Here is a 72,089-nt window from a genome sequence, read left to right as displayed (position 1 = left end):
GGGCATAAGCCATTGCTTAAAGAAGTCATTGGGCATACGCTATTGTTAAAAGAAGTCATTGTGTATAGGCTATTGTTAAAAGAGGTCAGTGGGTATAAGCCACTGCTAAAATAAGTCTTTGGGCATCCGCTATTGTTAAAAGAAGTTATTGGGTATAAGCCACTGCTATAAGAAGTCATTGGGTATAAGCTATTGTTAAAAGAAGTCAATGGGCATAAGCCACTGCTAAAAGAAGTCATTAGACATAAGCCACTGCTAAAGAAGTGATTGGGTATAAGTTATTGTTAAACGAAGACATTGGGCATAAGCTATTTTTAATAGAAGTAATTGGGTAAACGCTTTTGTTAAAAAAAGTCATTGGGCGTAAGCCATTGCTAAAAGAAGTCATTGGGCATACGCTATTGTTAAAAGAAGTCATTGTGTATAGGCTATTGTTAAAAGAGGTCAGTGGGCATAAGCCACTGCTAAAATAAGTCTTTGGGCAAAAGCCATTGTTAAAAGAAGTCATTGGGCATAAGCCACTGCTATAAGAAGTCATTGGGTATAAGCTATTGTTAAAATAAGTCATTAGGAATAAGCTATTGTTAAAAGAGGTCAGTGGGCATAAGCCACTGCTAAAATAAGTCTTTGGGCAAAAGCTATTGTTAAAAGAAGTCATTGGGCATAAGCAACTGCTAAAACAAGTCATTGGGCATAAGCTATTATTAAAAGAAGTCATTGTGTATAAGCCACTGCTAAAAGAAGTCATTGGACATAACCCACTGCTAAAAAAGTCATTGGGCATAACCCAATGCTAACAGAAATCATTGGGTGTAAGCTTCTATTAAAAGAAGTCATTGGGCATATGCTATTGTTAAACGACGTCATTGGGCATAAGCCACTGCTATAAGAAGTCATTGTGTATAAACTATTGTTAAAAGAAGTAATTGGTTATAAGCTGTTGTTAAACGATGACATTTGGCATAAGCTATTTTCAATAGAAGTCATTGGGCAAAAGCCACTGCTTAAATAAGTCATTGGGAATCCGCTATTGTTTAAAGAAGTTATTTGGTATACACCAATGCTAAAAGAAGTCATTGGGCATAAACCACTGCTAAACGAAGGCATCTTGCTCACGCTATTGTTAAAAGAAGTCATTGTGTAAAAGCCATTGTTAACAGATGTCATTTGGCAAAAGCTATTGTTAAAAGAAGTCATTGGGCATAAGCCACAGCTAAAAGAAGTCATTGGGTATAAACCATTGCTAAAAGAAGTCATTGGGTATAAGCTATTGTTAAAAGAAGTCAATGGGCACAAGCCACTGCTAAAAGAAGTCATTAGACATAAGCCACTGCTAAAGAAGTGATTGGGTATAAGTTATTGTTAAACGAAGACATTGGGCATAAGCTATTTCTAATAGAAGTCATTGGGTAAACGCTTCTGTTAAAAAAAAGTCATTGTGTATAGTCTATTGTTAAAAGAGGTCAATGGGCATAAGCCACTGCTAAAATAAGTCTTTGGGCAAAAGCTATTGTTAAAAGAAGTTATTGGGTATAAGCCACTGCTATAAGAGGTCATTGGGTGTAAGCTATTGTTAAAATAAGTCATTAGGAATAAGCTATTGTTAAAAGACGTCACTGGGCATAAGCAACTGCTAAAATAAGTCATTGGGCATACGCTGTTGTTAAAATAAGTCATTGGGCATAAGCTATTATTAAAAGAAGTCATTGGGTATAAGCCACTGCTAAAAGAAGTCATTGGGCAAAACCCACTGCCAAAAGAAGTCATTGGGCATAACCCAATGCTAACAGAAATCATTGGGTGTAAGCTTCTATTAAAAGAAGTCATTGGGCATATGCTATTGTTAAACGACGTCATTGGGCATAAGCCACTGCCATAAGAAGTCATTGGGTATAAACTATTGTTAAAAGAAGTAATTGGTTATAAGCTGTTGTTAAACGAAGACATTGGGCATAAGCTATTTTTAAGAGAAGTCACTGGGCAAAAGCTATTGTTAAATGAAGTCATTGGACATAAACCACTGCTTAAATAAGTCATTGGGAATACGCTATTGCTTAAAGAAGTTATTTGGTATACACCATTGCTAAAAGAAGTCATTGGGCATAAGCCACTGCTAAAAGAAGTCATTGAGTATACGCTATTGTTAAACGAAGACATTGGGCATAAGCCATTTTTAATAGAAGTCATTGGGCAAAAGCTATTGTTAAAAGAAGTCATTGGGCATAAGCCACAGCTAAAAGAAGTCATTGGGTATAAACCATTGCTAAAAGAAGTCATTGGTTATAATCTATTGCTAAAAGACGTCATTAGGAATAAGCTATTGTTAAAAGACGTCATCGGGCATAATGCCACTGCTTAAAGGAGTCATTGTAATACGCTATTGTTAAAAAAAGTCAGTGTGTATAAGCTATTGTTAAAAGAAGTCATTGGTCATAAGATATTATTAAAAGAAGTCATTGGGAAATATCCACTGCTAAAAGAAGTCATTGAATGTAAGCTATTGTTAAAAGAAGTCATTGCAAATAAGCTATTGTTAAAAGACGCCATTAGGAATAAGCTATTGTTAAAAGACGTCATTGGGCATAATGCCACTGCTAAAAGAAGTCATTGTAATACGCTATTGTTAAAAAGAGTCAGTGTGTATAAGCTATTGTTAAAATAAGTCATTGGGCATAAGCTATTATTAAAAGAAGTCATTGGGAGAAACCCACTGCTAAAAGAAGTCACTGGGTGTAAGCTATTGTTAAAAGAAGTCATTGCAAATAAGCCGTTGTTAATGGAAACCACTGGATATACGCCGATACTAAAGAAGTCATTGGGCATAATCCATTGTTAACGGAAGCCTTTGGGTATAAGCTATTGCTAAGGAAGCCATTGGATATACGCCATTGCTAAATGAAGCAATTGGGAATAAACCATTGATAAAGGAAAATAAAATAAACTTTAAGTTCAATAGTTTAATTTGCGTTATGAATGAATCTACTAAATGAATGTACGAAGTGAATAACACTAAGTAAATTCTACTCAGTGAATGATACTTAAGTGAATCTACTAAAAGAATGACACTAACTGGAATCTACTAAGTGAACGACACTAAGTGAATCTGCTAAGTGAATGACACTAAGTAAAATTCTACTCAGTGAATGATACTAAGTGAATCTACTAAGAGAATGACACTAAATGGAGTCTACTAAGTGAACGGCACTAAGTGAATCTACTAAATGGATGACACTAAGTGAATCTACTAAATGAATGACACTAAATGGAGTCTACTAAGTGAACGGCACTAAGTGAATCTACTAAATGAATGACACTAAGTGAATCTACTAAATGAATGACACTAAGTGAATCTACTAAATGAATGACACTAAGTGAATCTACTAAATGAATGACACTAAGTGAATCTACTAAATGAATGACACTAAGTGAATCTACTAAATGAATGACACTAAGTGGAATCTAGTCTAGCGGCGATACATTGTTCTACCAATTAAAACATCACACTAAACAAGTATGTTAAGCTATGTAGTATAAAACTAAAATAACGAGTTTAGACTGTATAAATAAATCGAAGAAAATAAAAGCTATATGACTGTCAAATCAATGTAGTCTACTCTGGAAACCGACTGTTCCACCTTTGATTATCACTCTTTCGCTAACTTAGTTCAGAATTTGATCAAGTCAGTGCGAGATAGAGTTAAGATGTGTATTTATAATATGAAAACAAATTATATAATGATTATCGCAAAAGCATATAAAATTTATTACATCTTCGATTCGCTTTCAATCAACTAGCATCTTGTCAAATAGATTCAGAAAGGTCAAGGTTCCAACTAGCATTTCTTTCACCAGTCAGGAACTTATAAAATATGGACGAAATCTAATGCATCGGGTAAATCGTCACCTGCCGAAAACGTAGTGTGAAACTGTCTTTTACAAAAGTGATAAATCCTTTGGTAAATATTGAATGCACTACAAATTTGATATTTAATAAAACTGGTTCGTGAACAGCAGTCTGTTTCCTTTAGTGGATTAGCGGTCCAGCGTGAAGACGTCATCCGCACCTTTGTGTATGTACAGTAATAAAAATAAAGTCTAATCCATGGAAACTCTCTAACTCTCTCTCTCTCTCTCTCTCTCTCTCTCTCTCTCTCTCTCTCTCTATATATATATATATATATATATATATATATATATATATATATATATATATATATATGCGCACATGCTCTCTTTTATACGTTCTGTAGCAAAATTTCATAACTATACCCGGCTCATTATTGCTGAGCTCCGTAATTAACACTTGCTGCATGTTAACGGAAATCATGTGTTCAACTAGAACTGTTGACGGACTATAGCATGTTATGGAATCTTCGGTTTTAATGAGTAGGATTTCGCACAGTATGCCGAAACAAACCATAAACGCTACGTGGACGAAGATGGATAAACCAAAATTATGGTTAGTAAGAAGGTTCAAGGTCAAGGTCATCGGTAATATATTTGAATGCTCACGATCTTGGTGGATGGGCAAGGAGTCAACTCTTATAAGTAGATAATTGACAAGGGTAAGTAATGATTAGATTAGATTTGAGAAGGGAATGTGTTCCAAACATTAGGTGACCATGATAATTCTTGCATTTTAGATATGGATTTAGAAGGTCCATTATATTTCAATATCTGCTTAAAGGACTACCCATTAGTTCCGGAGAAATTTGTTCTAGTTTGTTACGATTCCTTCGATTTATAAAATAATGGACAGATGATTACTCCGGTACGTAAAACGTCGTTACTACAGAGGTATGCATATTTGAAAACATGTCCTGCATTTTAAATTTGAAAAAAATTAACTTACAGTTTCATTTAAACTGAAAAAAAGATATAATTTTTATTGTTTGATCAGCAATCATGGTTAAAAGCATGTACACAGTTAAATATACGTTTTCGACAAAAAGCAAGAATTTGTTTTTAATAGTCTTTTTCTTTCTCCATGTTACTCTCAAAAGCTTCCATCTCGGCAATTTTCTCCTGTTTAATTGGTTTTAGAAATATTATTGAATGTTATGCATTACATCTGAACTTTTCCTGAGCAATTTTTGCATCGAACAAACAATACGACATAATATATATGGATTTTGAACAGTCTGTTAGGTTATTGTTTCTGTTTCGGTCCTAATCTTAAATGATAAACCTAGCCAAAGCAGACAGTATAGATGTTTCAGTAATCAGACTTTGTATCTAACGATAAAAGCTGTGTTTCGCACTCAGTTTACTCTACATGAAAACATGTTTTGATCATGTCATCACGTTTCCATCTTTATTTTGTATGCTGATATTCAATATGCTAATTGTACTTTCTACAATTATTTATCTCCAGCCTTTCTTCTTCAATGTTTTGACTTCTTCCAAAAATGTTTTACTTCTAATTTCTCTTTTTCTTGTGTATTATTTTCTTCTTCTTTTGGATTGTATTTTTCATCTCTTTATATTTTATACTTATTTGTCACCACAGTAAACCCGTTGTTATTGATTTGATTGCCACTTACTGATTTGATTATCATATCATCAATACTGTTCAACTTAAAATGGCATACATTACTATTTTGTTATTTTAAAATACTTTGCTATTGATAATTTTCTCGTTTAAATCTCTTGCAATAACTCCTATCAATATTGCGTCAAAACTGGTTTTTTAAAAAAAACAAGGAAAAAACTTACACCGGTAGCGTTTCCTACAAAAACGAATCCAGCTTCCGTTGTTCCCATGCCACCAATAAATGTTGTCATCCTAACCTGTATACAGTTCAGAACTATTTTTGTGCTACTTTATATTAATTCGTGCGTCTCTATAGGTTTCGAGTTCATTCAACCTTTCGTGTTTAATATCATTAATATCGTTAGTTGCAACTTAACATTAATTACCACTGTCAAGTAAGGCATAAGTAGCATGGTCAGTTGATAGCGTGGGAAATAAAATGGGTGTATTTAGTACTTTGTCTCACAGCTAAACGTATGAACTAGAACCCTAGATTGTGTTGGCCCATGTGATGGAAAATATTACACTGTTGCATTTGTAAATAATTTCTTTGGCAGGCTTTGTCATTAAAAAAATACGTAGTCATGCTCTAAGTATATCGCTAAAATTCCATGTGCACCAGATGGTCAGTCAATTGGTACAGATACAACCATTTTATAAAGCTAAAGATCGTATGCTATTAGATGATCGGTTAGTTGGTATAGGTACAACCGTTTTATAAAGCTAAAGATCACGTGCTATTAGATGATCGGTTAGTTGGTACATATACAACCATTTTATAAACCTAAAGATCACGTGATATTAGATGATCGGTTAGTTGGTATATATAAAACCATTTTATAAAGCTAACGATTGTGTGCTATTAGATGATCGGTTAGTTGGTACAGATACAACCATTTTATGGAGTTAAAGATCACATGCTGTTGGATGGTCAGTTGTGAATAGCGCAATGTTGGATAATCTGTTTAAAAACTTCTCCTATGTACATATTTTTGGCAGACATATTGTCAACTTTGTTAACTTTTTCAAGCATGTTATATTCATCTGTCAGAGCTGAGATTAATATCGCATGAAAATTAATTTTAATAATGACTTTTTATTTCAGTCGCATATATTGAAATTGCTTTCAAAAAAAACTTTTTAAAACCTCATGATAACAAATCAAGAGTCATATGAACGACTATGGGAAGAAACCATGACAGCAACAAAAAAATCACAACATGAACTGGACTAAATTAAAATTATGAAGTAAATCGAAGCAACAAATTGGAAATATCAAAACTGTTTTGAAAATGCTTATACGATCAACTTTAAGAAAATTATAGAATTAAATCTCCGCTCAGAGAAAGACTAAAAACTATATTTACAGAAAATGACGTAAAACGCTGCTATAGCAGTGACTGTATCAACAATTGTTGTGTATATAACTTAGGACATTATTGGTTGTGTGATAAGTTGGTTCTTTAAAAGTGCTGGCCAAATTGTAGGTTTCCTCGCATAACATGTTAATGTAATTCTTTTGCCATTAGTGGATTTGCTATTTGTTAACAAATCGATGAGTGAGGCTAACCTATATAACAGTATAAAAAAATTCGAAGAATGGTTCCTCCTCCACACAAAAAAGATTAATAAATAACTATTTTTTATGGTCAACAATCAATAATGTTTTCATTACCCTGCTAGAAAAATGATCAACATGTAGTCACATTATCGTATTTTAATGTGTATCATTGTGTAATTTACTGGTGATGTTTCTACGTAATTTGTATTGTCCCATTTCTATTTATGATTATAACAAATTCAAAAGTCATGCAGACCTTGACTCCTTCATGTTCTAACGCGCTAATGTGTGCGTGTTTGTTTCTTTCATCACATCCAGCACATTCTATAAACATTGTCATGAAGTCTGCACTCTTTGAAAATAAAGACTTTGAAATTCTGCCAAATGTTTCGAAACTTCATACGATCCTTTGTCTTTGTTCAAAATACAGTATGAAGATCAATTTTAAGATTTCAAGTTTGATCATTCCTCACATTTCAAAGACAGATCTCGAGCTGTCAGCGCTGTCTACTTAAATATTAATAAGAAAAGAAAAGTTAAACGAAACACGTGATTGAACTATAAAATCAGATGTAAAAGATTTATAAAAGAAACGCTCGAAAGAAACTATCAGGGGTTTGATTTGTATCCGCCTTGTGGTGACTCAAATCTTTTAAGAAAATATCCCTTTGGCGCCTGAATGTTTCTGTAACACAAATGTCATTTGTGGTGCATGAATTGTTTAAAGAAAATGAAATGCTTATTCATTATATAATTATTCTGAGTGAAGATAACAATTAACTAAGTAATATAAACAATATTTATTTGCGGTAAATATCAGTGACTAATGTACCTTAATAGTGTACTATAGGAATGAATTGTGTTAGATGCTTAGGAATGAATTGTGCTAGATGCTTAGGAATGAATTGTGTTAGATGCTTAGGAATGAATTATGCTAGATGCTTAGGAATGAATTGTGCTAGATGCTTAGGAATGAACTATGTTAGATGCTTAGGAATGAATTGTGCTAGATGCTTAGGAACGAATTGTGTTAGATGCTTAGGAATGAATTATGCTAGATGCTTAGGAATGAATTGTCCTAGATGCTTAGGAAAGAATTGTGTTAGATGCTTAGGAATGAATTATGTTAGATGCTTAGGAATGAATTGTGTTAGATGCTTAGGAATGAATTGTGTTAGATGCTTAGGAAAGAATTGTGTTAGATGCTTAGGAATGAATTATGTTAGATGCTTAGGAATGAATTGTGTTAGATGCTTAGGAATGAATTGTGCTAGATGCTTAGGAATGAATTGTGTTAGATGCTTAGGAATGAATTGTGCTAGATGCTTAGGAATGAACTGTGTTAGATGCTTAGGAATGAATTGTGTTAGATGCTTAGGAAAGAATTGTGCTAGATGCTTAGGAATGAATTGTGCTAGATGCTTAGGAATGAATTATGCTAGATGCTTAGGAAAGAATTGTGCTAGATGTTTAGGAATGATTTGTGCTAGATGCTTAGGAAAGAATTGTGCTAGATGCTCCGGAATGAATTGTGCTAGATGCTTAGGAATGAATTGTGTTAGATGCTTAGGAATGAATTGTGCTAGATGCTTAGGAATGAATTGTGTTAGATGCTTAGGAATGAATTGTGTTAGATGCTTAGGAAAGAATTGTGCTAGATGCTTAGGAATGATTTGTGCTAGATGCTTAGGAAAGAATTGTGCTAGATGCTTAGGAATGAATTGTGCTAGATGCTTAGGAAATAATTGTGCTAGATGCTTAGGAATGATTTGTGCTAGATGCTTAGGAAAGATTTGTGCTAGATGCTTGTCAATGTATGCAGATTTTGATGAGTCGATAATACATTCAAGTACAGAAAACAAATGTTTCGATTTTTCTTCAAATTTATTCAAATTTCTGCGTGATTTTGATTTATCACTCCAAAGAAATACTTAATCGTATACTAATGATTGTGGATTTTTAAATGCACCAACAAATAGGATTCATCGTTGTAACTGGTACTACCCTATTCATATCGATTTTATAGTATCGCTGTATTTATTTTACAAAAAGATGTAATTTTTTAAATAAGTGAAGAAAACTCTGGATTCACTACCTGATATTGAGCTTTGCGAATGTGATTTTTTATATTTTTAATAAATGTTTCGGTACTTAAAACGATTGCGACCCCTCTGATAAAATTAACTTCAAAATCGATTCTGTACTACTTGTACTTTGTAATTGTTTCGTATAGCTTTGGTTTTTGATGTCGTCCTGGTAGCTTCGTTCGCATATCGCTGAAGCCGCTTAAATTATGGTCACAAAGGACTTCCACATGACACCAAATTAGCGCCTAGGTCACGTTGATAGAAACATTAAGCCTGGCGGAGTTGTGCACCCTTTTTACCCCATTCCCACCCGTTTTGAACTGCAAAAGCGAGCAGAATATTAACTATTTTTGTTACGCAATTCTTGTAATTGTTATACATTCAGTAGTTAAAGAATTTGTAAATCAGTGGACTTAGAGTTAAATGTTGTCTGTGTGTGTGGTTTTTTACTTTTATTTTTAACGTAGCTTCAACAATTTTAGTCATATCGCTACGATGTCTGCAGTGTGACAGTATATCGTGATGTCTAGCACTGGGGCATCATGCTGCAGACATGTAGTATGATGTCCCACCCAGTCACACTATCCTGACACCAGGCCGACCAGTCCTATCATAACCTCGCAATGCTAAGTGTTTGTACCATTTTTATAAGTCTTTGGTATGACTCGGCCGGGATTCGAATCAGCGATCTCCCGCAATCGAAGCAGATGCTCTAACCACTTAGGCCTCTGGAGCGGTCCTAGAGTTAAATATAGACATAACTACCTTACGTGTATTTCACAATTCAATAGGCGTTCGCCTTTACAGATCATTGATGTCTCATTTCTTGTTAGGCAAACACGGACTAATGTGTATAAAAGCCTGCCATTAACTTCCCGTAAGTCGGTGATTCTTCCCGGGTTCTCCCGAGTTCTTCCTCAATCATATGGTGGCCGCAATGTATAGCCTAACAACAACAACAACAACATTCAATAGAAAACAATAGCTCATTTGTAAATGTAATATATCCTTGTAAAATACACATATTTCAAGTGTAATGTTTAAAAGCATTTGTTATTGCTAATGTTTGTATATTTATATTGATAATTTCCTAAAGTTTGATACGTAAATTATTCAGGTCTCCACAAGTTTTGAATAATTAGTTCCTTGTGTTATGTGTTGTATGTCTTTCAATTATCTTAAAATCTTCAGAAAAAGAGGAACAAAAAACATCAATTAAATCTCTCTGTTTCTGTCTGTGTATCTGTCTATCCAACGATGTATTTTGAATAGAAACTAGACTCACACCGGTCAAATTAGCGTCCCACTTGACACTTAAGTATACTAACAGTAAGCATGGAGGAGTTATACCCCTTCTCTCAAAATCTAAGGTGTTTGTTCCTACGAACCATGCACAGTCTCATGCAAGGCATCGGCAAATCAACAAAGATATGGATGGTTGGATGGGTTTGGGTTTTATGGCGTACAACACGGTCACACAACGCTTAGGGAATGGTAAAAATAAAAATGCGAATTTTTTCAGTAAATTTTAAAAATAAACCAATTAAAAGCACGCAAAGGGATCCGACCAATGGGCAATGTAAACAAATGAAATGCTCCGAAATGTATAAATGTAAAATGTAGCACACGCTAATTTGAATCAGGAATCAGTCTAGTTATTTTTAACTCGTACCTATGAAAATGGGGACTTTTGTCATCGAATTTTGAGTGGGAGTTGGAGCTCCGTGACGTTCAATATAAATGGATTAATTGACATCTATGCCGAACTGCGGGAATCTAGTGGGGGTCGGGTTTTTTCGGGGAGGGGGGTCTGGTCTACATATTTGAATCAATGCATATATGGTCCAAAGTCTGGTCCGTATCGGTTCTTAAAAGCTCCCACGGCATTAACTAAATCAAATATTAGAGCGTAATGGTATTGAAATGTGTTTATCAGGCTGTTTTATTCTCGTAGTATTGCCATAACTATGTGATATAAGGTGGCTTCAAATCGTACAATGCCGCCTGATATAAAAAGACTTCACATTTTATGATACTTATATTCCATGGCCTGCATGGGTGCATCTCCGACCTATAAGAAAAGAACTTAGGGTGGTTGGAAAGAGGTGGAGAAACCAGCATATAACTTCACTCAAATGCATGTAGTTGGTTTTGTTATTGTTTGGGGTTTTAACGCCATTTCGCAGCACAAATGATCGGCTATACATGGCGGACGGTGTAACTGGTGGCCTAAGAACCCGGGATAAACCGGGTCAGATCCACCAACCCATGGGAAGCTGCTAGCAAACTTTCTCACATACCCACAGTGGCCGAATCCGAGATTCGAACCCGCGATAACAAAGGTGAGATGGCAGTGATTGGTAAAGGAGAGCGCTTAACACCACTTGGCCACCTAGATTTCCTTGGTCTGTTTTTAGCAGTAATCATATAACATATAAAACTCTTTAAGTAAAATTAAATCTTTTATGAGCATATTTTACAACAAAAAAATATATATAAATAAAGTCATTATTTGCAAGGTGCATTCCGAAAATCAAACTTCCGAAATCGAATGCCTCCTGGTACGTCTTGTGCCGCCTCCAACCCCACCCCTCCATTTCTATTACATTTTAACAGTTCTCCCCGTCTCATGGAACATGCATTACTGTTACGTTTTAAATAGTTCTCGACGTCGTATGGAACATGCATTTCTGTTACATTTTAAACACTTCTCCCCGTCTCATGGGACATGCATTTCTGTTACATTTTAAACAGTTCTCTTCGTCGTGTGGGATATGCAGTTCTGTTACATTTTAAACAGTTCTCGACGTCGTATGGAACAGGCATTTCTGTTACATTTAAACAGTTCTCGACGTCGTATGGAACATGCATTTCTGTGCATAAAAATAATCTATCCACAATACAACCTATATTCTAACCAATACACTGAAGCACAAGACCATCCTAGATGATATAATCAGCCCGTAGAATTTGATACCATCAGCCGCTAGAATTTGATGCAATCAGCCGGTAGAATTTGACATTTTTGAGAAAGCAAAAATTTATTATCAGTATAAATTGTGACATTTGGCCTATTTTTATTGTCTTCTGGATGCTTATTAGACAGATAATTTTAACCCGTATTTGAAAATCTAATATTTGTTTTTATAATGCAAAACAATCGTATATACGAAAACGATGCCAATGAGACTGTCCTCAAATAAATTACTTACAATAGCCGATTCCAGAAAGAAAAAAGAAAACAAGGAAATAACAAAAAACTATAATATCAACAACTAAAAACATGAAAATGGCACGACGCAGTCAAGACATATTCAATCCCCTACCTCCACACCACTCCAAATGCATTTGTGGCTTATTTGGCAGTACTATTTTTCATTTGCATGTGACAGTCTTCAGACATTCAAAAAACTGTCCGTAATTTGGAAAGCATCATTTGCGCAGTTAAACTGTTCCATATTAGTACGGAATTGTATAGGCTCATAAAACCGGAAATGGACTTAAAACATGGTATCGTCTGAACCTGAACATGGACCCAGTTATCTGTTCACGCTATTGAAAAAGTTTTCGTTTTTCGTAACAACAATGCAAACACCTTATCCATCAGCTAAATAAATTTAGGGTTTTTATAAGCCCGCGTATGGCGAGAAGCGACCAGAAAACCATGCAAGTGTCTGTTTGAATGAACTACATACGGAGAAACGTCCGCCATATTGGTTCAATTGGTGATAAATATTTCTCGGTTTCTCTAATGCGAGGAATTCATTTAAAACCATATATGGTGTGGCAAATGCGCTCTGGTTGTGGCCAAACTCTGCGGTTTGTATTTACAGCAGAAGTATTGTCACACTCTCTAAGATTTTCGTACAGTAACGACAGCAAAATGACGAATTCGCTCCGAAAGCACTGTCGTCGAGCGCGTGCGAGGAGCTGGATGCACTTCTACAAAATATTAGACCTTCTGTGATTCGGTACTATTACCGCGCATTCAGCAGGCTAGCTAGATTTTAAATTTGGAGGAGAAAATTAAAAGAGGTTTACCTAGATTTGAGCCAGTATGGCGGACTTATCCTCATGTCAATATCCATCACTGACGATGTACATTTATTACTCCCATAAAGATCCTAGAAGAGCTGCACTTCATCAAAGGCGTCATCGTAGATTACATCTGCATTAGCAAATCGCATCACATTATTCTGTCACCTGCAAGTGTGTAACAGGGATCTAAATATTAAAGATGGCGATGACAGTTCTTGCGTGTCTGAGTTTTCACTGGATCACATTCGTCTTCTTCATAAGGACCTTATATAAATCAAGCTAATTGGCTGATTTCTTCCTGCTTGTCAAGCTATATTTTGTATGTATGTCTGACTGTCTGTGCTGCTAACGTAGCTAAAGTTTCGCGTGAGAGATGCGAGCCCTTGAAAATTTAGATGTAAAATACACGCCAATGAGTGTACTTCCTTCAAATTACGCGCAGTTGTAACATTAAAGTAGGGCTCATATCTTAGAAACATTTACCTATAAAAGAATTTTCGATAAACAAAAATGTCAACGTATGGCTGATATTAACGACAAAAACTGTCTCCTGTTTAAGCTAACAGACATTTTGGATATTCACTTTCAACGTCAGGCGAAATTCAGAAACCGTCTCACCTTCCCTGTTTGCGCTCGTGTCTCTGTAAAACAAATTTGTAGGCCGCCCTGGTGTCAGGATAATGTGACTGGGTGGGACATCATGCTACATGGCTTCGGCATGATGCCTCAGTGCTAGACATTACTATAAACTGCCACACTGTAGACATCGTAGCTATATGATTGAAATTATTTTAGAGTTACTTTTGTAGTGCACAAAATGCCTATGATTTCGTACAATGTTTTTTATTGTTTTAATTAAACACTCTTTCGCATTAGAGTTTGTTTACACACACACACACACACACACACACACACACACACACACACGCACACACACACACACACAAAGAGGCGATGACAAAATCGAATCTTGCAAGAAGGCACTGGAAACGCCCTTTAATTGAGCGTTAAGATATCAAATTGCAGGAAAAATGATCAAAGTGGTCGCATTCCTGTAATTATTTGAACACCGCCTTCCACACGGCTGCTCATTGTATAGTGTACGAGGACACACTCCGTCTGAACTATTGGTGAAAAGTCAAGAAAAAAATCTTATCATTGCGTAACCTCCGATCCTGGATAACAATATAGGCTCAGGAAGTTGCGCATTAGATAACGCTATACCTGCCTCTCTAATTATATACAGGTAAAGCATACCTGTAATGATCATTATACACAGGTAAAAGATACCATCCGATTGTCGACGAACTTTGTCTCACCCCCTTTGTTGTACACTTGACTTATCGCGGCTTTTAAAATAAACCTAAGGTTCCTGAGAACCTCTGTTAAAGGTGAGGTCTCCCTTACGAGTTAATTTTTGTATTAGTTTAGAAGATTTAAATAAAGCTCAGTATGGTAGACTCGGGTAATACACACACATCGCTTGTTTTTTTAATGTAGTATTTTTTAACAGGCGTCATAAAAGTAAAACAAATAATATTAATAAGTTTATAATTATTTTTTTTACTAAGCCTTTGAAATAAAGGTAAAGACTGGTTAAAACCGTATCAGTCAAAGTGTAGTTTTAATATTTATTTCTTGAGATTTGCTGTTATTTCTTCACATATCTGTAATTATGAGAACCATACTTCGTATCTTGCAGGATTCGCAAAGTCGGGAAGCTTGAAAATCGATTTTACGCTAACAGGAATGGATTTCGTTTCGTTAAAACCGTTGCTGAGGTGTGCAGCCGATTTTCAAACTTCTTGGCTTTATGAATCCAATAAAATATTAAGTTCAGTTTTTATACTAACTTTTAGGTCTTCTAATGTTCCATACTGTAAACAATCTTGAGTGATTTAGCCATCCGACTTGAAACGTGCCACCCACATTTTGGGAAAATATCGGACTTTAACTGTTCAAGGATAATTATAGACATGATGTTGTTCAAGTCATAGAAAAAGATAATTAAAGACATGATGTTGTACAAGTCAAAGGAAAACGGGAAAGATAAATACACAAACACGCACGCATGCACACAGATACAAAAAGATGCGTGATTTAAAGATACATTTTTGCATTATTGTTCTTGTTGGCACCTCAGGGTACCTACAATGCAATTTCAAGATGAATGAAATGTGTTTGCAATGTTAAGATCAATCCTGATAATATTGACATTCTGGCCGGGATCCCTCTGTCGTATTAGAGTAAGATGAATGGTACGCAAAAGATTTCTTTCAATAGCAATGTTTTGAAAGACATTTAGAGTACATGATAAAACCATCATCGATGATAACAAGATAACACAGTCCGAGATGATAACATGATAACAACACCAGAGATGATAACACCCCCATAAACGGTAACACGATAACAGTCAGAGATCATAACACCATCAGAGACGGTAACATGGTAATAGCGTCAGAGATGATACCATAATAACATCGTCAGAGATGATACCATGATAACACTGTCGTCGCTGGTAACTTGATAATGCCGTCTGAGCTGATAACACCATTAGAGATAATACCATGATAACACCATCAGCGATGGCAACATAACACCATCAGAGACGATAACATGATAACGCCATCAAAGATGATAACTTGATAACACCATGAGATATTATGATATAGTAACACCGTCGGCGATGTTAGCATGATAACACCATCAGAGATGACAACACAGTCAGAGATGATAACACAGACAGAGCTAATACCATGAGAACACCATTAGAGATGATAACATAATAACACAGTCGGTGAAGGTAACATAAAACGGTCCTAGATGATAACACTATCAGAGATGATAACATGATAACACCGTCAGAGATGACAACACCATCAGTGATGAAAGCACCATCAGAACTAATACTATGATAACTCTGTGAGAGATGATAATATCATAACACCACCAGAGATGATACCATGATAACACCATTAAAGATGATACCGTGATAACACAATCAGAGATAATGACATGATAACACAGTCAGAGATGATAAAACAATAACACCATCATAGCTAATACTACGATAACGCCATCAGATATGATGACATGATAACTCCATCGAGATTAAAACGTGATAACACCATCAGAGATGATACCATGATAGCACGATCGGGATGATATCATGATGACACCGTCAGAGATGATCACATAATAACACTATCAGAGAGGTTATCATAACTCAATCAGCAAAGGTAACATGATAATACCGTTGCGATAGTAACATAACACCATCATAGACTATAACCTGATAACACCGTCAGCAATGATAACATGATAACACTGTCGGTTATTATAACATGATAACACCAGCAATGAAAATCATTTACACATGGTTTTATATAGTACAAAAATCTCTGATCAGTCTTGCTAAGGGCAACTGTCCATTTGTGATTTTGGGAGCTTAAGACCATTTTTCAGCACATGACAGGCTATACATGGCGGCTAATACACTTATTGAAAAAATAACCCGAAAAGATCTACCGACCCACTGGAAGCTACAAGCAAGCTTTCTCACATACCCATGCTGGTCAAGCCGAGACTTGAACTCACGCGAACAGAGGTGAGATGTGAATGGTCTGTGAAGGTAGACCACTACGCCACCTGGGAACACAGAACGCCATTGGAGAATAACTCCATCTTTAAAAAGCACAACAATCTCAGGGTCTCATTTCCCAACTTGCGAATGTGATTTGATTTGGCTTTTTAACGTAACTCTAAAATAATTTCAGTCATATTTTTTACGATGTCTGCAGTGTGGCAGTTTATAGTAATGTCTAGCACTGAGGCATCATGCCGAAGCCATGTAGTATGATGTCCCACCCAGTTACATTATCCTGACACCAGGCCGGCCAGTCCTGACACTAATCTCTTAATGCTGAGCGAAAGGCGAGGCAGCTGTTAGTACCATTTTCAGAAGTCTTTGGTATGACTCGGCAGGGGTTTGAACCCGCGACCTCCCACATCCGAGGTGGACTCTCTAACCACTTGGACCACCGGAGCGCTCCCAACTTGAGAAGAAATGAACCTTTATTAAGCTGACACCGGACTTAAAAGGTCGGCGTTTTTCTATTGCTAATATTGCTTCTCAACACTGGGTTTACATTAACTGTGCCTCTTTATCTCTATTTGCCTCTGTGTCTTCTCTTTTCGATTTTCTTTGTTTCCCTCTTTGGACTGAGGTTTTACAAGAAAACACATTTTAGGGACAACAGCATAGAATGGATTGAACAAGAAGCCTTGGAGAATTTTTACATGACAATAATGAAATTGTGATTTCTATGGTCTATAATAATAATAATAATAATAATAATAATAATAATAATAATAATAATAATAATAATTTTTATTATTATTATTATTATTATTATTATTATTATTATTATTATTATTGTTGTTGTTATTATTATTATTATTATTGCTGTTGTTGTTGTTGTTGTTGATTTTGTCGTAACGATGTTGCTGTTTTCATTCTATGTTGGTAAATCATAATATTTTCCAATATTGAGGTCTCCTGTGACATCACACAATAGACTGGTCAGAGGTAACAATCAATCGGTTTTCAAAACAATTTAAACACGGAAGAAAGTTTTTGATCAATGCGCTGATGCTAGCCTAAATTTAAAAGATAATTTGTTCAGTACGTGTCTTTCTATAATATATGAATTGTAAAATAAAAGTAGAGGTGAATATAACATGTAAAAATGTTAAATTTTACTCCCGTATGTCGAGGGTTTGGACTTGGTTTATGGAAGAAACATATCTATCTTGGTGTCAAAAAAATCAAATGTCAAAGTCTCTGTGACTGAAATATAAGGGGGTGGGGGTCTTTTTTCCAGCACAATAACATTAGTTCAACATCACAGACCCGGACCAAACTTTGTGGACGGCTTGCACTTGGAGTAAGAAAAATATATTGATCTTCGAGTCAAAATGTCAAACGTCAGTGTCAGTGTGACTCAAATAAGAACAGTGGTTTCACACACAATATAAGTTATAGAACATGTACTTTGTACAAACTTTGTGAAGGTTTTCAGGAAGAAACCAATTGATTTTGGGTTAAAAGGTACAAAGTCAGAGATATAGGTCACTGCAGCTCGACAAAAATGGGTTTGGATAATAAACTTCATTCTAGATCAGATTCCTTATCAAACTTCGTGCATGACTTGCACTTAAGGAGTGAACAAAAAATCTTTCGATTTATAAAATGGTAAGTTTAATAAGAAAATAATAGTTTCTGCATAGTAAGTTTAGTTAAAGACCGGATACGTTGACGATGGAGACCTGATGGCAAAATCATTTCTAGGGTCAATCATAGCCTGCTAATGGTGTCTGCATAAAGGGCTTTTAAACATGGTGCGTGTGTATAATGTACCGTTCGCTGCACTCTGTTAACATTACACTAATTGACTCCCGCCATAACATGTTTGCGTGTTCCACACAAAATTCCGGTCAACTACCATCTTTACTCGCTTATAAGACGAATAAAACTGAAGAAAAAAAAAAGTTCCTGCTCTGCCGCAGCATAATGCCCCCGCAGATCAGGATGGATGCTGTTTTATCTAATGGTTACTCCTAACACATTGCACAGATCTAGTTCTGCCGACGCATTATGCGACGGCAAATCCGGGTCTGTACTCTTTGTACTTGGACTCGACTTATAAGCAAGTATAGACGGCACACTGTATGTATCATCCAGGGGCTTGTGGGCAGTCAGTTCCTTGCACTGTACTAAGAATTTCAAAAGTAGATGAAAGTCTACTATTACATGTATGTATGTATGTATGTATGTATGTATGTATGTATGTATGTATGTATGACTGTTTCACTGCTTAGTATATCCAAATATTTGTCCTTGGTTGTTTTAGAAGCGTATGAAAACAATGCCTCCTACGGCTAAGCAATAAAAACTTTTTGCTGGACTGATCCCCCACAAGGTCATATAACTGGCAGCTGTTCACATGTGTCAGGCTTGAAATGCGTAAAAGCATCTGTATCCCAGTCGCTCATTCGACCGTCGCACAAAAGGTAATTATCTTATCATTGCCTGTGTTTTACATGTCTTACGACTACAGCGTGTGTACCACCATTTCATTCATACGATCTGTCCAATCGGGAAATGATGTACCATCAGAAAGAAGAAATAGAACGCCACTGACCAGTCAGAAACAGAGCAGGTGCCATACGGACGTAATTGAAAACACTATTCACACGGTAATATTACGGATTTTTGATCTATTAGGATGTGTACAGTCAACGTCATGCTGTAGAATCGTAGATTATTTGGAAGGATACCTGGAAAATAACAATCAATTTGCATAATGGACAGCGTATGGGACCTTTTGTAAAGAAATCTAATCTGCGTCGAGTCCAAATCAGGTAATGGATTTTTTACCCCCATTCATTTGACTAGTTCATGACACTGTGTTTTATAGAATTTTGAAAGAATATAATAACCAAAAAATGACCTGAAAACTTGTTTGATGGGTACCTAATACAGTCATGTTGATGTGATAATCGATACGCTTTTATTTAGTTTGTTTGGCCTGCATGCTAAGGGCATTCGCACGTGAAGGCATGTAAACACACATACATGAATGTGGAAACAATGAAATTGACTCTTCACTGTTATCTAGTCTCATAGCTGTTATAATCTATCACCTGTACTACTTTTAGTCCGCCCATGATCACTTGACACTTAAACATTTTAATACATAAGGGCTTAGTCGACACAAAAAAGTCTATATTGAAATTGATTACGTGGTATGGTGGATCTCTCTCTCTCTCTCTCTCTCTCTCTCTCTCTCTCTCTCTCTCTCTCTCTATATATATATATATATATATATATATATATATATATATATATATATATATATATATATATATATATATATATATATTTCTACATGTGAATAACGTTTATAACACTAACGCTTATCATTTGTCAATAGTATGTATGTATGTATGTATGTATGTATGTATACGCCATTTTTCAGCACAACATAGGCTATACATGGCCGACAGTATTAAAGATGGAGGAAGAACCCGGGAAAACCCCGGAAACTAGCACCGACCCACGAGAAGCTACTGACAAGTTTTCTCACATATCCACATTAGTTGAAGCCGAGACTCGAACCCACGCAGACAGAGTATATATTTATTTATTGTGTTGATACTAATTACTGCATCATAAAAAAGATGAATAAATTTGTAGTTGCAGTGATGTAAAACGTATTTATCTTCTATTTAAGTGGATACCATTATTTGTCGTCTACGATTATCAGTTTTTAGAATATGTAAATCATGAGAAGAAGAAAATTTTTAAATTTGTTAAATTAACATCGATTAAAGTGGTATGTATCTATAATAAAATTCACGATTCATGTCAGGAGAGGGGATGGGACTTTTTCTAGGGTGAATAAAGAAGTTTTGTATTTAAAATAAACTTTTACGGTGTTTCACAGACAAGTTTAATTCGCTTATATGTATTTATTTGTTCTTCTTTTTCACGTTTTGTTCAAGATTCGTCATGATGTATTCAGCGTGTGCGGCCTGTTTATTCTAAAGTTATATCTGATATTTTAGTAACATAAAAATATTGTTTCTGTTGTGTGTTTAACGCCATTTGTTAGCACAAGACAGACTGTACATTGCGGCCAGCACAACTGGTGATGTGACTGCTCCGGTGGCCTTGTGGTTAGAGCGTCCGCATCGGAAGCGGGAGGTCGTGGGTTCGAACCCCGGCCGAGTCATACCGAAGACTTATAAAAATGGTACTCAGCATTAAGAGGTTAGTGTTAGGACTGGTCGGCCTGATGTTCCAGTGCTAGACATCACTATTAACTGCCACACTGCAGACATCGTAGCGATAAGACTGACAAAATTGTTAAAGCATCGTTAAAAATCCAAATCACTCACACACACACACACACACACAACTGGCGATGGAAGAACCCAGGAAAACTCAGGTAAGAACCATCGACCCATGGTACGTTACTGGCAAACTGGCAATGATTTGTTAAGGCGAGCGCTTTAGACCACTCGGCCAGCCGGAGTTCCACCAAAAATATACGCGCCGTGTAATTCCGACCTCGCGGGAACGATTTATCATGTTTACTAGTCTTAGTGTTTCAAGTAAATGGTTTCGAAAGCTGCAAAATTCAGGGTAAATAAATTTTAATTTCTTACTTTAATCCAGAAGCTGAATTGACCTTTACTGCTTATAGGTTTTTAATTCCACTAGCCTCAATTAGCCTAACCCCGACATCCAAGCAGGGGCACCTGCTGCATTATTTTCGGGGGGGGGGGGCGGGACAAACATGTAGTGGTCAGCTCTTACGTGTTACGGATGTAAGCCAAGCCAAGTCTAGAAATGGTGAGATCCAGCTGGACAGGGGAGTAAGTTCCCCCCCACCCCCACCTCCTTGCCACTATGTAAAGGCGCCCATGCACCCAAGCTCTACAATTATACTTTTTTAATTGGTGTCCACTTCTACAAACAACTTACATTCATATCTGGGTTTGTTATTTTACATGAAATACAATATAGAACGAGAAACGCTTTATTACACTGGTGCGCGCTCTCACTTATTACTTACTTACTTCCTTACTTGCCAGCCCGGTAGCGCATTGGTTTGCTTGCCGGAGGGGCTCCCACTAGCCGAGTGAGTTCAAGTCTCGGGCTTGGACAACATGGGTATGTGAGAAAGCTTACCAGTAGCTTCCCGTGGGTCAGTAGATCTAACCGGGGGTGTCCAGTGTTCTTCCTCCATCAATTGTATTGGCCGCCATATATAGCCTATCTTGCGCCGCGAAATGACTTTAAACCCATGAAAACAAAAACACCTTGCTGGACTCAGAACCGAATGGGTACGTGTTCGGATCCTACCATCAGACCGGTGTTTTCATGGGCTAGTGCATTTAATCAAGTTGCCTCGGCACTAAGTAACCTTCGTATGTTGCTGTGAAGCACCAAAACCCAAAGCAAAACCAAACATTGCTTGTGTAGACATAATACATCCAAATTATTGACATTATCAAGCTAGCATTACTGTCACATAATAATTGTATACTCCTGTATCAGTGTGTTTTATAAACGTATCCAGTTTTGCCTGTCACATAACAAGCGTATTCTTCTACATCAGGGTTCTATAAAAACGTATCCAGTTGTGTCTGTCACATGATAACCTTATGCACCTGTATCAGGGTTTCATTTATATTTATCCAGCTTTATCTTGAAATGTATCTTGCCAGGTAGATATAACTTATTCCCTTGTAAATTGCACCATGTTAGCTTGATATAAATACCCTTAAGATTGGACAATGATAACATGCTACACTTTGAACCCTTCGCCTCATCACTTCAAAGCAGCAATCGTACACACCCACATAGAAACCCATTTTCTAAAACACTTTGATTACATTTTGTTTGCACATGCCACTTTGCAATCTGGTTGTACATTGCTGAACATGCTGAACAAACATAAATAACAATCGCCAGTGGCGTACTAAGTGTAAATGACGCCCGGGGCGACGATGATGGCCGAAAGTGGTTTCGGCCAAGACCTCTGGTGCCAGTGGTTTTGGTGCCCCAAGACCTCTGGCGCACGCAACCTCCCCATACGCCCCACCTCCCCCATTAGTACGCTACTGACAAACACGAACTCGACATACAATGCATGCACACCTTCATCCAGGTTTAATCAATTCCAGTTGGTAAAGAACTTATATTTGAAAAGTGCGGCTTATCCAGACTTAAACAGGTTTATTAGCTATTATTTCGCCAGACAAGCTTGAAAATAGTTGTTGGTGATACGTAACGGGAGATATCAACGATCCAGTGATATATTGCTAACTGCATTTCTACGGTCGGTAAAAATGATACTCGACTTTCAAACACTGCTCGACATTTAGATACCACAGAAGACGACCCATATTATTGCATTATAAGTCCTAACAATGGTATACATAGCTTCACGCCTCTGTTCATTGCTTACCTTCCCGGACTCGCGACCAGAACGATGCGGATTTGAATCGTGTCCATGGCGCATCTTTGGTCAAGGCACTTGACTCCAATTACCTCAGCATGACACAACCTTTAATGTGCTAATGTGCTCTGAAATCTATTTCCTTTTATGGATAAATATCAAGTTATCTCATTTAACTTGGCTCCAAGAATTCCACTGATTGTCCGCATTTTGCAAAGGAAACTGATGTATAGGAGTTTATTTTTGCCACAACAAAATATTTTTTGTGTCAAAATTATAATTTTTAATCATTTCATTGCAGTTTGCTTCAATTCAGAACTAATAATTATGGAATTATTTATGCTTCTGAATACTATGACCAAGAGAGACACTACTTCCATCGCCATATTAAATTAAACCTTTGCAATGACAAAAGAAAAGTATTTATAATCTTGTGAAACTGTTGACGATAAAAGAATTTAGAACAGTTTACCAGTCAAAGAAAATAATATTCAACAGTAAACCAGTCAAGACAGGTATCTATAATACTTCCATATATATATATATATATATATATATATATATATATATATATATATATATATATATATATATAAAGGCCACTTATATTGGCTTGTTGACTATTCATACATGATCATAGATTTACCGATACAACTACATTTTCTACATGTACATGTATATATGAGTCAATTTATAACTACATTTTCTACATATAAATTGACTCATATATACATGTACTTGCTGCTGTACACCTGCTTTTTTGTTGTTCTAGGGTTTAACGCCATTTTTCAGCACAAGATAGGCCATATATGGCGGCCAGTATAACTGGTGGAGGAAGAACCCTGGAAAACCCAGGAAAGAACCACCGACCCACGAGAAGCTACTGGCAGGCTTTCCCACGTACCCACGCTAGCCGAGCCTTGGACTCGAACATACGCAGACAGAGGTCTGTACACCTGCACTTGTGTTACATTTTCCTTTCATATTTTCCCATATAATAATCCTGCTTATTTATACAGACCGGTTTAGGCGGTTTCACACCGCATAGGCATTTGTGATATTCATCCATTCATTCCGTCTTTATATCCCTCTAGTTTGGATTATTAAAAAAATAATATATTTAGTAGCAAAGATTTAATTACAGAGAATGAAAGCCACACGTTCGGTAAAACGAATACAGAAAATAAACAATGATTAATACGGAAGGATAATGCCATAAACGGAAACACATTTAGAATATAATGATATCTGTAACTAATCAGTCTTGAATTAAGGCTTCCAGGGCCCTAAGCAGTGAAATTAGTAAGCCCCCCCCCCCCCCGCTTACAAAATGTAAATTTAAATAAACAACAACAAAAAACAACAAAAACAGACAACAACAGGAAAATAATATTTATACAATAGAAAGGTGGGAAAATGCCAGTGTTTGCTATTATTCCAGTTCAGATGGCTATATATGATTCATTCTATTTTATCATCAACAATTCATTTTCAGCTTTTTCTTGTGCCTGTCTTGGGCTGGTGCCCTAAGCACGTGCTTAATATGCCTAATGGGTAATCAGGGACTGTATCGAAGGCTTTCTGTGTTATTGAATGCAAGTATTTACATTTTTGGGGCATCGTCATTCTGACAGAATTATTACACTGGTTAAAATGCAATGCTAAAAATTGATTCTGACATTTATGCAGCCGGCATAATAAGATTACAGAAATTGACCACCTAATGACAGGTGTTAGGGTCATTTAATCTATATCTGTCAAGAAGTTCCATGCCAAGTACGCGCTGACCGCTTTTAGGGTCATTTCATCTATATGAATCGAGGAGTTCTTTACCAGGTACATGCGTCGAGTACTTCATTACTTGTTTTGACAGCATCAGCGCCATTCAATCCACATCCGTCTAGGAGTTCCATGCCAAGTACGTGCTGACAGTTGTCAGGTTCATTATTCTACATGCGTCGATGAGTTCCATACGAAGTGCATGCGTCGAGTAGTTCCTTACTTGTGTTGACAACATCAGCGTCATTAAGTCTATATGAGTCTAGGAGTTCCACACAAAGTACAAAATGACAGCTTTCAGCGTCTTGTAATATGCGTACGTCTCGGCTTTTAGGGTCATTTAATCTATATGAGTCAAGGAAGTCCCTTCTTGTGTTGACATCACCAGGGCCATTTAGTCTACACGTGTCTAGGAGTTCTATACCAAATACGTGTCAACAGCTTTCAGTGCCATTTAATTTATATGCGTGTAGGAGTTCCATACCAAGTACATACATCGATGAGTTCCATGCCAAATACGTGTCATCAACTTTCAGTGTCGTTGGATTTACACGCATCGAGAAGTTCTGTACAAAGTACATACTGACAGGGTCATTAAATCTATATGCGTTGAATTTCCTATTAAGTACATACGTTGAATTTCCTATCAAGTGCATACGTTGAGTTTCCTATCAAGTACATACGTTGTATTTCCTATCAAGCTCATACGTCAGGTAGTTTCCTATCAAGTACATACGTTGAGTAGTTTCCTATCAAGTACATACGTTGAGTTTCATGTTAAATACATATATTGAGTTTCCTATCAAGTACATGCGTTAAATAGTTTTCTATCAAGTACATGCGTTAAGTTTTATGAAGTACATACGTTGAATTTCGTATCAAGTACACGCCATGTGTTTTCTATCAAGTACATACGTTGTGTAGTTTCCTGTCAAGTACATACGTTGAGTTTCCTGTCAAATACATATATTGAGTTTCCTATCAAGTACAGGCGTTAAATAGTTTTCTATCAAGTACGTGCGTTGAGTTTCTATCAAGTACATACGTTGAATTTCGTATCAAGTACACACGTTGTGTTTTCTATCAAGTACGTGCGTTGAGTAGTTTCCTATCAAATACATGCGTTGCGTAGTTTCCTATCAAGTGCATGCATTGAGTTTCCTATCAAATACATGCATTGCGTTTCCTATCAAGTGCATACACTGAGTTTCCTATCGAGCACATGCGTTGAGTTTCCTATCAAATACATGCATTGAGTTTTCTATCAAGTACATGTATTGAGTTTCCTATCAAGTACATGCATTGAGTTTCCTATCAAATACATGCATTGCGTTTCCTATCAAGTACATGCATTGAGTTTTCTATCAAGTACATGCTTTCAAAAGTTTCCTATCAATTACATGCTTTGAGTAGTTTCCTATCAAGCACATGCGCCGAGTAGTTTCCTATCAAGTACATGTGTTGAATAGTTTCCTATCAAGTATATGCGTTGAGTAGTTTCCTATCAAGTACATGTGTTGAATAGTTTTCTATCAAGTACATGCATTGAGTTTCCTATCAAGTACATGCATTGAGTTTCCTATCAAATACATGCATTGCGTTTCCTATCAAGTACATGCATTGAGTTTTCTATCAAGTACATGCTTTCAAAAGTTTCCTATCAATTACATGCTTTGAGTAGTTTCCTATCAAGCACATGCGCCGAGTAGTTTCCTATCAAGTACATGTGTTGAATAGTTTCCTATCAAGTATATGCGTTGAGTAGTTTCCTATCAAGTACATGTGTTGAATAGTTTTCTATCAAGTACATGCATTGAGTTTCCTATCAAGTACATGCATTGAGTTTCCTATCAAATGCATGCATTGCGTTTCCTATCAAGTACATGCATTGAGTTTTCTATCAAGTACATGCTTTCAAAAGTTTCCTATTAATTACATGCTTTGAGTAGTTTCCTATCAAGCACATGCGCCGAGTAGTTTCCTATCAAGTACATGTGTTAAATAGTTTCCTATCGTATATGCGTTGAGTAGTTTCCTATCAAGTACATGCGTTGAGTAGTTTCCTATGAAGTATATGCGTTAAATAGTTTCTTATCAAGTGCATGCGCTGAAATTCCTATCACATGCGCTGAGTTTTCTATCAAGTACATGCTTTCAAAAGTTTCCTATCAATTACATGCGTTGAGTAGTTTCCCATCAAGTATATGCGTTGAGTAGTTTCCTATCAAGTACATGCGTTGAGTAGTTTCCTATCAAGTACATGAGCTGAGATTCCTATCGAGTACATGCGCTGAGATTTCTAGCAAGTACATGCTTTGAGTAGTTTCCTATCACGTATATGCATTAAGTAGTTTCCTATCAAGTACATGCGTTGAGTAGTTTCCTATCAAGTACATGCGTTAAGTAGTTTCCTATCAATTACATGCGTTGAGTAGTTTCCTATCAATTACATGCGTTGAGTAGTTTCCTAACAAGTACATGCTTTGAGTAGTTTCCTAACAAGTACATGCTTTGAGTAGTTTCCTAACAAGTACATGCTCTGAGTAGTTTCCTAACAAGTACATGCTTTGAGTAGTTTCCTAACAAGCACATGCTGAAGACATTATTTATCAGATATATTATGAATATAAGCGCAGAGACAAATATCACAGCTATTGAAAACCGAGACCAAAATCGATCTCTTGTTTTTGTGTTGTTCGGAGATGTGTCTTTATTTATTTAGAGGGTGTCTCAGAATTAGGTGGGGGGAGGGGGAGGCAGAATTTCTTGCTAGCCGTACTAAAATTTCCGAAATGCATATGCTCTGGCTATTTTTTGTGTGTAATCCAAACTGCTATTTTTAGCTAAGTGCATAAATGAATTAAGTTATTTATCATGTGAGAGCACAATCGTACACTCCTATTCGTTGTGTGCAAACTTTGATCAGAATTACTAGATAACGGCGTTGAACCTTCGTGCTCCGGAAGTCCAGCTGAAAAATCCTTCAACCTTCAGTAATAATAACAACAATAATAACACTATGATGCTTTTCTAGAAAGGATACAATGAACAACACAGACGTTGCTGACCTCATTAACATTCATTTTGTGTTAAATGTACACTTCTGATCAAATACACTGGTTGAGATTTCCCAACAAATGTTTGCTTTTAAAAATCTGGTGGTTAATGACCTCACCAAGGTCAGTTCGGCAGACATTTACCACACTGTCCAATTCAGACCAGGACTGTCAGAATGGGAGGTTAATACATACTAACTGTATTAGCTAGTGGTGCCCCTAATTATAAAAATATATACGTCTATGTTCGAAAAGAATTAGTCTGTATTTTTAAGTTGGTACAATATTCTAAAGCATAAATATGAATAAGCCAATAAAAGAAAAGAAAATTAAGTTGACTGTACAACTTCATTAAACACTTTCGTATTATTATTCATTTTTGCCTTTACAAAACCTTTAAAAAAATTCAGAGAGTACTTGTTCTTTCATCCGTCGACAGTAGTTAAATACTGCTGCATTTAGCAGCAAAAAAATACATTCTAGGGCAAGTATTCACACACTAAATTTAGAATACTGCATATCATTTTCGACAGCATACATGAAATCCACCCGCCCTTTAAATCTCTAAGTAAAATAAAAATGCATTTAAAATGTGAGATTGAGACACAGTGCTTCACACTGAACTGAATACACACAAACACACGCATGCTGTTCTACTTATCCTAATGTAGTATTACAGCTATCATATTAATACTCTAAACGATAATATAAATATGCGTCATTTCTAGAACGAATATTTTAACCACACTAAATGTGATATATATATATATATATATAATTGAGGAAAAAAAATTCTTTTGAATTTTAAATTTGGGTAAAATCGACGTACTTCTTCATAAAACTTTTACCTAATAATTAAACATCAAACGACGCAACAAAAAAAAAAAAAACGCAATAACTAGGTTCGTATGAAATCTTCGACAGTTCTGCGTTTTACAAAGTTGAATACCCGGTACATAATTTCGACACAGATTGAATACCCGGTACATAATATCGACACAGATTGAATACCCGGTTTATATTAGCTGAGATAATTCAAATGAATGCCATTAATAGCGACATTTTTTGATGAAATTTTAGTAGAAATTGTATATTTTTCAGTTCATATTTTGTAAACAAAATGAATCGTGTCAATCAAACATAATTATTGTTTAAATTACTTCTTTGTAAATAGGCAATATTTTCCCTCCATTTTAGCACTCATTTCTGTTTTTTTCTTTTTTCTTTTTTTTCAGTGGAAAACGTAATGGTTAAATTAGCTATAGATTTAAGTGGAAGGGCTGACTATTAAAATGTGAAAATTACTTTTTTTTGCATAGCTTCATCGTCTGCTAAGTTTGTTTCACATTTTCAAGAAATGTCACATACAATAATAATGACATACAAAACAGTACACACTAACAATAATATATAATTTCTCAAGCATGTATAATTTATTGAATTGTATAGAAACACAGAGATCTCAGTGGCCTACTAGCCAAATAATCGGTACCTAGAAATTATCCAATTTAGACCGGCCATGCCAGGATTAGGAGTCTGCTGGAAGTCTAAGTTGACCTTGCTGGGGTCATTTAGCAAGCAGTTGTTAAAGCAGCAAACATTTGTTGATTTTTCTACGGGTACGTTTAAACGCAAAATCGAAGTAATGTTATTTCCCATATGTAAAATGTTTTATCAGCAACTAAAAGTTGATGATAAGATTGCTGACTTCGTATCTCGCGTGTGTTTAGACCAGCGGCGATCTGTTCTTAGTAAGCCACTCGGGGTCCCTCAGCTTGTATCAGCTGTAATGATGAATTAATATTTTTGTTTTAATTGCAACGAATTTTCTGCCGAAAAGTATATATGTAAAGAGAGCAGAATTCTTGCATTAGATAGCCAGTGTAATTAATGTGCTTGAGTTGGTATGTTGAAGGCATACTTGTTACAAAATGATAACAGTAATATATCATCATCATCATCATCATCATCATCATCATCATCATCATCACTACAACCAATAATTAATACTACTATAGCTACTATTTTTCCACTTCCATTTTCAAAGACCTTATAACAACTTAAATGTTTATGTAGACCTCGGATATTCTGATTTTACCAATATCCTTATATTTCCTGTTTATCTGTTTGCGTGTCTGGAAGTCTATCGGTCATATATTTTCATATATTTAGCTCATCTCTACAAGTTAGCGGAGGCATATTGTACTACCGTATGCGTCTGCGTCTGCGTCCGCACGTATATAAACATAAACTTTCACTGTTTCTCAACAAGTCTTTCTTTCTAGGTCATACACGACGGTTTGGAGTGGGTTTCCTTACACCTACCAGATAACTTTGTACATACATGTTCTTTATATGTACATTCTTGGTTAAGTTCTTTTTGCGTTACGTTCGAGTTTGTTGTACCCTGCATACACACTGTTATTCCCGGTGTTGTCAAATATGGTGAGTGAATGCATCTTAATGAGTACTACCACCAGAGCACAAGAGTGGGTCACTATAATCACTGTTTAAAAATGTAAAGGTGCAAAATTTTGTTGATAATTTTGCAGTACATTTTGTCGCAGCGTGACACGTAACCGTTAAGTTTGACGTATGGGCTAGACTCGCAATAAATTGCTGACTGCATTGGATGGTATATACTATGTTTGGGGCATGAATGGAATTTTCAATAGAGTCCGTTTCGATAAAGGTCAGACAGATGGAAGAGACCAATGGCAATGAGAAACCAACCGGAGCAAACATTTTGGGAAATATTGGGACATTTCAAACAGGTGCCATAAAATGATCTATTCGAGAATTGTTATTGATAAAGGCAGACTAGAGAGGATTATTCTGACTTCTATGGGAGTGTTCAATTGTTTTGGCGGTTATAGAAAGTTATCCTGATTGGCTAAGCTAAACGAGGTTGTGTTTGTGTGCTTTCAGACGGAATTTAAGGTTTTAAGAAACTCACCTCGCTAAATTTGTCAAAGTTTCTGTAACAAGCCACAATTTGGCTCCAGGTAATATCAAGTATTTCTCGTTAGACTGTCCAAGGACAGGTGTTGGAAAGTTTAGGACACGAAAGAGGGAGATTCAGCTGCAGAGTAAGAGTGAATCTCAGTAAAGCACAAGGTTAGTATCATTTGCATACCGTTTGTTCCTTGATGTAATTTTAAAGTTGTTTGCTGATTTAATCGCTTTAAATTCATGCTTCAGTTTTCCTTGAGTTTAGAAGTTAACTGGTGGCAAGCATTTTGTCTCCAGTTTCATATTATTCATGTATTAGATGCATTTACTCGAATTACCCCTTTCAGATGTAATAGAAGTTATGTATTATAAGAATGTCATGCATTACTCTGATAAGAATTGTAAGAATTTAATTTATCTGTCTTAAATGATTTACAATAACGTACACTGAGAAATGGTTTTTCTTTGTCTGGAAATGTATGTCAACGAATCCCTAATTAGCAATGTAACGTAACCAAGTGAAGTCTTTAAACTCATATGTGTAATTAATTTGTGAATTCTTTTCAAACCAAAATCGTTGGTTTTAGCATTAGGAACGTGTGTCGACTGACAGTCCGGCTATCATCTAAGACGTATAATTATGTCATGTTCCAGTAGGAAGCGAGTAGCCGCCAACGAGACAAAAATTTATCATAGTAGGGTGTGTCTATCAGTGCCTGGTTTCGAATTGATCATAGCTTAGTTCTGTTGAATTGCGATAAACGATATCTGACATAAAAGAGGATATTGTCTGATCACATGAGAAGAAGAAGCCTGACACGTATTTAGGTTGGGCATTATCTTTATATTTGAAGGAAACAAACAGCTCAATACCTGTCCTTCACTGTCGAAAAGAGTGCAGTCTACAACCATGACGGTTAATGACCCGAAGAGACTGAAGGAAGAGAGAGAGAGCGCGCGAGAACGTAAATGAATACGGCAACGAAGACCTATCACGAACAGTGATTTGGAATAGACCGGAAGCAACCAGGTGATGCTAACATGCCGGCAATTTGAGTTCGATCAGTCACTCAATTATATGATGAAATTTGTCTATTCGTATAACAGAACAGCTAACTGAATTTCGCATAAATTTTGTAACTCTATCTCCAGGAGAAAGTGAATCATTCAAATGTTCTCTTCAATGTCATTTTGTTTTTGTAATTGATTAAATTTTTATATTTTACATATGGAAGCTCGTGTTGTTCTATTCTATAACTCTGCTCAGATCTCTCGTATTCCGTCCATTAATATTTTATTGCACTGTTTACTCGATCCGGGCAGTAACTCCGTGGTCGACCATCTCAGAGATAACGATAATAAAAAAAAGCATAAGGAGTGTGGGATCTCACATTATCCCATCAAATGACATAAGCTTTACTTACTTTCAGTTTTTTGTGTTAAGATTATTTGTGAAGCACCGCCATGCTCGAATCATCTAACTAGAAAATGTTATACAGTTCTTCTGGTACGACAACCCTTCAAAAAAGGTAAATGTGGGCTTCATTTCAAATTTTACTGGCTTGTGTTATGTTTTTGCGTTGAGCTCATGACCACGTGGCTTTTATGTATCAAGTGTACATACTGTTATATCTGCATTTTAAAAATCAAGATGTGTTTCTTTATTTATTAATAATGATACGGTTATACATGCATTCGTAATTCTTGGTGCATCCTGACAAAGACTACACTTACTTTCACAAAAGTAGTTCACTGTGATCCATTTTTCAAGGCTTAAATTTTGCGTTTTAACTGCTCTTGCTACATTTTTTAATTTGAAGATTGTATTCATTGCTATTTGTCCCACAAATGAACGTATATGTGACCTAGATTTACAATTTTACGGATTAGGTTACGTTTTTGCGTTTAGTTCTCCATAATATAGATTTTTTGTGCACGTTATGTACATACCGTATTATCTTACCTATAATCACGGAAAATAATGAGACACACGTGGATGAGTACTATCCCCTCACTGCAATATTAAGTCGTAATGACCCATATTTACACTGAATTGGCTTAGGTTGAAATCTTGTCTTTTGTGTTTGATATTCATTTCTCAGGCTCAGTTGATGATTGAATAGTGAAATGCATGATGAAAAGCATCCCTGTAAGTACCACACCCTTGATGAAAAGCATCCCTGTAAATACCACACCCTTGATGAAAAGCATCCCTGTAAGTACTACACCCTTGATGAAAAGCATTCCAATAAATACCACACCCTTGATTAAAAGCATCCATGTCAGGACCACACCCTTGATGAAAAGCATCCCTGTAAATACCACACCCTTGATGAAAAGCATCCCTGTAAGTACTACACCCTTGATTAAAAGCATCCCTGTGGGTACCACACCCTTGATGAAAAGCATCCCTGTAAATACCACACCCTTGATTAAAAGCATCCCTGAAAGTACCATTCCATTGATTAAAAGCATCCCTGTAAGTACTACACCCTTACATCAGAATAATATCATTGTGTCCCATATTTAATCTTGGATGACTTTGATTAAAGTTTTAAAATTAGCTCGTGACCACGCTACAGTTTGGCACGCTATATGTATACTATTCTACGTAAAATCAAGAGCCTTGGTGACGGGACGTATGCTGTGTACAAGCTTAGATTTCATTATTTAACGATATTTTTTTGACGTGTGAAACATCCGTTTAAGGTCCAAGTTTTTGTTCAAACATATTTCAGAGAGAGGGGAAAAAAAGAAAAACAAGGAACATGAACTTTTGGTATGGTACAACATCAAATTTGACATCTTATAAGCTGAAAACATGCATTCCCCCAATCGTTCGAAATATACGCACAATTTGTGTATTGCGGACGAAATACGAGTTTTGCGGATTTTTCTTGTAAGCTGGACGCTAACAGTTGAAATAGTCTTTTTGCTGCTTGTCTAAACTCACGACATTTTTTCACCGCACTTCTTTACTCATTTTTGTTTTTGCATGTGTAAAGGTACAAATCTGTACAATTAAATACATATAAATAGATGGTCTAAAAGTACAGAATTAAAAGAAACTGGAAGGAAAACATATATAACATTTTATTCATACAGTGTATAGGACAGCTGCATGCACATGAATGTTTAAAACCGCTGAATGTTTAAAATCACTGAATTTTCATAACAGATACATTTTTAAAACTGCTGAATTTTCAGAACTGCGGGATTTGCAAAAAGCCGCTTAATTCTGAACACCGCCCAACTTTCCCTGATATTGAGAAAGTCGTATTTTCAGTCTATTAGGGTCACGTGGCTCTAGCTTTCCAAATGTTATATTCAAAAGTAATCGAAAAATACATTGAAAGTAATAAAAAAAAATTGTCTGACAGTAATATAAAGGTCTTTTATTATTTGTTTTCATTTCATGCTGGATAAACATTAATAACTTGCTATTAAATCGGTATTAAATTCTTGCAGATTCAGAACCTTTTTACACATCTGAATAATTTAAATTCAAAAGATTTATAAATACAAATAGAAAAGTTCAAAAACGTACCATCGATACGCAATCTGCTTTAAAACGCATTTCAGTACACAATGTAGAATATTTTTAATGCTTCAGGAAATTTACGCTTGAACCATACAAGTATATCCAACTGACGAATCACGAAACATTCAAAAGTCTGTGTCCCGGTCAAGGTGTAAATCATAACTTAATGCCATTTGTTGGGATTAGATCAGATTGTTTAAAATTACGTATGCTACCCTGACAGTTAGACACCGGGACGTTTCTCAGTACATTACAAGTATAAATTCAATTCTTAATAAATCATTATTTTATATTCAGTTTTCCAGAAACTGTTGATATAATCCTAAAATATGACTATAATAAAGTAATAGTTATAAACCAAAAGTATAAAGTATAAAATAATAACTATAATCCAAAAGTATAAAGTATAAAATAATAACTATAATCCAAAAGTATAAAGTATAAATCGATAACTATAATCCAAAAGTATAAAGTATAAATTAATAACTATAATCCAAAAGTATAAAGTTGAGGACATAATCCAAAAAGTATAAAGTATATAATTCAACAATTATAAAGTATATGATATACTATATATATATATATATATATATATATATATATATATATATATATATATATATATATATATATATATATATATATATATATATATATATATATATATATATATATGAAAAGGGCCACCTTAACAAGGGACAAAATATATTTTAACTGCTCTAATTGTTACTAGTTTTGCTGTATACATAAAAATACATACGTTTGGTGCTGTCAGATTGACATGGCCAAAGTGAAGACGACGTATTCCCTCATTTTTTTTCTTCTTCTCACAAACACGAAGTTATTGAACAAGAAAGAATCTATATATTTTACCTGTAGCAATAAGGATAAATCATATATACCGTTTACTTGTAGCGACAAGATTAAAGCATCTATACCGTTTACCTGTAGCGACAATATTAAAGCATCTATAGTCAGGGGTGGGCAAACTACGGCCCGCCAAGGGCTTTCTTGCGGCCCGCCAAGGGTTTTCATGCGGCCTAGGAACAAGCCATCATTCGCGCACTGACTCTGTTTATGTTACTCTGTTTATCAAATAAATGTGCTTCTTTTGAAGTTTAAATTTAAGTTTTCAAATATTAGCAACATTTTAACAACTGAAAATTAATTAGATGTTATTTAGAAAAATCTTTTGTTTTTGCTATTTCAAATATTAATTATTTTACTTAATAAACTATGCGGCCCGCGACAAAAGGTGTAAATTTGTGTATGCGGCACTTGCACTGGAAAGTTTGCCTACCTCTGATCTATACCGTTTACCTGTAGCGACAAGATTAATGCATCTATACCGTTTACCTGTAGCGACAAGATTAATGCATCTATACCGTTTACCTGTAGCGACAAGACTAATGCATCTATACCGTTTACCTGTAGCGATACCGTTAATGCAGATACTTGTTACAACTAGGAATTATTATTCTTTATCAAAGACTTTGAATAATAAGGTATACTTATGAATATGACCACCAACACCACCACAACCATGTTATGCTCGAAACATAAAATACAGCAGAAATAAAATGTATATGAAAATCAAAAGAAATACTAGTGCTATACATTTTTCTTTAATTTTTATGTTTTAGTATTTCAATGATAACAGGAAAATTTGTATTTGCATGCCACTTGGAGGACAATCCTTTGCCATATCTTCTGTAAATATTCGATTATAACTTGAAATGGATAAATTTGTAATGCTTTGTAATAATACCATCGACCATGCAAAAAGCCTTTGTGTTTATGTTCATTTTGCCATCAAATAACCCTGGCATTAAAAAGACATGTTTCTACTAGAATTTCAAGGTGACAAAAGGTATGTTTTGTATCTGGCGCCCATCTCACTTTCTCTGTTCGTTGATTACAGGTGTATATTACAATGTATTATCTTTGACTGACTTTCATCACCAATACCGGGAATTAACGCTTTGTTGGATCTTTTAATTTTTAAATTTTAAATTATTTCAATTTTAGCTAAAATTTCTTGTTATGTTTTAAAGTTTGCTTTTCAAATGTTCTTGTGGTTTCAAAAATTGTTTCGCTTTCTTGCCTTGTTCATATTTTGAATGTTTATTACTTGATACAAAATGGTTTTGTCTTACCTTCGTAATCACACAACACTTTCCGCCGGCGGCGGCGGCGACGTCAGCAAAATGAAAATCGACATGAGTTCCTGTCTACCCGTTTCATATGCGGAAGCAGACTAGTATTTTTCATCGTTGTTAAAAATGCTAAAAATTGTGCGGTACAATTTTTTGGGAAACTCAGGTATCTCTAACATCAGTTGCTGCATTAAAGTGAAAATTTGGGGATTCTTATACTATATGTCCACAAATTGATACGCTCATATGCTTCAGCATTATGGTCAAAGACGTACGGAGCTAAATTGCCGCGCGAAACGGAGGTCCTAAATATTGCCCTCTGCCTCTTGTTTTAGGGCGGCGACCTCTTTTTTTACAATCCTTATACAAGTGCCAGTCGGGGCAATTCGCCCCTATTGCGCCCTATTCGGTACACCAGTACTGACTCTATTATTTAGACTTGTAAAGTCATAGCCTTTGTCAGATTGTACAGATGTGACCACGTATGCCAAGATAATGATATAGTTTTTAAAACAAACAGTAACAAGAATACAAAATTGAAGACCGCTCCGGTGGCCAGATGATTAGAGCGTCCACCTCGGATACGGGAGATCGTGGGTTCTATCCCGGCCAAAAACTTACAAAAATGGTATTAACAGCTACCTCGCTTGGCGCTCGTAATTAAGATGTTAGTGTTAGGACTGGTCGGCCTGGTGTCAGGATAATGTGACTGGGTGGGACATCATGCCACATGTCTGCGGCATGATACCCCAGTGCTAGACATCACTATAAACTGTCACTGCAGACATCGTAGCGATATGACTGAAAAATTGTTAAAGCTTCGTTAGAAATCCAAATTACACACTCACACAAAATTGAAGAGTGTGGCGTGCATACAAATATATAAAACTTTGGAGTCGAATTTTGGCGAATATGTTTTAATATTTGCGAGCCGCGGGAGCTCATTCATTGAACGTCGGACTCGTCATTCAAGGGTATCCGGTTTGATACCCACCAAAACCAGCCAGCCAGTCAGCTGCCTCAGTATTTCTCTGGGTAAAGTACATAGCTCCCTTTTCCTTGGCATGATATAACCAATAATGTGCTAAATGTACCGTGTTGAAACAAAATCCACTTAAGTATTATGTAAGTTTCTGCTAAACTTAATTGGAGTGTATTTTCTACAATTAGACCATGGGTTTTTGTTTTCGGCATTTTGTCCCTATTTGTTTCCGGTATCTCTCTGGTCGTTAAATTCAAGGCATTAAAAAGTTGCATGTAATAACTTTCTTCCAGGATCTGAAATGATTACAGTATTTTCCATGTACTTTGAGTTTCACTTTTTCTCTTTGGGCGGGAAAGATTGTATCAACCCCATCATTAAATGGCGCGCGTGCCCTATGCTTCGCTTCCTTTAAAAGAATTCCTGCGCCCAGTCTGATGCGGAATATCAAGCAAAGGTTCCTGGCAATCATTCACAAGATATTTATGCGGTAGAATCGTTGATTGAGTAAGGAGGGGACCAACTCCCTGAACATCGACGATTATTACAGTCAATGATTTAGCAAGTATATTTTTCAGTTATAAGTGACTTATTTGTGCTATTATATTTACTACTAATTGTTAATTATTTATATATCGGATCATACGTCAGGAAGCTGGAATATTATCAAGAGCAAGGTAGGAGCATTTATTATTATTATTTTTTAATTTGTATTATAATGTGAGAAAATAGGAAATATGTTTCCATTGCATGATTGCAGTTGCTTACGTGATGCAAGAAAGATGATGATAGTTGAACATTGAGTAAATTCGGTGGTGGCCATTTACTTTTAATAGACTTGTGAAGTAATGGAGGACAGTAGAGGTAATTTAAATGACATAATTTGAGAAGAAAGAAGGGCGGCGGATGGGTGGTTTTAAATTGTGTTGTAAAAATATGTGAATTTAGCTTCTCAAAGTAACAAGCCAGGTTTTTCCTGTAATCTGTGCCTGGTCCCTCAGGACATTTAGCCCCGTTTTTCTTTCCTTGTAGGGTAAGTTGGAGTCCCCTAGTCCCTGGAATACCGTCTTTCCATTCCACTGAATGAACACTTCCATCACAACTCTGCCCTTCTGGAGCATCCTGATTTTAACTGTCGTGTGCACGTCTTGATAATGCATACTGTATGCCACATTTTACCTTGCTAATATACAAAACTGTAACTCGAAAACTAATCAGACTTGGGCGGTATCTAACAAGGCTTTGTGTTTTTGTTGTCGCTAAGAATGTTTTATTTACTTGATGAAATGCAGTCTTGGTTTTCGTCACCTACGTACCATATTTAGCTAAATGTCAAAATATAATTTTTGTTGGCGAAGTATCAAGACTGTACAGCTATAAAATATACTTGCATGCAGCACATATTTCAGACAAGAAGCGATTGTAACGCTCTGCTACTCGTGTAATATTCCCGGTCATTTCATATTCAAATCACACAAACATAAATAAAATACATGACATAATGATTAGTGTTTAGTTCACACCGTGTCAAATCTTCGAAACTGTAGACATTACATGCATATTAATGAAACCTATAATTAAGGATGTATGTTGCGAATTATTTCAAGGAAATTAGACTTTATGGTGGGCAATTTGTGATAATTAACCTCTCATTGAAAAGTGGTATACGTTTTTGGTTTATGTGTGTGCGTAGTTGCGTTTTACGCCACCTCGCACAGTAGTAGATATACGGTAATAACTACAGTTTGAAAAATAATGCAGGTATAGTAGACAATAATATGTGCTTCGTATGTCCTTCAAATGGAAATGCAATCTTTTACACAATCTTGTTGGCAACTGATAAGTGGACATTATACTCGTACATGTTGACGTAGTTGTAAATCATAGAAATCTCCAACACAGCAATTTTATGTTCTTAGCTTTTTGAGTCACTTTTCTCCCATCCCTTTTCGACACCAGAACTCCCAAACCCATGTCGCGTCCACATGGTAAATAGATGAAGAGATTGGCAACGTCGTGTGCGTCATCAAACCCACGCCGACAGACGCGAGATGTGAGTAATCATTAAAGACGAGAGCTTAGACCACTAGGCCACTCAAGGCCCCCTTGGCATACTTGGGATACCCCAAAGGAGCTTTCTTGGCATTATTCAGGCATGTTCACACCTCAAGAAGGCTATGACACAAGAACCCTCTTCCAGATCGAAGATTTGCCAAATATTACAATATCCCTGTTTTTTTTTATTAACTGTTGCAATGAAGGTAACCTCCTTGGGATACGATGGCACACGTTGTGCTGCGTGGCGATATATATTCACCGAGGAATTTACGACGATTTTGCAGTGCTCGTTGACTTGCAACTTATAGTCGTCCAAGATATTTTATCGCTTATACTTTTGTACTGTGACTTATTACCGCCAGTAAGAGACAGAAGTGGTTCAGTTATTTTACCAAGCTTTGGTGTCGAAAATTCAAAACGATTTTCATCGTTTCAGATTTTTTTGTACATTATTTCAAAAAGCTCTCTGAGAAATCGAGGCTATTTTCATTATAACTTAAACATACTTTTAAAAATAATAAATGTTTTCATTAATTCGAAATTGTTTTCTTCAAAACAAGGATGTTGTGTTTTTCTTTCTTATATAATGTTTCATACTATCATAAAAAAAATATTTTCAAAACTACAAAATTATTGCCATTATTACGAAAACGCTTGTGGAGGGATCGTTATTTAATTGAGATCTCTTCGAAATAACGGGAATAAGTTTTGCTACAAAAACACACTTTTGGAAATAACGGAAACACGTTCGTGATTTCCAAAGGTTTGTATTGTTGTTATTTTGAAAATATTTTTTTATTTTTAAAAAAGTGTTTTCACTTGGCGTTGGTCCTGTACCGGCCTAATGCTCTTTCAGGGAAGACTGGTAATGATTATCATCAGACCAATCGATATTATCGGAAGACTGATAATGATTATCATCGGACCAATCGATATTAAAAGTGCAGGGCCTATCTTACTATTGCCATTGGTTTCAGCTACCTGCTGCTCTCTCGTATTTAACCTTAAATTGACTTTTTCAATCAGAATGTCAACAGCCTTTTCACTCAAGTCGAAAAAAAAATCTGATGTAATTCGCCGCCATTAAGAGCTCTACTCAGAACTTCTGTTTTGCACATGGCACAGTATGACAGCGGAAGGAGACAAGGTCACAATCGGACATTGTCAACTTTTTCTGTCGCACCTTCAACTGGAGGCGAATTATCCAAACCCATACGATAAGACTTATTTATAGTCGGCTTGATTTAAAACAACAACTAAACGCAAGCTCTAATCAGCTTATTACCGATATGACATTAAAAAAAAAACAAATAAAGACATTAAATTAAACAGGATTTGCAAACCATGCAACACAGCATAACACATAGATGCAAGGGGACGAAGCACATGACGTTTAACTGAAATATAAGCAAGCAAAGCATTTTTAAATGACATTAATTAAAAGAGAATTGAGTATTTAGGTAACTAAAACATTCACAAATTAAAATGATCTAAATGATGCAAAATAAGCTAGGTAACTTGAAATTATAATTTAATATCAAACATTAAATTAAACTAAAACAAAAGTTTAAATTGAGGACTAAAAGAGTGATGAGACGCAGATTATGGATTCCTTTGAAAGAAAGGGGATACCAGTAGGATTCTTGATAGCACATATAACAAGGACAGTAAATGAAAATGGTAACATGTTAGTTGTCGTCATAATGGCAGGAGATTGGGGATGTGTATTATTTTCAGAGAGTACATATACAGTCTTTACCATTCCAAGATACCACGAAAGATCGGAATGAATTAAAATTGGATTGGTCTCTAAAGTGATTTGGTAGCTCATTCCGTAGAATGGCAGTTGCATATCTCAACGATTTAAAGCCATTATTGAAGTTTTAATTCTTGGGACACCTAAAATATTTTTGAATATCTAAAACTATTTATTGTGTTTAAAACATAAAATCATCCAACAGTTAGGAACCACAGTTGCTGATTATATTAAAAGTGTCTAGAATAATTACCGTAAGTCTGTGAATCTTCAGGATTGTCATTTGTGCCTTGGGTAAGAATCCATGATAATTGCTTGGGTAATCATCATACACAAAATCTCAGAGCAAGGTCTTGTATTTTATTTTAAAGTTTGTTAGTGCTCGTGTCGCTGTAGGAATGCTGAGCTCAGGAACAGAAGTTGAAATTGGGGATGACAAATGTGTGTAAGAATGTCAGTTTGTTGAATCGTGTTAACTTGGAACCAATACGTTTCAAGACAGATAATTGTCTTGAAGCTTTTCTGCAAAATTTCCTTCTTCGCATGTGATTCGAATTGTACTTTATTATCAATGTAAGTTCCTGGCGGTTTAACAATTTCTTCACAGTTTATGACAACACATTATTGTTATGTACAGGCTTCATCTTTGTCAAATGCATCAATCGGAACATCGCTCGGCCATTTCCGTCAGGTTGTGAGATGACCTCGAAATTAGTTACACGAATACATGTCAGTTTGATGTGCTTTATGATTAGCCTCTGACGGGATGCGCAAAGGCCAAGATCGTTCTGATTGTGACTTTGTATCGTTCCGCCGCCGGATTTTTTCATATTAACGAAAGTAGTTCAGAATATAGTTGTCAATGGCGACAAATTACATCAGAGTTTATCACGAACCGACGGAAATGGCCGAGCGATGTTCCGATCGCACATGCAGGTGTATTCCTACAAGTGTATACGATGTTATTTCTCGACATGACATAAAGGCCGAGCGATGTTAAATTTAGTTTTTTGTGTAACCTTAAATTTAAATGGCGAAACATAATTATCAGGTTTCCTGCTGAGAAGGCGGCGAGTTGTCGTCAAAACAATATTATGTGCTATGTTACAATTTGGCAGATTAAGTATCTTTCACATCAGCTGTCGTATTTAACTGCAGTTTTAGTCGAATTTTGCTATATGCTTATTATGCTAGGAGTTCTTTCTTACCAGAGTATGTTGAATCACAACACCGTTCACAGGCGAGTCGTCCAATCAAATAATGCTCGGGTCATTTCGCCAATCATCGGACACACACCTCGGAAACATTATATTAGCCACCTTTGTACGTACATATACCATATATACATAATGACGCCGTATGCACGTCACGTGAATGAGTTCATTGTGGCAACAATACATTCAAAATGATTTATTCTTGGCCGAAACATCGCCAAATTTGTTTGTTTGTTTTTAAGTATGACTTACTTGAGAACTTCTACATAGTTCTATTTTGGCCAGCATACTGCAACACGTGACCGATTACGTCGCCATTGTTTTGACTCTTTCCCATTTTTTTTGTACGTAGTATTATTCCATCAAAGTAGTTTCGAGATAAATTGAAATAGAAAAGCCACGAAGCGTTCCGATTGAAGAGACCGAATTCCGCGGAACAATTCCCATGATGATAGTTGTAAAGTCAACTTCGTATTGTCAACAAATGTTCTGCAGATTCTGGTCTCTCCGATGTCCATTTGTAGATGTACTCCTGCCTTCATATGTTCATTTTGTAGATGTAACCCCGCCCCCCCCCCCCCGTGTCCATCTTGTAGATGCATACCCGCCCACCTGTGTCTATTTAGTGGATGTACCCCCGCCCTCCTGTGTCTAATTTGTAGATGCATACCCGCCCTTGTATGTCCATTTCGTAAATGTACCGCCACCCTACCTGCACCTGACTTGCAAATGACTTTAACACGAAACTTGCACATTACTAACGACGCCACCGCTGACGTCGCCATCGCCGGGGTGGAGTGAGGTGGCTGCAGATAGAAAATGCCATAATTCTCATCATGCCACTTTTTTATTTTAAACAACACCATTCAAGATGCAGATATATGCATATTACGACGCATCTTTAACTGATCATCATTATCGAGTTTTACGCTCATCCACGGCCATTCCTTTCTCTCGTTGTTAACAACAAATCAAGTGGAAGCGAAGTTCGACAGAAATATGACAATTTTAGTACTATAGTATAATTGACCTCGATAACTGTGACAAATGACATGGATTTGCTCTAGATATACATGACACCAATACACAACTGAATAAGTGTACCTGCTTGACCGTTTGAATATCGACACGGCTCTTGTCCCCTTTTTATAAATCTAAGTATCGCTACAAAAATTAAGGAGGCCCTGAAGAGTTCAATATGGGCAGCGACAGCAGACAAGTTCTCTTGTCTAAATAGATGAAATTTTATCTTGTCTAAATAGATGAAATTTTATCTTGTCTAAATAGATGAAATTGTTAAATTAATAATATTTTGTTGTATCGGCCAGTTATTCTTATCCTTCTCCAAATTAGTTGAAACAAATATTGGAGATGTACGGTACAAAAGAGTTAATTTAATCAGTGGGCGTGGCCAGCTTGAAGTAACTGTCTATGTTCATTTAAAGCGTACAAGCATATACATTTAAACTGAAAGGAGACATCATATTTTGTCATTCACACCTTTCATAAAAATAACTTTAACTTGAGCTTGATTCGTAATCTTTGATTTTAATCTAAGATGTGGTCGGATGTACGAACGGACACACACAGAAACTACAAAGTCCAGTTTCTGCAAACGAGAGGGCTCGTCAAAATATGCAAGTGTCTTCCAAATGACTCATAATTAGGGACGTTACACGAGGAAATTAATTTGCAGGTATGGTTTTGGTGACGCTAGTGGACGAGTTTGCGTAAAATAGTTCCTTCTGGTGCAAATAAATTATGCATAAAATAAACGACACAGGGTTTAGACTCCTGAATGACAATGAAGAACACATCGTTTTGTGTCTAATGCACAGAGACGTGGAAAATGACCGTGATATTAATGGAATTTGGTATATTTCTTATCTGAATATATGAATGTTATGATGATTCCATGACATCGGAGTTACAGGTGACATTTTCTTCTTTCGTTATTCGGTGAGCTTTTAGGAATGTAACGTAAGACTATATACGGAAGACGGTTTTAGGAAGTTCCATTCCTTCATTTGTTCATTTTACGGAAATAAACTTTGGAAGACAACATTATTGTAAATACCAGGATTTTTGAGGATGATTTTATGTGAAATTTAGAGACCGTTCCGTGTCTAAATGAATGGATATCACAAAATCTGAAAGGTCTGAATACATAAGGCATCAAATTAACGGTTGGCATTAAAGACATATGTTACGTTGTTGATCCTGACCTGTTGATTCTGACGGCTACGAAATAATTACGACGCAATTGGCCAGGATGCGTTATTTTATTCCCAAGGAATACTCACATCGTGTCTACAATCTGTAAGCAAAGTTCGTCTCTTGGTGTGTGTGTGTGTGTGTGTGTGTGTGTGTGTGTGTGTGTGTGTGCGTGTGTGTGTGTGTAGATTGCTTTGTTGTTTTGTTTTTGCTTTTTCAGCATTTTACTAATTCATTGGTACAATATGTATGTATGTATGTATGTATGTATGTATGTATGTATGTATGTGTGCGTGCCACAAATCTACCCCAAAACTCACTAGCATCTATCTATCCATCAAAGTTTTTCACGACTAAGGTGAGAAAAATGGACGTGGTCAAATTTAATAGCTGTATGCATTTTGCAATTTACATGTGCGAGTTGAATCCAAAAGTTCATGGGCGCAAAGAAAACCCAGCTGAAGTTTTGGAGTATTATAAACATACTATTTATTAACATATTTATATAATGCTAGATGTCGAATTATGATAATTACAAAACAGTGGAGGCGTCGAGTGGCCGAGTGGTCTAAAGCGCTCACCGTTACAGATAACTGCCATCTCACCTCTGCGTAGGTTCGAGTCTCGGGCTCGACCAATGTGGGTATGTGAGAAAGCTTGCATGTAGCGTTTCGTGGGTCGCTGGTTCGAACCAGGCTGAGCCATACCAAAGACTTATATAATAAATATAATACTAGCAGCTGCCTCGGTCGGTGCTCAGCATTAAGCGGTTAGTGTTTGTACTGGTGTCAGAATAATGTGACTGGGTGGGACATGATGTCACATGTCTTCGACATCATGCTCCAGTGCTAGATATCGGCATAAACTACCGTATCACAGGCATAACCGGAGCGCGCGCACTTGTACCATGTACTACAGTTCCATATCACACATATTTTCCTAATACAAATGAAAGCATTTTCTTGGCTTCAGTCTTAAATTAACCAATGTTATTATAAATTTAGAAGAAAGAAAGCAAGAACACAAACAAAAACAACTTGTATGATGATTTGTTCCGTCATATTTCTGAACATGACTCGTCTCCCGTAACGGTTTCTTGTAACAGTATAATAACGAATACGTTATGCTATTTTCTAACATAATTCAGCGGTTTTCTCTTCATTTCACTAGTACTTACAACAGAGCAAATGCAAAATGATTATGTAAAGCGATGCAAGGCGACGCTGTATAACACGGAAGAGAATAATTTATTATTCCAAAGCGAACTCTTTTGAACAACAACAAAAAATATTTAAAAAAACAATACCGATATATTAAAATCGGTCGATATTATATATCGTGATTTTGGCCTCACGTAACTCGGTTCATTTTTATTCTATATACTTTATTATGAACATTATTATGTCTCGATATTACATGGCATTCTCGCACACACACACACACAAACACACACACACACACGCGTACGCACGCACACACTTCCGTGCGTATGTATGTTTTGAATTGGTGTGTGTATTGGTATGTGTGTTTTTGTAAGAGTTTCTATATCATCTCTTGTCAATTTCCTGCATGATTGGTAATCTTTCTGCTTGAAAAGAAACAATCGCTACAAAATAGATTTATGTATTTATGTGTTGTTTTTTTTAAATTATCTTTTTACGGAAAAGGTACTTCTAATTCATAAGCACTTGCAACCTATCCCAATTATCTTAGGTTGAATGGAAAAGGAAAATTAAACTGAAGTAATTTAATAATACGATAGATTAATTAACTCCCACCACTCTTTCCGACCATTTACCACAGACAATATAGGTTTGTCTAGTGAGAAAAATAAATTCTTTCAGTTTTTAGACATTGGATATGCCGGCTAATTTGAGCAATATTCAAATCACTTTTAAAGCCTGTAATGACATTTTAAATATGCACAAGAACAGGTTAAATATCACCCAGAACTTACGATAGATGGCATTTTTTGATCCCCAGCATGACTGTTTGTGTGGTCGAGTGGGAAATATCAAATACTTTGTCCATCGAAATAAAGCTTCTTATTTTCTAAGGCGTAAAACCAAGAAGAGCTTTGTGCTTTCAAGCTGACGTTTCCAATTTCTTGGTGGGAAAGTACTCGTTACTGCTTTGAACTATTGGTATTCTCTATCAGTCTCTATCGATGATATGTATAAAGCGAATAGGTGTGTCTTTGTAACTCCATGCATTACTGAGGTCTGACCACATGGAGTTTGGCTGACTATCGGATTATTGTTTCTTAAATTTTGAATAAAAATCTGGTTGTATCTGGTTATGTTTCTACACGTGCTGTCAGAAATTGCCACGCTCAGCGGTGATACCATCTAGTGTCGATAGTTTGAGTTTCGTTTGATCCAACTTAGAAATTTCACTAACTTCACTAATAAAAGCGAGCGTTGGAACGCATTCATCAATATGGGTTGTTGTTGGGTTTAACGCCATTTTTCAGCACAGGATAGCCTATACATGGCAGCCAGTATTAATGGTGGAGGAAGAACACGGGAAAACACGGGAAAGAACCACCGACCCACGAGAAGCTATTGGCAAGCTTTCTCACATACCAACATTGGTCAAATTGGAGACTTGAACCAACGCCGACAGAGGTGAGATGGCAGTAATCCGTAATGGTGAACGGATGAAGCGCTAATAAAGTATTTTAGGCAATGATACATGTTCTGCTAAGTAACTTTTTGTCATCGTATACGTCTTAAATTTTATCCTCACGTCATTAATGCGTCTAATATACATCGGCATTCCTTATGAAACCCAAATATTAATTCACTTAAACAAACAAAATGTATTTTGTATGTGTATATTTTCTTTCAGTTTTATAGGCATGCAAGATTTTTATATTTTTTAAATTAATAAAAGTAACTAACGTATTACATTAATAAGATATGCCAAGTTGATTAATTGGATCGGTGAAACATTAAATTCAGGAGAAAGGACATGGAAGTTCAACTCCAAACAATGAGTAGAGTCCGTCTTCTGTTGAGATCTAACTTTGTTGACTAACAGCTACAACACAAGAACTGGAGTGGCGTGGGTAGGTGGCTCGCGACTAACAGCGTTAAGTTGGAATCCTGTCTAGATCAGATTGCATCATCCGCCGAGTGCGTTCGCGGGCAAAACACTTTTTTCCTATTGCCGTAGTACTTGTATCGTTATACACCACGTAAGCATAAAAAACATGGCTAAAACAAGGACTTGGCTTCCGAAGGGAGAGTATCAATATTAGTTTTGGAAAGAAAATTGGACTCCAGCGAATTCTCTAATAAATGTTCATTATAAGACATTAAATACTAGTTCATACAGCTATTTAAACCAATGTGTACGTTCAGAATTAAATATCTTAACCTGTTTATTATATTTTCAGGTCAAAGCGAGGATTTAAAATGAAATTGAAATCACGTGCAGTGGTTTCTACCTTAGGACTCTTGGCCCTTTTCATACTCGTGGCTGTGAATAGCTCTTCCCTGTTCTTTATGCATGAAGGTATTGATAAACTTAGTAGGGCCAATTTGACCCTTAACGTGTATAAAACCGGAAGCTCCGATTCAGATAGTGACAGTAGACACGCCTTATTTAGCGATGGCGGTTCTGATTCTCTTGCAACTAAAGAACGCAAGAAAAATATTTCAGACTTGCTCGTGCAAAAAGACGAAATTGTTGAGAGATTATTGGAATTTCTGAGTAACATTAACGATAGTGGGTTCGATTTCGATGGCTATATGGGTTACACGTACAGTGACCTAGTTCAAGAACTGAGCGCAGGGAGATTGACTAAAGCACGTGCACTACGACTGGCACCGGTTGAGCGCCGGTAAGTTTCTCCATTCTTTCTTTCCCTATCCTCTTGTTTCCTCTAATTTCTTTCTGTTCATATATTGTATTGTTTTCGTTCTTTCTCATGTTTCTAATAATATTTTTTCTCTACAAATCCCACATGATATAAATGGGACGGGAGAGTACTTTTATTTCATATTATATAAATATTATTTATCGGTGATTTCAACAGAGGTGTAGTTAACCTTGCAAAGTGGAATCGTGAGAGTAAAACAATGATTAAAGAGACAATAGTATATAATCACGAGCTTCATTGATGATTACAACGATGATGATGACTACGACGATTACGAACTTTGACAAATTATTATTATTATTATTATCATTATTATTATTATTATTATCATTACAGAGACAAGATTACTAATTTTGATTTGTTTCACCGAGGCGTCCGTCAGTTTGCTTTATATAATCCAAACTCACCTTACGTTGAAGGTCTATTGGAGGACATGCTCACTCAACCGATAGTATCCATGGGTGAGTGTAATTGTGCCACGCACATGCGCACGCGCGCGCGCACACACACACACACACACGAAACTCTCTAGATTCTTTTAAAAGTCACCTTGACTTTGTCATGTTTTTACGACTTTAAGTTTAGTGTCAATGGTTCAGTGATATTCTAGAAAACATAGTCTTGTTTTATAATCTGCAATGGACATAATATACTTTTTTGGAGATCTTCGCATATTTGGATTCTTATTTATTTGTAAAGGAAATAGCGTGATAAATACCATTGCATATCCTTTCATTGATCAGTACGTCTCTAAAATGATATAGTTATAATTATTTACGAAATGGGAACAATACCGTATAGGTTGCTATTTCATTGTAATTATCTAGTGTGTTTTAGCCTCATTTTATGCTCCACCTTGTCAAATATTGGTTTAACTTGTCCGTCCTTACGTATGTCTCTACACCCGTATGTCATTTCAGTCACTATGGTGGAGTTTTAGTGTTCCATTAAAAACATTTGTAGTTTCGAATGCGAATTGCATGAGCGAAGTATGTTTTACTATTTTCATATCGATTGTAGTCATATATTACTATTTGTTTTTGTTTTTGTTTTTAATTATATTTAAATTTACAAGTAATCTTTTTTGGGGAAATGTCGCGATGTGACCTAAAGGCAATTGCTTCGTATGAAATGATTTCTGTACAGTGCCGACCTACTCTAGTTCCACATACATAGATTTACCGTAAGCAAAAAATAAACAAAGAAAGACACAGCTATCTGAGGACATTATAATTTCATGACTTTATTGGATACACATCCGCTTTTGATGGCTAGGCTGTAGAATTTATGACAGGAACTGACGTCATTCATAGAGGGCGATGAAGTTCGTCTGTGATATATCTAGCTACAGTGTAAATATATTCCAAATATTACTTTTCTTTCTTGTACGTGGAATATTACTATTCTGCATCTTTTCCTGTAGCTACAATTTCAGATTATTTGCCACTTTTATTTATTTATTTATTTATTTATTTATTTATTTATTTAGATGCGATGGAAAAAGGAACCCAGTTGAAGATGGGCGTCGTTTTCCGTAATGGCGCACGAGCTGTCTTTAAGCCGATGAGGTCGATATTCACATATTTCTTGAATATGTTTCTTTCTATTCAAACGAAACACGTTCTCTTTCATTGTTGTTTTTGTGCTGTTATTGTTCTTTTCGAAAGTATTTATGGGAATTTGTTTGATTGGAAACATAACATGTCATTAATTCCTCACTCACCATGTCGTCTCCAAGTTTTAGCCTTAATAACAATGACTGGTCTGACATTATTTTTTTTTACAAACGAACTATCTTAGTCATATGAATGCTGATATACATACGACTTTACTGATCATTCATTTGTTGATCCCATATCCTATATATTTTGTGTTTTCTGCCTACTCAATTTAAAAACGATTATGTAAGGACAATGGTTGGTTAAATGGGTTTTACGCTATTGTTAACATATTATTGGTTGTCAGATCATTACGTTTATTTGCAAGATAGCCGCTTTCCCTGCTGATAGGTGTCATTGCTATTTCAAGAAACTAGTTCCAATAGAAAACTGTCTCATGCCAGGGCGACTCCAAAATAGAAGTATTAAAGGCAATAGTGTTTACTGTACCGTGTCAGGGCAACTCTAAATAGAAGTGCTAAAGGCAATAGTGTTTACTGTACCATGTCAGGGCAACTCTAAATAGAAGTGTTAAAGGCAATAGTGTTTACTGTACCATATTAGGGCAACTCTAATTAGAAGTATTAAAAGGCAACAGTGTTTACTGTATGCTCTTAGGGCAACTCTAATTAGAAGCATCAACAGCAATAGTATTTATTGTGCAATGTTAGGGCAACTATATATAGAAGTACTAAAGGGATTGGTGTTTACGGTGCTTTGTAGGGCAACTCTAAATAAAAGTATTAAAGGTAATAGCGTCATCGCTGAAAGTTAAGACTTTACTAATTTTATCAGCAAAAGGTCATTGCCATGATCTAACAAGTAACACATGGCAAATTAATTTATATATACTGTTATTATTCTTAATATATATAATAACACAAAATTTGTTCTCTGTGTTACGTTTCACTGACGGACTCCAGTCCAACATACCTATCCGACCTCACCATGTGTACACACCAGCAAGATACTTACGCTCCTCTTCTGACAATCGTACACTCATTATTCCCACTACGAAAACGAAGTCATATGGACAACGTTCTTTTGCATACCAGGGCCCAGCAACGTGGAATGAATTGCCCACTGAACTTAGACACAAAGACACAGTGATCACATTCAAGAGTGCTCTTAAAACTCATTTATTTTGACTGCAAGAACAAACTTAAAGACTTAATAATGTTTCCTACCTTAAATATTTTCAGCATGCTTTTTAATTTCATGGTGTTTGTTTTTTGATAATAACATCATTATATGTTTTGTCTAATGTTGTAAAGCGCTTAGAGCTTCTAAAGATTAAGCGCTATACAAAGTCCTCATTATTATTATTATTATTATTATTATACATGCATATATATATATATATATATATATATATATATATATATATATATATATATATATATATATATATATATATATATATATATATATATATATATATATATATATATCATGTGCAATAATTAAATTGCAATTAAGCTTGGATTTATATTAAACTCACGTACGCTATTATCACTGTACCGAGGGTCATAGGGAAGACATTCAACACAGCTAATTAATTAACAATGCTAATTTATTTTCCTCTAATTACTCAAGCTGTCATAATTGTTTCTATGTTGGTCGTTCACATATTTATAATATCTTCTCAATTACTTTACAAAGAGTTAAATGTTTGCCATTAAACTTGGCATGTTGAAAGCATGGACAAGTTTATCTGAGTAATTTCAAACAGGAAACTCTAAATGTTTTGTTTAAAAAATGTAATTATTTTTGTTAGGATAAATTACCGCGTGTTTTAATCCTTATTTTTTCTGCTGATATTCAGGATAAGTTCAGAAACGTTGAGAGAATTCGCAAATTATTTCACCAAGTTTTTTTTTAAAGGTGAACTGTTATGTACTACATCAATATACATTCCGACACTAATTGTAAATGTGTGGGCCGTTTCCCTTGGATTTGTTTGTTCCTTCTTTTTTATTTCCTCCCTTTCGTCTTTCCATTTTTTCTGTCCATTCTTTTATTCATTCTTATCTTTTTATAAGATGTTTTCTGACAATATCCAACGAGCGAGATTATTTTATAACCAGTAAAAGTCTGAATATATTAATGATACTTTATTGAAAGATTGAATTACTTTGGTGTATTACAGGTGGCCGAGAGATCGTGAGACAGATCCAAATCATTTCTACTTTAACGACTATGAACGTCATAACGCCGAGATCGCCGCATTCTACCTGGACAGGTACGTCCCCAACTAAATTGAATGTTTTGTGCGTTTTCGCAAAGAGAATGGTTGATTTACGAAACGGTCAACAAAAGACAAACATACAAAAGGACGAACAAATAGACGGGGGAAATAAACATGAAGTGAAAATTGGATAGATACACTTTTTACACAGGATATGAAGTTTTAAATGATGACATTTCGAAAAGATAACTACATGAAGTTGTGACAAGACAGGTAGGGGCTCCTGAGAGGGTTGCGAATGGGAATAACGCAACTTAAATTAAGACAGAAAAAAAAAAAAAAAACTTATAGAGAATCGGTACCATAGACAATCCGTGTACTTTTCAGGCTCCTTGGTTTCTACTCCGTGCCTCCCGTGGCGGGCAGATTTGTCAACATGACTTCAGAGATCATGTGGCTGTCCAGTAAGAAACTTCAGAAGACCTTCTATACCTCCCCAGGTGAGAGTGAAAGCTTTATTAATGAAGTGAGAACCAGCTATACGCTTGGGAAACGTGTACAATTTAAATCGTAATACGTATAAGATATGCAACAGAATAAAGTGTTGATATAACGACAATCCGTGACCAATATTATGCGCACACGTATTTTTTTTATAGGATACTTGTTTTAAAACATTGCAGCAGACGGTTTCTGTTTCCAAGTTATGAACAATGCAGCAGACGGGTTCTATTTCCAAGATATGAACAATGCAGCAGAGGGTTCTATTTCCAAGATTTGGCTTGTATCTGCATTGACCTACACATAACGCTTACATGAACGTTATCAATTTGAGTACCAGGGTATATATTACACATTATGGTCTCTTAACGCGGCAGGTGTATGGAAAATTGATAAAAGTTAAGAATTGAAATAACTGGTCTTTAATAAGACCAGTCAAATCGTTATGCTTCCATTGCACTTTTTATTCGTCTGCCGTCAGTCGGATATTATTATGTTATTACATCGTTCGCCTGTCCGTACTTTTTCTTTCTTTCTGAATGATGACATTAGTTCTTTACCACATACATTTACAAATTTCTGTAGATGGTTATCTTTCGGGATACGAAAAACTCTGGATTCAGGGTGATAAAGATTAAATGTCAAGGTCATGGTACCTAATAAAGCCTCCTTCCTAAATTAGAGACTAACCTATACATTTTAGTAGAAAAGGACAGAGGTCAAGGTCACAGTAAGTAAAATAAACAAAATCCTCTTCAAACAATATAAGGTTTTCGAGACCACTTACATCGACCAAATTTCGTGAACGGCTCGCTGTTGACCAAAAATGCCAGCAGGATATATTGGAGTCAAAAGCCAAAAGGTCAAGATCAAACCGATCAGATTTCAAAGGTCAAGATCAAACCGAGGCTGCTACATGATAACTTGTATTCAACAACGTTTTACTATGAATTTATTGCGATATTTGCTCATGGGGCAACTGAAGAACCGATTACTGGTAGGTTGGTATTATAAAAAGGTCAAGTCTGCTATTACCTATCAATCGCTGCTATATTGGTCCGGTATGTCCTTGTGCTTACTTACAGAACTATTAAAAACAGATGGACGAATGATGTGCCGGTTTCGGTACTCCTGTTTCTAAATACTTTGTTCAGTAAGTGCGCGAGGTTGCGACTTTTTAATTATAGCGGGGCAATATGCAGATGTTTTGGCCAGACTAAAGTCGGTATAAATGTTTCCTGGACTCCTCTTGGGAATACAACGAAACATTATGTCGTGCAGGGAGAACGGAATATTTGTGATTCGTGTGTGTGGAATTCACTGTGTTTATGCATCCTAAACGTGTTCGGCCAATGTGGGTATATGAGAAAGCTTACCAGTAGCTTCTCGTGGGTCGGTGGTTCTTTCCCGTTTTTCCCGGGTTCTTCCTCAACCATTTATACTGGCCGCCATGTATAACCTATACTGTGCTGAAAAATGTCGTTAAACCCTATAAAATCAACAACAGCATTTTAAACTTTCTTGCAATACCTGTATACAGTTCCTAGAGATATACACAGATTTTATTTTTTGTTGTTGTAAACTCTCCTTAAGAGTGCATCGTCCGCGATACTGGACATAGCACCTATGGTGACACTGGTTATTTACTTGTTCGTAAAAAGTAGGTCGTTTTTAGCCTCCAAAACTAAAACACCTGTCACCTCCAATAACTTACATATTCGTAGGGCAAAGACCACGTTAAAGACTATTTTTTTTTCGTGTAGAGGTCAAGAGCACGTGACAGTAATGCTTATAGTTGAAATAACTTACTCTTTCACTAGTGTTTTGATCTTTTGTCACGCTACCTGGTACTCTGTACAAAGAAGGAAACACGTAAAACTATGCTCGAATTAAATAGTTTATTTACCAAACTAAGGAATTCCATAATACATTTGCACCTTATAATTATTCCGTATTTTTAAGTCAAACGTGCATGAAGAAATCTGGTACAACATAAATGTACCATAGTAGAAAAGGCTCAATGGACTGTTCCAGTCCCCATAGTAATCAACAGGGTGTTCTTTTTATTACTCCTTTAAGTGTATACCTAGCAAAACGACGATGTAGTCTGCAATTTTGGTCTTTTTCTATCCTCATCTCTCTGTGTTTGTATTAATTCTTTTAAAATAATTAAACCGTTGTCCGTGTTTTATTTGTAATTTTTACTTCCGTTTCCGTAATCTCTGTGCTATTGTTTAATTTCTTTTTAAACTTCTAGACAGTTGTAAATATTAGTCAACTCCTATAACAAAATTCTCTGAACGGTTAAATTTTAGAAACTTATATTGACACAAACTGTAAAAACAAATGCAGAAAGGTACTCCCATTGTTATTTTACCGCAGAGGAATGTATTAAAACTAGGTACTTCCTGCTGTTATTTTACCCAAGAGGATTGTAATAAAACTAGATACTTTCCATTGTTATTTTACCCAAGAGGAATGTAATAAAACTAGATACTTTATATTGTTATTTTACAATATATGAATGTAATAAGTACTTTCCACTGCCATTTTACTGAAGTGGAATGTAATAAAACTAGGTATTTTCCACTGCCATTTCACTCAAGTGGAATGTAATAAAACTAGGTATTTTCCACTGCCATTTTACTCAAGTGGAATGTAATAAAACTAGGTACTTTCCACTGCCATTTTACTCAAGTGGAAAGTAAAAAAAACTAATTACTTTCCACTGCCATTTTAGTCAAGAGGAATGTAATAAAACTATGTACTTTCCATTGCCATTTTACTCAAGTGGAATGTAATAAAACTAGGTACTTTCCACTGCCATTTTACTCAAGAGGAATATAAAAAAATGCGACAAAGATTAAGCAAGTATATATTCAAATTTAACAGAGGAGATCTATCGCACGAGTAACTGTTTTAAATTGTCACTTTATAGGTATCCTAAGTACAAGCGTTCAAGAGGAATGTATCAATAATCCATCCGTTCTTTTTGCTTACTTCTCTCATCTACCACCAGAGGTCGCTGCTCCATATTCAGAATTTTTATTGTTTTACAATTACTTAGTGTTAATATTTCATTATCTACGATTTAAATTGGATCTATATCTAACGGCTTCGTAAGTTTCAAAGTGGAAATGAGTGAAACTTTTAATACGATTGACAACACTACTACTACTACTACTACTACTACTACTAATAATAATAATAATAATATATAATACTACTAATAATAATAAACATTTAACGAGGGTAACTCAGTTAGTTACATAATATAATTAATTTACCTTGGACATTCGATGCTTATAATCATGTTGGCTGTTCTTTGTTTTTATTTATTGATGTCCGCCTCAACCAATATTGTTTTCCTCCACAAGGACTGTACATCTCAATCTCCCTTAGATCCGACCCTAACATCACAAGATTCTCACATTCAAACGGATTCTACTCAGGATTATGATGTTTTGATTGGTCAGTGGTTTAGACGTCAACCAATCAACAGTTAGTATTTTGAGTCGAGATCGAGATTCAGTGTGAGAATTATTTGTAATCTAGGGACCCTGATTAATTAACGATGTTTTGTGTTTTATGAATCAGGATTTGCAGTCCATGAACACATACATACATACATACATGCGCATATATATATATATATATATATATATATATATATATATATATATATATATATATATATATATATATATATATATATATATATATATATATATATATATGTTTTTACAGTCAACAACCTATGCTTCTTCGGTGAATGCACGTATTACTGTGATAGTCGGCATTCATTTTGCGGGAATGGCGACATTATTGAGGGTTCCTTTATGGCGTTCCTACCCCCGGACAAGGTTGCTCTCCGCCAGCGCTGGAAAAGTCCATGGAGACGATCCTACAGGTACCGATGGTGATAATGATAATCTTGTGGATAGTGGTGGTGGTGATGACGGCGATGGTTTGTATATCTGCGATGGTGTGGTAGACATTTATTTACTCTAATAATTTTAAGAGGTTATGCTCGTAATTGTGATTTTGACTAAGATATTGATATTTTTTGTCCTTCATTTCGTGCGATCGTATCATCTGTTGTTTTAGCATCATCGCTTGCGATCGTATCATCTCTTGCGGTCGTATCGTCTCTTGCTGTCGTATCATCTCTGGCTGCATACGCTATTGATAAGGAACATATAGTAATACACGTCATCGTATGTGCTTGAAGGAATTGTTGTCGTTGGTGAGGGGCATTGATACAACATAATATTATGTAATCTAAAAATATATAAAATTCTGTGAAAACATTATAAATTCCAATGTTAGCACATTTTAAAAGCATAAGAATCTGTAAATAAGACAGTTTAGCTGCTTATGTTGTATCATTTCGCTTATTAGTTGTTTTGATAACAAAAAATAAACTGCAATTTAATGTTACGTTCATTGTTCTACTAAGCAGTGACTATCAAAAGGAGGTGTTTGGAATTATTGAATAAATAATTATATTAATTAATATTTTAATGCTTCTAAGCTTAAAAAAATATTTTCCAATTTGACATTTAATTTTTGGGGGCAAACGTTTGGAAAGGTCAGACTTAGCAATCACTTTTCTGATGACAGATAAAAAACTAAAGAGATCATAATAGTTTTGTTAAGGCATTAGTTGAAATGTACCATTTGAGCGTGGTCTTGATTGGAATCATAAATCAAGTGTGCTCTGACATTTTTCAGCAAACTTCGTAAAGCCGAATGGGAAGTAGATGACAATTACTGCCAGGAAGTACGAAAAACTGCCCCTTATAACAATGGCAAAATGCTTCTAGATATCGTCGATATGCATATATTCGATTTTCTTACAGGTGAGACCACACAACACACACACACACACACACACACACACACACCAGTGCGGACACAGTGTCGCTTGCTCGCCAAATAATATCATTTGATTTAAGATAACGTTGTAAAGTTCAAGGGGAATTCAGATTCTACTCTATTATGTCATCATTTTACGTGCATATGCTTTGCTAAACCGACACTTCACCATCCTAACTCATTGATGGGGGGTCAATTAAAGGAAAGTCCATGGTGATTATTGCTTGTGTTCTACACGGTACCAAGGACGATTAAGTAAAATTGCTTGTGATTCGACAGGACATTTTAAAAATTACTCATATTGCAACAGCAGGTGGTCGTTATACAAAGAATCGAAAACTAGACCGCCCGTTACTCAGGTACACCTTTGTTCGTTATTCGTGATTAAAGTTATAACTAGTTGAAAAATAATTTATTGAAGGCTATGCGAAATAGTATGACAGGTCTTTGATATAAAATTACTACCAGGAAAAGAAGGCGTACTTTAACAAATCAATTAACTTCAGTTTACTGTATCATTCCTACAGGACGATATATAGTCTTTACGTTCTCTATGACCTTACCATCACTTCAGTCAACATGTACAACAACAAAAATAAAGAACTTAACTATTTATAAATACTTAGCTTTGCTGGAACTGAATGTAGATACAGCTGTGAACAAAATATAAAAAGAACAGATAAGGAAGAATACCGCCTGCAAAATAAATCACACCAGATTTAATACGTCATCCTGGTTTACATAATCTATAAATGAAATGACACTTAATAACAATTATTCTATACAAATTCTACTATCTCGGAATTTTGGACTCTGTGGCATTTTAAACAACATAGTCAGTGTGGAGCTTGCATATCAACAGTTTTGGTTTAGACTGCTTTAGAAATACCAGGGCAATATATGTCATTGGAAACACTTAATGTCTGTGGACATACATTTATAGCTTAGTAGTAAACCGGAATCCTATTAAGTTAAATCAATTTCTTACATTATTATAAAAACAAACTACCTACATCGAAAAGAAGAATGATGAAAAACTTACCTGGTAGAATGTGGCAGGAAAGGTGAACTTACGTCAAAATTTATATGGTTAAGTTTATAAACACCAGAAAACACTGAAGGTGTACACCAGTGTACAACCTTAATGAGCTTTTAGTTTAGATTAAAACTATTTGGAGAAATAAAGTCTTAAATCATCAACTACAGGAAAATGGGAGCTGATGTTTGAATGGTTAATCATGAAAAAATACACAAAGAAATAAATACTAAACTAACTTGGGATGTCATATACCTGCAAGTTGTATTTCAAATGAATTTGTATCATGATGATAAAAGTATACACTGACAAACACAAAGAGCTAAGACAGGTAAGAGAAATGTCGTGTAATCAAGAATATTTTCATGCTGTACACACTCTATCAAATACACTAAACTATTTAAAACTGTTATGGTTGCAATAAATAAGAACACATAGAAGTGTGCCAACTTCTTCTTGTTTTCTCTCTCTCTCCTTTCATTCATATTATATATATATACATACAAGGGTGCCGGCAGAATTATTTTAGGAAGGGGGGGGGCAAACATGTAGTGGTCAGCCATTAAGTTTAAATTTGATAATATTTGCCAAAACATTTTTAGAGGTGAAATCTGGCGTGGGTGAACTTACCCCTATGTGCGGACGTCCATATGTATGTATGTATGTATGTATGTATGTATGTATGTATGAGAGAGATAGTACAGAACAAAGCTGTACATGTTATAAGATTAAGTTCTAATTACCTTTTATTGTGTGTGTATATTGTTAAATTTGTAAAATACAGCGATTTGGGATATTTCCTTTATCAGCATAAAACTCATTAAATTATCCAATTAATCATTTAGGCTACCTACCGTCACTTTTTAAATCTGACAGGTTTAATGGCATGGTATATATAAATATATCAGGATATATTTCCAGCTGACATTTAACACAGTTTGAGAAAATAATTGTCATATTTAAAATTTAATTCATAATTACACTTTGTGTAATGCTTTTGCGCACGTTTATTTTAAATTTATTTACCACATATACTCTGTTTATCACTAATATAATTAACGACGTGATCAAAGGATGCATTTATACTTATCATAAATCAACCCATTCATCTTGTAAAAAAAACGTTTATGTCAGCCGATCTCTTCATTTGTGAATAAATGGTACACTTATACAACAGCCATGAACAATGTTTTGGGCAGAAACACTTCGTGATACACTTTCTATTAATCACATTAAATAAATGATAAATTCGTTTGTATTTATTTTCACACTCCGATCTACGTAATCGTTCGTTCATACATTCAACAATAAATTAGTTCGTTCCTTCTTTCATTCCTTCTCCTTTTCCTCGCTAGACCGTTTCTCTAATTGTTTCGCTAAAATAATCGAATCATGAACATTTGTAGCTTTTTCAAAATCAATCCTCCATTTTTTTAAAAATCAGTACGTGGTTCTGCTTTTGCTCTAGTCGACTTACTATATATATTTACTATATATACCTTTTGTCAGATATGTACAAGTTATATAAACCTGCTTAAATCTTTGATCCCTGGCCTAACTTTTGCAGAACTTCAAATTGCAAAGTTGTATCAAGGTTGATGATACACACGGAAATGAAATTCGGCCAGTACGACCGTAGTTCGAAGTCAGTCAGTGGTTGTCCAAAATGTTAATCACGTTAATAATCTACGATCCTCGTTTTCGATTGAGAAATCTGAATTGGATCTTCATGTCACAAAAGGATACATTTACTTAATTTGGATTGTGACAAAAAAAAAAAAAAAAATGAAATGCAGTGGTGGATACTAAAATACGTCATAGGGGGATATCATGGGGTAGATACCTTATAGAAAATCCGAGAGGGATGGGTGTGAACTATATACAGCGTTCAAAATCATAAACCGTTAACAATCCATTAGTATGAAGAAAACGGATCGTCCAAAGGTCACTTAGTAAATCGGTTTTACTCCCAGATATGGATCACATTAAACTAGTTAATTTATTATATTATCGGTACTTAATTAATTCAATTTTAGTATTTTTCTGTTTAGAAACAATTCAAATGAAGTTTCATGCCGTTAATGGTTGCATGTCTTTGTATTAATCAAGTACACTACACAGGTTACTTTCATAACTTCCATGAAAAGCATATGAGAGAGAGAGAGAGAGAGAGAGAGAGAGCAGTCTATGATGCCAAATAATTTTATTTTGTAGGCAACATGGATCGTCATCATCTAGAAATATTTAAAGATTTTGGAAATTACAGCTTTCTCATTCATTTGGACAATGGACGAGGGTATGTATAAAAGTTCTCGTGTCTCATAGACAAGCATATTGTCATCTTAGTATGTTGTTTTTGGGTATTGTTGTTGCCTTTCTTGTGGCTTGACACATTGCACGTAAAAGAGAGAGAGAGAGAGAGAGAGAGAGAGAGAGAACTCTCTTCGCACCCAGTTAAGGAAACCTGTATCTTCAGTTCAGCACAGTAACTTTTCTTCCCACCCAGTCAAAAACATATATCATTCCTCGTACTTGCATACCGCCGGCAGGGCACATGACATCTCTAATTTGCAGACAGAAAATACGCAGCAAAGACATGATTTGAATAGATTTATTTTACCATCTTTTAACCGGTATTTATTACCTAATCTGATCTCGTTTATGTCGGGGTATTAGCGACGTGACACTCCACGACATTGTTAATTGTCTGTAAACGTTATACCCAATGAATGGTTTACAGGAATATATTCAATATCTAGTAACAGACTGTGTGTTGAATAATATGACCATGAGAACCGCATGGCAAAGAGTATCATTTTCACCTACCTGTTTGATTGCGGGGCAAAAAAAAAAAAATCATTTAAGTGTAAATTCTTATCGACTGTTCAGGAGATGTTTGAAAATATGAAATAACATCCATCGTCTTTTACATTCACACGTATAACATGTCCGTATCATTCAGAGACAGGCTAGTTTCCTGGTTAATGTTGCACAAAATATGCTATGTAACTTTAGGTTGTAAATCTATATATTCTGTGCAAGAATCATCACCGATGAAAACAAAGGCACAAAAGAATGTAACACATGATAAGATATATGCACCAGACAAGAAATATTAAAAAAGAAAGAAGACCAGTGATGAAGGTCTCAGAAAAATAGTTATAATTAAGGACATACCTGCTCATATAAACAATTTGCTGGTTGTGCCAACTATACGATGTTTGTGTCTGTGTGTGTGTGTGTGTGTGTGTCCGCGTGTTTTTTTTTATTTTTACTCCAGGAAATATTAATTTTGAAACGAACTTCTGACAAACTTGACATATCATATTATATATATATATATATATATATATATATATATATATATATATATATATATATATATATATATATATATATATATATAGAGAGAGAGAGAGAGAGAGAGAGAGAGAGAGAGAGAGAGAGAGAGAGAGATTGCTATCAAGTTTAACTAAAAGATTTTGAACATTATGTGGAGTCAGAAGTTGGTTTCCACTTGCATGCTTTGGACAACACGAAAACCATATTATAATTGCACTAGAGAGACAAAATGCTGTTAGTGTATGTTATCGACACAATATTGTAACGTGCATTGTTCGATTAAAGAAAAAGTACACAAAACGTTTTACTTCGAACTTGAGAAGGATATGGATATAAAAATTGATTTAACAATCCCATGACGCCAGGGGTCAGGGGGCACGCACATAGCATATTTATGGCTATAAACTCCATTTTAGTTTGGAAAGTGAAGTGAAAGCTTCCAAATTCTGCTCCTGAAGTAAGATTAATGCAAACTTCACTCAAGGGTAGATGACAATAACTTGACAATTCTTTTTTAATTGAAAGCTTCTTCTAATTTGATATTCTATTAGACGCCTTTCTTCATTTGAAGAATAAAAACGAATCCCAGAGAACAATTTATTGAGAGAAATACGGTTGTTTTGTTACAGGCGTAGAACAGCATATACGTTCACGCTGCCCCCTCTCTTGTACTTGTAAATTTCTATTCGAAGAGCAAGAAAAGTGCTGACAGAAGGGTTTTGAAATCAGAAATAAAAAAGAATGTAGTGAGCTTAGAATAGTATTAAAAGAAAATATTGTTTTCCATTATGCACAGCAAATTTGGAAGAAACTTAACAACAAGAATAAGAAACGAAAATGCGAGTGCAAGTGTTATTAACCCAAGCAATGAACCGCTTTTTGTAATTAGTTGTAATTATTACATGTTCGTACTCATAAATCTTCGTTTCCAACCAAGTCAAACTGCCATTATGCAATGCATTAAAAAACAACTGGGTTCTATAGTATTCGCAATTCGCACACCTGCCTTTTTGTTTGTAACCGACCACCGATTTTAAAAACAAAAAAGCGTAAAGGATTAAAAAAAATGCACCAAAGTCGGTCATTTACGGTGTAGAAATTTAAGATGGCAGTTGTAATACAAAAATGTGTTGGCAATACAGAAATAGCATGAAATCATTTATCTCCAGCTGTGTCGCCACCGGCATTGACACTGTATTAGTCACAACTATGTCACTTAAAAGAAGTACTAAATGTTTGTTTAAAATGCCACTATGTAATGCTGTCATTTTCCTCCATTATGTATAATGCGGGGGGGGGGGGCGCGGCGGGGCGGGGCGGTGAGATTGCGCAATTGTATGCTTGTGCTTGAAATGTATCAGCGATGTTTTATTTGGATGGAACAGGTGATGTCGTCGGGGTGGGTGGAATTAGGTTGGTAATGCAATAAATATTTGTGAAACTAGTTGCACATAATTTTCGGCGTTTGTGTTATTTTTTTATCACAATTATTAATACTACATGAAATACATGCTCAGATAATAGATCCAAATCTTAAATCACTGATTGGTTTTGATACAGAAAGTATTTAATTTATGTATCTATCATATAATCAGTGCTAACGTAAAACAAATGTGCTCTGCTGTAAGGTAGACGCTAGGTTTACCTGGGCGCTGTTGGTAACAATTGAGGATCTTAAAAGAGAAATTTTAAAAATATAACTCATCTTGGAACTTAATAATAGGTTTTGTTTTAAATTTAAATAGGCGTTAATGAAAGGTGGACTTCAGAATAGATATTACTTGACGTAAAAAAAAAAAACCATATTACCAATTTTAACAACATTCTGTTTATTTATAACTTGAAATGTATAACTGGTCAAATATGCATACATCTTTGGATTCTCTATGACCTATCAAAACTGATTCTTGAACTACGACAATACAAGAGTATATCATTATGCTACTCATGCGACTATGAAAAGTTTCAAGGACATGAACGCTGAGCTCACTGGTTTGTGTATTGCTTGTCGTTAAAATGCGTAGCTTGTATTTATGGAACTGCTGTTGAATATATGTAATGCCTATGAGTGAATATATCTAATGCCTGTCAGTAAATATATGTAATGCCTATCAGTACATATATGTAATACCTATCAGTGAATAATTGTAATGTCTGTCAGTGAATATATGTAATGTCTGTCAGTGAATATATGTAATGTCTATCAGTGAATATATGTAATGTCTATCAGTGAATATATGTAATGTCCGTCAGTGAATAAATGAAATGCTTGTCAGTGAACATATGTAATGAATGTCAGTGAATAAATGTAATGCCTATCAGTGAATATATGTAATGCCTGTCAGTGAATATATCTAATACTTACCAGTGAATATATGTAATGTCTGTCAGTGAATATATGTAATGCCTATCAGTGAATGTATCTAATGCCTGTCAGTGAATATATGTAATGCCTATCAGTGCATATATGTAATACCTGTCAGTGAATATATGTAATGCCTATCAGTGCATATAGGTAATGCCTGTCAGTGAATATATGTAATGCCTATCAGTGAATACATGTAATGCCTATCAGTGAATATATGTAATGCTTGTCAGTGAATATATGTAGCCTAATGCCTGTCAGTGAATATATGTAATGACTGTCAGTGAATAAATGAAATGCTTGTCAGTGAATATATGTAATGACTGTCAGTGAATAAATGTAATGCCTATCAGTGAATATATGTAATGCCTGTCAGTGAATATATGTAATGCCTGTCAGTGAATATATGGAATGCCTGTCATTGCATCATTCCTGGGGCCCCGAGTGGCCGAGTGGTCTAAAGCGCTCTTCGTTACGGATCACTACCATCTCACCTCTGTCTGCGTGGGTTTGAGTCTTGGATTCGGCCAATGTGGGTATGTGAGAAAGCTTGCCAGTAGCTTCTCGTGGGTCGGTGGTTCTTTCCGGGGTTTCCCGGGTTCTTCCTCCACCATTAATACTGGCCGCCATGTATAGCCTATCGTGCTGAAAAATGGCGTTAAACCCCACAACAACAACAACAACAGCATCATTCCTTCCAGATGGAATATTTTATCATCATAGTGATATTCAATATTCTGGTTCAGTTTCAAAATTCAAATAACGCCAATCAGCCGCACGCTTTTGCATGTGTGACAATCTACCTATATAAACACCAACAGCATTGAGAAAGAAAAAAAACTTCAAATATGCCTATATATTGCCAAGATATACCTTGCTACTACTAAGTGTATCTGTGAGGTTTCTGAATTTTCTTAATGATTTTTTCTCTTAGGGGAAAATGTTATAGAAAATAAATGTTTTGAAACTAATGAAGTGTTGGATGCTTTGAAGCACTACTTTACCCTTTTTATTGCATATATAATTGTTAATTCCTGCCAGGAAAGGTTCTGACCAGGCATTTTTCTCCAAAACACTGCATTGCATAAATATATATCTATTGTATTAGAAGCCTTATTGTATTCTCAGATAAAATTATGCTCATTGACATGAAAATCGGTGTATTATAAAACGTTGAAGCTTAATGTAAAATAAATGTAAAACACAATTAATCAAATTTTCATTCAAATAAAGTATCTCTCTCTCTCTCTCTCTCTCTCTCTCTCTCACACACACACACGTAGAAGGAACAACTAGGGTATTTTGCAATCTCTCCACTTACGTACTTCCGCTACTAACACATAATGGCTGCAAATGACAGTACTGCATGTTGCCATATTAAGCAACCACCAAGTACGTCCTTAAATGACATAGTTGTGACTAATAAAAAGAAGATTCCCGCGGCGAAACAGCTGGAAATGACCGATGTAATACTATTTTTGTTGTTTTCAACACATTTTATTCCATCCGCCATCTTGAAATTCTTCTTTGGTTTCGGCCATTCAAAAGGCGCGTGCTTGGTCTCGTGTGCGGAGCATCATGGGAAGACAGAGTACCAGGCTAAGGTAATACGTCTCCTATAACTTGATAAAATAAAAAATATACATAAATTCGTCGCAGACTGAACTCGGAAGGACAATACATGATAAACCGTACAAATCACTATGTTGAATTAATTAAATACGTTTTTCAAACTGGTACCCTAGCCATATTTAGATCACTGTAGCCGGATATAGATATATCAAGTTTATGGAAAGGAATTGTCCTCAGGTTTGAACTGGTGAAGCCAGGCTTCAGATCTTCAAATTGATTTAAAGCTGAAACTGAAAACTCCTAATCAGATGCGATACTCAAAGTATGTGCATGAATCGAATTACGACAAGTATAATGGAGTTATTTCGATATATCTCTCATCCTTTATCCAATTAGATTAAGGTAACAAAGCGTTTAAAGTTGCAATCTTTAAGCTTAAGGTCGAGTTTCTGGCTTGAAAGAACGAGGCCTGAAAAACTACGTTTTAACAAGCGATTATGTGTACAAAAGACGATGCAATATATACATTTAAATATCTCCTTTTGTTGAAATTGAGTTAAGTTAATCTAAAAAGAAAATCAAGACTTGTATCGTCTACAGAAAACTGCTTATCTCTTGAACTTTGAATTTAGGGAGATTTCCCTTGCAGCTCATTGGTGCGCCTGCAGATCATACTACAGTGAGAAAGAACCTACCAAGATATTTCACTATTATAGAAAACATAACAAATCTATAAATATTTTGATGTATTGTAAAGATATGTTTTTCCTTTGTACTGCAAATTGATAGTTCTCTCTTTTACTTTTTTACATAGCTTTGGAAAAATTGCCCACGATGAGAGGTCAATTCTAGCCCCACTTCAGCAGTGTTGCTTGATACGTGAATCTACCCTCTTAAAATTATTGAAGTTTTACACAGGTCCAGAAAAGCTAGGGCAGTTACTCAGGAATTCGCTGGAAAGAGATGTGTTGCGACCTCTATTGGCGGACGGCCATTATACCGCTCTCGACAGAAGGGTTAACGTTATTCTGAAGACAGTGTATCTCTGCTTAGAAAAGACAGACAGATACAACAATGTTATTATTAAAGACAAATTCTGAGTTCACGGGGGTGGGGAAGAATTGAATTGATGAAAGCCTTATTTACTATTGTATAGGTGAAATACTCGAGAAAGCGAGGAAAATAATATGGCATGCGTTTGGATGCAATGATGTAAGCGTCGGCGCTTCAGAAAATACTATATAATTAACACCAGGCTTGCGCAAACCAAAGTTCGGCCTTTCAGGGACTATGACAGTCGCCGTTAGAAGCGGACATACTCTGTGAAGTTCTTACAGAAAGATGGTACGTCATAGTGGAAGTATTACACGGCATCTAAATGATGCATGATCGATAGGTAGATGCGTGTATCGATGGCAGGCCTGCGATAATCGTAATCAGTAATTGTAATCGTCTGTTAATGATTACGGATATTTCAAATTGTCTCATGCCACTGGTAATATAACAGTTGTTAATACACGTAACTGTAATTTATGCAATTACAGTAAAATTATCATGTAATTAAGATTTCTGCATAATTACATTTTTTTTATGAAAATGCACGTATTATTTCAAGTATTATTTTCAACTATGCGGATTCTTTAATTTTTTTCATCTTTTCAGTTTAAGAGACTATCAACCATACAATATGAATACTAATCATTTCATGTCTGTATTACACACAATTTTGCCAAGAATTATAGGAGTGTACTTTAAAGAGAAAATACATTCGATGACGTTATTTATTTTAACGATTTTCTCTGCTAAAATGTAGTTGCAATCAAACTTTTACAAATCAGTTGGAATTTAATTGACTTACCTTTAAAAGTAATTGTTCCCAGATCTTATAGAGAGATGACTAGAGATTGGGATATATGATTTCCTCTCATGTACAAGTGTAAATGGATTACACAAAAGGTTACAGTACATGAATGGTATTTACGCATATAGGTTGTATGCATGTTTATAGGATATATTTATCTTTTCACTAGTCAACGAACATAATTAAAATTGACGTGTTTATAGAGTTTTGCATATATTAGTCAATGTCACGTGTCAATGTTTAAAAAACTACATTGCCTGTACATGATATGTTATATACTCTTCTTTAATGTGTTGCCTCAAATAGTAATAACATGTTCTTTACTTGGGATGTACGGTTCTCAATGTATTTTAAATTTTATGATAAAATACAGGTGTAACAGCAAAACATTTTGTGTATCGCACAGGATATTGGTATCAATTTGTTTGCCAAAATCGTTTTATACTTAATTGTAGTAATATCAACAATGTTCAACTTTGGATCATCCAATTCCACCTTGTTATGAGATCTAAAATTTAAGTCGATCGTAAAATATTTCATTTCGTTAAACATTTTTGACATGCTTTCTAAGATTTATTTATACTTGATCGTAGATGATCCTGTTGTTTGTCTTCGTATGTTGGCTGGCAATAAACATAAATACATGTTTATATCTCTTTCTGTTGTTGTTTATTTGCATGGGAGAAGTCCCCTCTCTGTCTCTGTCTGTCTCTTTCTCTCTCTCTCTCTCTCTCTCTCTCTCTCTCTCTCTCTCTCTCTCTCTCACACACACACACACACAGATCACAAAGACGGATCTGTAAGAAATAAGCTTGCAATTAGTAACGCCCGTATGTTGTACCTACATATATTCATGTATGAATGGATACATACATACATACATACATGCATACATACATACATACATTACATACATACATACATACATACATACATACATTACATACATACATACATATATACATTACATACATACATACATACATACATACATACATATATACATTACATACATACATACATACGTACATACATACATACATACATTACATACATACATACATATATACATTACATAGATACATACATACATACATACATACATATATACATTACATACATACATACATACATACATACATACATACATACATACATTACATACATACATACATACATACATATATACATTACATACATACATACATACATATATACATTACATACATACATACATACATACATACATACATACATTACATACATACATACATACATATATACATTACATACATACATACATTACATACATACATACATACATACATATATACATTACATACATATATACATACATACATACATACATACATACATACATATATACATTACATACATACATACATACATTCATACATACATACATACATACATACATACATACATACATACATACATACATACATTACATACATACATACATACATACATATCATATATCATCTATATCTAATACATGTGAAATTGTATTTATAAATCCCCGAGATTTGCATTAATAACGCTAGACGTACCTCAAATACGAAAATGTGAAGATGAAACAAACCAATACAGTACTTTTGACTCATTTGAGCGCTGACATTTCATGCCTTTGTTCTATCAATATTTTGTAATGTGATCGATAATAAATGGCCTTTGATCTCTTCCATGACACAGTAGTTACGCGATAATTATCTCGTAAGATATACCAGTAACCTGCCGCTATCAGAACTCGATCGCCAGAAGTTATACACGTGGCTGGGTAACATAAAAATCTGATGAAACAATGAGGTCCGGGGGGGGGGGGGGGCAAATCAATCGTGAAAAGACACTGAAGTGCAGAACAATAGGGCAGACAACAATATATTTGAGGCGGGCGTATGCTTGTTTTTTATATATAGTTCCATTCATTTCGCGCAGTGGTTTTGACGTAAGGGTTTTAGTTCTGATTACTGATGTATGAAACACAACTTACATTTTATTTCAGTTTCTGACAAGATCTGAATGTAAGATATGTCCGCCATTGCCTGGATCAGGCCAAAGACAAATAATGCATAGTACTTGGTCATCCTTTAAATTACTTTAGTGATTTTTAAACTGAAAAGTATACCGGATACAATGTGTTACCAGTCACTACCTTTTTTTTAATCTGAAAAGTATACCTGATACAAAGTGTTACCAGTAACTACCTTTTTTAAACTGAAAAGTATACCGGATACAATGTGTTACCAGTCACTACCTTTTTTAAACTGAAAAGTATACCGAATACAATGTGTTACCCGCAACTACCTATTTTTAAACTGAAAAGTATACCGGATACAATGTGTTACCAGTAACTACCTTTTTTTTAAACTGAAAAGTATACCGAATACAATGTGTTACCCGCAACTACCTATTTTTAAACGGAAAAGTATACCGGATACAATGTGTTACCAGTCACTATCTTTTTTAAACTGAAAAGTATGCCGAATACAATGTGTTACCCGCAGCTACCTATTTTTAAACTGAAAAGTATACCGGATACAATGTGTTACCAGTCACTAACTTTTTTTAAACTGAAAAGTATACCGAATACAATGTGTTACCCGCAACTACCTATTTTTAAACGGAAAAGTATACCTGATACAATGTGTTACCAGTAACTACCTTTTTTAAAACTGAAAAGTATACCGAATACAATGTGTTACCCGCAACTACCTATTTTAAACTGAAAAGTATACCGGATACAATGTGTTACCAGTCACTACCTTTTTTTAAACTGAAAAGTATACCGAATACAATGTGTTACCCGCAACTACCTATTTTTAAACTGAAAAGTATACCGGATACAATGTGTTACCAGTCACTACCTTTTTTTAAACTGAAAAGTATACCGAATACAATGTGTTACCCGCAACTACCTATTTTTAAACTGAAAAGTATACCTGATACAATGTGTTACCAGTAACTACCTTTTATAAACTGAAAAGTATACCGGATACAATGTGTTACCAGTCACTAACTTTTTTTAAACTGAAAAGTATACCGAATACAATGTGTTACCCGCAACTACCTATTTTTAAACTGAAAAGTATACCTGATACAATGTGTTACCAGTAACTACCTTTTTTAAACTGAAAAGTATACCGAATACAATGTGTTACCCGCAACTACCTATTTTTAAACTGAAAAGTATACCGGATACAATGTGTTACCAGTCACTACCTTTTTTTAAACTGAAAAGTATACCGAATACAATGTGTTACCCGCAACTACCTATTTTTAAATTGAAAAGTATACCTGATACAATGTGTTACCAGTAACTACCTTTTTTAAACTGAAAAGTATACCGGATGCAATGTGTTACCAGTCACTACCTTTTTTTAAACTGAAAAGTATACCGAATACAATGTGTTACCCGCAACTACCTATTTTTAAACTGAAAAGTATACCGGATACAATGTGTTACCAGTCACTACCTTTTTTAAACTGAAAAGTATGCCGAATACAATGTGTTACCCGCAACTACCTATTTTTAAACTGAAAAGTATACCGGATACAATGTGTTACCAGTCACTACCTTTTTTTAAACTGAAAAGTATACCGAATACAATGTGTTACCCGCAACTACCTATTTTTAAACTGAAAAGTATACCTGATACAATGTGTTACCAGTAACTACCTTTTTTAAACTGAAAAGTATACCGGATACAATGTGTTACCAGTCACTACCTTTTTTTAAACTGAAAAGTATACCGAATACAATGTGTTACCCGCAACTACCTATTTTTAAACTGAAAAGTATACCGGATACAATGTATTACCA

The 72,089-nt window shown here is 35.4% G+C and overlaps 1 protein-coding gene across 3 annotated transcripts; it reads left to right on the top strand.

The window, feature by feature from the left end:
* Positions 1 to 19,289: 19,289 nt before the first annotated feature.
* On the top strand, positions 19,290 to 68,898 carry LOC149783532 (extracellular serine/threonine protein kinase FAM20C-like). Of its 3 annotated transcripts, none has more exons than XM_089931795.1 (10): positions 19,290 to 19,645; positions 48,362 to 48,808; positions 49,184 to 49,308; positions 50,337 to 50,415; positions 52,655 to 52,747; positions 53,081 to 53,193; positions 56,942 to 57,104; positions 57,929 to 58,056; positions 61,323 to 61,404; positions 67,202 to 68,898. In XM_089931795.1, the coding sequence occupies exons 1-10, from the start codon at positions 19,599 to 19,601 to the stop codon at positions 67,485 to 67,487; spliced, it is 1,563 nt and encodes a 520-aa protein (XP_089787921.1). In that variant the 5' UTR covers positions 19,290 to 19,598; the 3' UTR covers positions 67,488 to 68,898. The 3 variants fall into 3 exon arrangements, with proteins under 3 accessions (XP_089787921.1, XP_089787920.1, XP_089787919.1); XM_089931794.1 differs by lacking the exon at positions 19,290 to 19,645 and adding an exon at positions 44,455 to 45,066; XM_089931793.1 differs by lacking the exon at positions 19,290 to 19,645 and adding an exon at positions 47,437 to 47,588.
* Positions 68,899 to 72,089: the final 3,191 nt, after the last annotated feature.

The sequence above is a fragment of the Sinohyriopsis cumingii genome, chromosome 14, assembly GCF_028554795.1.
Source record: "Sinohyriopsis cumingii isolate HCF-2022 chromosome 14, ASM2855479v2, whole genome shotgun sequence".
In the NCBI taxonomy this organism is placed as follows: domain Eukaryota; kingdom Metazoa; phylum Mollusca; class Bivalvia; order Unionida; family Unionidae; genus Sinohyriopsis; species Sinohyriopsis cumingii.
Note: the sequence above shows the minus strand (reverse complement) of the source record. Positions and strands in the feature narration are given on the sequence as shown.

What these genes read in the sequence shown, in the direction of transcription:
- LOC149783532 (XM_089931793.1), top strand. Translation starts at nt 47,452, where the DNA reads ATGGCAGCCAGTATTAATGGTGGAGGAAGAACACGGGAAAACACGGGA. An exon ending in CCATGGAGACGATCCTACAG is followed by an intron (nt 57,105 to 57,928) that starts GTACCGATGGTG and finishes GACATTTTTCAG; the next exon opens with CAAACTTCGTAAAGCCGAAT. An exon ending in CATTTGGACAATGGACGAGG is followed by an intron (nt 61,405 to 67,201) that starts GTATGTATAAAA and finishes TTTTTTACATAG; the next exon opens with CTTTGGAAAAATTGCCCACG.